At 44.7% G+C, this 72,089-nt stretch overlaps 3 protein-coding genes across 3 annotated transcripts; 2 read left to right on the top strand and 1 right to left on the bottom strand.

Annotated features, from left to right (window-relative positions):
* The first annotated feature begins 15,576 nt into the window (after positions 1–15,576).
* On the top strand, positions 15,577–20,381 carry LOC123078109 (pre-mRNA-splicing factor SPF27 homolog). Its single transcript, XM_044500510.1, has 7 exons — positions 15,577–15,948; positions 17,979–18,154; positions 18,997–19,080; positions 19,411–19,480; positions 19,564–19,697; positions 19,789–19,847; positions 19,966–20,381. Exons 1-6 carry the CDS (start codon positions 15,700–15,702, stop codon positions 19,844–19,846), a joined length of 771 nt encoding a protein of 256 aa, XP_044356445.1. The 5' UTR covers positions 15,577–15,699; the 3' UTR covers position 19,847; positions 19,966–20,381.
* Positions 20,382–22,608: 2,227 nt separating this feature from the next.
* Positions 22,609–24,156, top strand: LOC123078110 (geranylgeranyl diphosphate reductase, chloroplastic). The gene has a single exon (XM_044500511.1). The coding sequence runs from the start codon at positions 22,670–22,672 to the stop codon at positions 24,002–24,004; it is 1,335 nt and encodes a 444-aa protein (XP_044356446.1). The 5' UTR covers positions 22,609–22,669; the 3' UTR covers positions 24,005–24,156.
* Positions 24,157–25,102: 946 nt separating this feature from the next.
* On the bottom strand, positions 25,103–28,539 carry LOC123078111 (probable envelope ADP,ATP carrier protein, chloroplastic). The gene is made up of 10 exons (XM_044500512.1): positions 27,983–28,539; positions 27,835–27,888; positions 27,069–27,131; positions 26,910–26,966; positions 26,710–26,793; positions 26,515–26,583; positions 26,334–26,446; positions 26,045–26,214; positions 25,771–25,849; positions 25,103–25,646 (listed from the first exon to the last, which is right to left on the bottom strand). Exons 1-10 carry the CDS (start codon positions 28,370–28,372, stop codon positions 25,547–25,549), a joined length of 1,179 nt encoding a protein of 392 aa, XP_044356447.1. The 5' UTR covers positions 28,373–28,539; the 3' UTR covers positions 25,103–25,546.
* Positions 28,540–72,089: the final 43,550 nt, after the last annotated feature.

Genomic DNA, 72,089 nt, shown 5'->3' on the forward strand with positions numbered 1-72,089 from the left:
ACATGCTCACTAGTTGAGCGATTCTCCTCCATCTTTTTGCTATAGAACTTGTTGGAGATTTCATATCTCTCAACTCGGGTATTTGCTTGAAATATTAACTTCAACTCCTGGAACATCTCATATGGTCCATGACGTTCAAAACGTCTTTGAAGTCCCGATTCTAAGCCGTTAAGCATGGTGCACTAAACTATCAAGTAGTCATCATATTGAGCTAGCCAAACGTTCATAACGTCTGCATCTGCTCCTGCAATAGGTCTGTCACCTAGCGGTGCATCAAGGACATAATTTTTCTGTGCAGCAATGAGGATAATCCTCAGATCACGGATCCAATCCGCATCTTTGCTACTAACATCTTTCAACATAATTTTTCTCTAGGAACAAAAAATAAACACAGGGAAGCAACAACGCGAGCTATTGATCTACAACATAATTTGCAAAATACTATCAGGACTAAGTTCATGATAAATTTAAGTTCAATTAATCATATTACTTAAGAACTCCCACTTAGATAGACATCTCTCTAATCATCTAAGTGATTACGTGATCCAAAGCAACTAAACCATGTCCGATTAACACGTGAGATGGAGTAGTTTCAATGGTGAACATCACTATGTTGATCATATCTACTATATGATTCACGCTCGACCTTTCGGTCTCTGTGTTCCGAGGCCATATCTGTATATGCTAGGCTCGTCAAGTTTAACCTGAGTATTCCGCGTGTGCAACTGTTTTGCACCCGTTGTATTTGAACGTAGAGCCTATCACACCCGATTAACACGTGGTGTCTCAGCACGAAGAACTTTTGCAACGGTGCATACTCAGGGAGAACACTTTTATCTTGAAATTTTAGTGAGAGATCATCTTATAATGCTACCGTCAATCAAAGCAAGATAAGATGCATAAAGGATTAACATCACATGCAATCAATATAAGTGATATGATATGGCCATCATCATCTTGTGCTTGTGATCTCCATCTCCGAAGCACCGTGCTTGTGATCTCCATCTCCGAAGCACCGTCATGATCACCATCGTCACCGGCGCGACACCTTGATCTCCATCGTAGCATCGTTGTCGTCTCGCCAACTTATTGCTTTTACGACTATCGCTACCGCTTAGTGATAAAGTAAAACTATTACATGGCGATTGCATCTCATACAATAAAGCGACAACCATATGGCTCCTGCCAGTTGCCGATAACTCGGTTACAAAACATGATCATCTCATACAACACATTATATCACATCATGTCTTGACCATATCACATCACAACATGCCCTGCAAAAACAAGTTAGACGTCCTCTACTTTGTTGTTGCAAGTTTTACGTGGCTGCTACGGGCTTAGCAAGAACCGTTCTTACCTACGCATCAAAACCACAACGATAGTTTGTCAAGTTGGTGCTGCTTTAACCTTCGCAAGGACCGGGCGTAGCCACACTCGGTTCAACTAAAGTGAGAGAGACAGACACCCGCCAGTCACCTTTAAGCAACGAGTGCTCCGAACGGTGAAACCAGTCTCGCGTAAGCGTACGCGTAATGTCGGTCCGGGCCGCTTCATCTCACAATACCGCTGAACCAAAGTATGACATGCTGGTAAGCAGTATGACTTATATCGCCCACAACTCACTTGTGTTCTACTCGTGCATAGCATCAACGCATAAAACAAGGCTCGGATGCCACTGTTGGGGAACGTAGTAATTTTAAAAAAATTCCTACGCACACGCAAGATCATGGTGATGCATAGCAAGGGGAGAGTGTTGTCCACGTACCCTCGTAGACCGACAGCGGAAGCGTTATCACAACGCGGTTGATGTAGTCGTACGTCTTCACGATCCGACCGATCAAGTACCGAACGCACGGCACCTCCGAGTTCTACACACGTTCAGCTCGATGACGTCCCTCGAACTCCGATCCAGCCGAGTGTTGAGGGAGAGTTTCGTCAGCACGACGGCGTGGTGACGATGATGATGTTCTACCGACGCAGGGCTTCGCCTAAGCTCCGCATTGATATTATCGAGGTGTAATTTGATGGAGGGGGGCACCGCACACGGCTAAAAGATCTCAAGGATCAATTGTTGTGTCTCTGGGGTGCCCCCCTGCCCCCGTATATAAAGGAGCAAGGGAGGAGGAGGCCGGCCCTAGGAGGGGGCGCACCAAGTGTGGAGTCCTACTAGGACTCCCTAGTCCTAGTAGGATTCCACCTCCCATATGGAATAGGAAAAGAGGAAGGGAAAAAGAGAAGGAAGGAAGGGGGCGCCCCCCTTCCCTAGTCCAATTCGGACCAGACCAAGGGGAGGGGTGCGGCCACCCTTGAGGCCCTTTTTCTTCTTTCCCGTATGGCCCAATAAGGCCCAATACGTATTCCCGTAACTCTCCGGTACTCCGAAAAATACCCGAATCACTCGGAACCTTTCCGAAGTCCGAATATAGTCGTCCAATATATCGATCTTTACGTCTCGACCATTTCGAGACTCCTCGTCATGTCCCCGATCTCATCCGGGACTCCGAACTCCTTCGGTACATCAACATACATAAACTCATAATAAAACTGTCATCGTAACTTTAAGCGTGCGGACCCTACGGGTTCGAGAACTATGTAGACATGACCGAGACACGTCTCCGGTCAATAACCAATAGCGGGACCTGGATGCCCATATTGGCTCCCACATATTCTACGAAGATCTTTATCGGTCAGACCGCATAACAACATACGTTGTTCCCTTTGTCATCAGTATGTTACTTGCCCGAGATTCGATCGTCGGTATCTCGATACCTAGTTCAATCTCGTTACCGGCAAGTCTCTTTACTCGTTCCGTAACACATCATCCCGCAACTAACTTATTAGTCACAATGCTTGCAAGGCTTATAGTGATGTGCATTACCGAGTGGGCCCAGAGATACCTCTCCGACAATCGGAGTGACAAATCCTAATCTCGAAATACGCCAACCCAACAAGTACCTTTGGAGACACCTGTAGAGCACCTTTATAATCACCCATTTACGTTGTGACGTTTGGTAGCACACAAAGTGTTCCTCCGGTAAACGGGAGTTGCATAATCTCATAGTCAGAGGAACATGTATAAGTCATGAAGAAAGCAATAGCAACATACTAAACGATCGGGTGCTAAGCTAACGGAATGGGTCAAGTCAATCACGTCATTCTCCTAATGAGGTGATCTCGTTAATCAAATGGCAACTTATGTCTATGGCTAGGAAACATAACCATCTTTGATTAACGAGCTAGTCAAGTAGAGGCATACTAGTGACACTCTGTTTGTCTATGTATTCACACATGTATTATGTTTCCGTTTAATACAATTCTAGCATGAATAATAAACATTTATCATGATATAAGGAAATAAATAATAACTTTATTATTGCCTCTAGGGCATATTTCCTTCACACCCATGCTTGATAGTTCCTTCGATGAAAAGCATGATTGCGATGATTTTATTATAAACTCTCTTGATGTCAATTGTGCTAATAATATGCAAAACCCTAAGCTTGGGGATGCTAGTTTTGCTATGTCTAGTACTTGTTGCAATGATCATGATTGGGGTGATTCTTCTTATGATCTTGAAAATTTATTTAAGCCCCATGATGGATATGAGATTGATAATAGTGTTTGCAATAATATTGAAAGTGGGTTTGGAAGAGTGTCAACTTTAGATCCCACATATTTGGAGAATGTTCAATCTTATGGTATTTTTGATAAAAGTGGGTTTGGAGAGGTCATGACTTTAGTTAATGATAATCCCACTATTTTGGAAGAGGGTCAACTTCGCATGCATGTGGATCGTGTTGAGAATATGTTTTGTGATAGCTATATTTTTGAATTTGCTTATGACCCTACATGTAATTATTAGGAGAGAGGAAAATATGGTTGTAGAAATTTTCATGTTACTAAAATACCTCTCGTTATGTTGAGATTGCTATTGTTTCTTTCCGCTTCCTTGCATATGCTAGTTTTTGCTTGCCTTGATAATTTTTTTTGCTTATAAAATGTCTATGCATAGGAAGTGTGTTAGACTTAGATGTGTTTGTCACATGCTATTTGATGCTCTCTTTGCGCTTCAATTCTTGTCTTTCATGTGAGCATCATTAAAATTATCAATGCCTAGCTAAAAGGCTTTAAAGAAAAGCGCTTGTTGGGAGACAACCCAATACTTATCCTTGATGTTTAGCAATAAATCTTTGATCTAGCCTCTGGTTATATGTGTTTTTATATTTTAATTAGTGTTTGTGCCAAGTTAAACCTATAGGATCTTCTTGGATGATAGTTATTTGATCTTGCTGTAATTTCCAGAAACTTTCTGTTCACGAAAATAATTGTTAAAAATCACCAGAGCGTGATAAAATATTGATTCCAATTGCTGCTGGTCAATAAAAAAATTTTATAGGTCTTCCTATTTTGGCTGCTTTTTTGGAGTTCCAGAAGTTTGCGTTAGTTACAGATTACTACAGACTGTTCTGTTTTTGACAGATTCTGTTTTTCCTGTGTTGTTTGCTTATTTTGATGAATCTATGGCTAGTAAAATAGTTTATAACCCATAGAGAAGTTGGAATACAGTAGGTTTAACACCAATATAAATAAAGAATGAGTTCATTACAGTACCTTGAAGTGGTCCTTTGTTTTCTTTCGCTAACGGAGCTCACGAGATTTTCTGTTAAGTTTTGTGTTGTGAAGTTTTCAAGTTTTGGGTGAAAGATTTGATGGATTATGGAACAAGGAGTGGCAAGATCCTAAGCTTGGGGATGCCCATGGCACCCCCAATATAATCTAAGGACACCAAAAAGCCAAAGCTTGGGGATGCCCCGGAAGGCATCCCCTCTTTTGTCTACTCCCATCGGTAATTTACTTGGAGCTATATTTTTATTCACCACATGATATGTGTTTTGCTTGGAGCGTCTTGTATGATTTGAGTCTTTGCTTTTTAGTTTACCACAATCATCCTTGCTGTACACACCTTTTGAGAGAGACACACATGATTCGAAAATTATTAGAATACTCTATGTGCTTCACTTATATCTTTTGAGTTATATAGTTTTTGCTCTAGTTCTTCACTTATATCTTTTAGAGCACGGTGGTGGTTTTGTTTTATAGAAATTATTGATCTCTCATGCTTCACTTAGATTATTTTGAGAGTCTTAAATAGCATGGTAATTTGCTTAAAAATCCTAATATGCTATGTATTCAAGAATAGTAAAAAAAATCTTATGAGTGTGTTGAATACTATGAGAAGTTTGATGCTTGATGATTGTTTTGAGATATGGAGGTAGTAATATTAGAGTCATGCTAGTTGGGTAGTTGTGAATTTGAGAAATACTTGTGCTAAAGTTTGTGATTCCCGTAGCATGCACGTATGGTGAACCGTTATGTGATGAAGTCGGAGCATAATTTATTTATTGATTGTCTTCCTTATGAGTGGCGGTCGGGGACGAGCGATGGTCTTTTCCTACCAATCTATCCCCCTAGGAGCATGCGCGTAATACTTTGCTTTGATGACTTGTAGATTTTTGCAATAAGTATATGAGTTCTTTATGACTAATGTTGAGTCCATGGATTATACGCACTTTCTTCCTTCCACCATTGCTAGCCTCTCTAATACCACGCACTTTCCGCCGGTATCATACACCCACCATATACCTTCCTCAAGACAGCCACCATACCTACCTATCATGGCATTTCCATAGCCATTCCGAGATATATTGCCATGCAACTTACCACCGTTCCGTTTATTATGACACGCTCCATCATTGTCATATTGCTTTGCATGATCATGTAGTTGACATTGTATTTGTGGCAAAGACACCATTCATAATTCTTTCATACATGTCACTCTTGATTCATTGCATATCCCGGTACACAGCCGGAGGCATACACATAGAGTCATATCTTGTTCTAAGTATTGAGTTGTAATTGTTGAGTTGTAAGAAAATAAAAGTGTGATGATCATCATTTTTAGAGCATTGTCCCAAGTGAGGAAAGGATGATGGAGACTATGATTCCCCCACAAGTTGGGATGAGACTCCGGACTAAATAAAAAAAGAGGCCATAAAAAGAAGAAGAGAAAAGGCCCAAATAAAAAAAATGAGAGAAAAAGAGAGAAGGGACAATGTTACTATCCTTTTACCACACTTGTGCTTCAAAGTAGCACCATGATGATAGAGAGTCTCCTATGATATCACTTTCATATACTAGTGGGAAATTTACATTATAGAACTTGGCTTGTATATTCCAATGATGGGCTTCCTCAAAATGTCCTAGGTCTTCGTAAGCAAGCGAGTTGGATGCACACCCACTTAGTTTCTTTTGTTGAGCTTTCATATACTTATAGCTCTAGTGCATCCGTTGCATGGCAATCCCTACTCACTCACATTGATATCTATTGATGGGCATCTCCATATCCCGTTGATACGCCTAGTTGATGTGAGACTATCTTCTCCTTTTTTGTCTTCTCCACAACCACCATTCTATTCCACATATAGTGCTATGTCCATGGCTCACGCTCATGTATTGCGTGAAGATTGAAAAAGTTTGAGAATGTCAAAAGTATGAAACAATTGCTTGGCTTGTCATCGGGGTTGTGCATGTTTTAAATATTTTGTGTGGTGAAGATAGAGCATCGCCAGACTATATGATTTTGTAGGGATAACTTTCTTTGACCATGTTATTTTGAGAAGACATAATTGCTTAGTTAGTATGCTTGAAGTATTACTATTTTTATGTCAATATGAACTTTTGTCTTGAATCTTTTGGATCTGAATATTCATACCACAATTAAGAAGAATTACATTGAAATTATGCCAAGTAGCACTCCGCATCAAAAATTCTGTTTTTATCATTTACCTACTCGAGGACGAGCAGGAATTAAGCTTGGGGATGCTTGATACGTCTCCAACGTATCTATAATTTTTGATTGCTCCATGCTATATTATCTTCTGTTTTGGACATCATTGGGCTTTATTATTCACTTTTATATTATTTTTGGGACTAACCTATTAACCAGAGGCCCAGCCTAGAATTGCTGTTTTTTGCCTATTTCGGAGTTTCACAGAAAAAGAATATCAAACGGAGTCCAAACGGAATGAAACCTTCGGGAACGTGATTTTCGGAACGAACATGATCCAGGAGACTTGGACCCTACGTCAAGAAACAAAGGAGGAAGCCACGAGGTAGGGGGCGCGCCTACCCCCCCAGGGCGCGCCCTCCACCCTCATGGGCCCCCTGTTGCTCCACCGACGTACTCCTTCCTCCTATATATACCTACGTACCCCCAAACGATCAGATACGGAGCCAAAAACCTAATTCCACCGCCGCAACCTTCTGTACCCATGAGATCCCATCTTGGGGCCTGTTCCGGAGCTCCGCCGGAGGGGCATCGATCACGGAGGGCTTCTAGATCAACACCATAGCCCCTCCGATGAAGTGTGAGTAGTTTACCTCAGACCTTCGGGTCCATAGTTATTAGCTAGATGGCTTCTTCTCTCTTTTTGGATCTCAATACAATGTTCTCCCCCTCTATTGTGGAGATCTATTCGATGTAATCTTCTTTTTGCGGTGTGTTTGTTGAGACCGATGAATTGTGGGTTTATGATCAAGTTTATCTATGAACAATATTTGAATCTTCTGAATTCTTTTATGTATGATTGGTTATCTTTGCAAGTCTCTTTGAATTATCAGTTTGGTTTGGCCTACTAGATTGATCTTTCTTGCAATGGGAGAAGTGCTTAGCTTTGGGTTCAATCTTGCTGTGTCCTTTCCCAGTGACAGCAGGGGCAGCAAGGCACGTATAGTATTGTTGCCATCGAGGATAACAAGATGGGGTTTTTTTTTATCATATTGCATGAATTTATCCCTCTACATCATGTCATCTTGCTTAAGGCGTTACTCTGTTCTTATGAACTTAATACTCTAGATGCATGCTGGATAGCAGTCGATGTGTGGAGTAATAGTAGTAGATGCACGTAGGAGTCGGTCTACTTGTCTCAGACGTGATGCCTATATACATGATCATACCTAGATATTCTCATAACTATGCTCAATTTTGTCAATTGCTCAATAGTAATTTGTTCATCCATCGTAAAATACTTATGCTCTTGAGAGAAGCCACTAGTGAAACCTATGGCCCCCGGGTCTACCTTCATCATATTAATCTTCCAACACTTAGTTATTTCCTTTGCTTTCTACTTTGCTTTTATTTTACTTTGCATCTTTATCACAAAAAAATACCAAAAATATTATCCTATCATATCTATCAGATCTCACTCTCGTAAGTGACCGTGTAGGGATTGACAACCCCTTATCACGTTGGTTGCGAGGATTTATTTGTTTTGTGTAGGTGCGAGGGACTCGCGCGTAGCCTCCTACTGGATTGATACCTTGGTTCTCAAAAACTGAGGGAAATACTTACGCTACTTTGCTGCATCACCCTTTCCTCTTCAAGGGAAAACCAACGCAGTGTTCAAGAGGTAGCATAGTACATAATGTCTATCACATAACGAGCATCGAGGGTTTTAGGAGGTTCCCCATCTCCATGAGCAGCAAGTACACCTAATTTTTTGGTATTTCGTGTTCCATATCCATAAATAAAGATAGAGAACAACTAAGAACAGCAAAAATAAAAATTACTTAGTAATAAAGCAAACAAGCACACACGAGAATATTCACCCCACGCTATGACTCCCCGGCAACGGCGCCAGAAAAAGGTCTTGATAACCCACAAGTATAGGGGATCAATTGTAGCCTCTTTCGATAAGTAAGAGTGTCGAACCCAACGAGGAGCTAAAGGTAGAACAAATATTCCCTCAAGTTCTATCGACCACCGATACAACTCTACGCACGCTTGACGTTCGCTTTACCTAGAACAAGTATGAAACTAGAAGTACTTTGTAGGTGTTGTTGGATAGGTTTGCAAGAATATAAAGAGCGCGTAAATAAAAAGTAGGGGCTGTTTAGATAAAGACACAATAAAGTTAGTATAGCGAGCGTGGAAAAGTGGTGGTAGGAGTTGCGAAATTGTCCCTAAGCAATTGACTACTTTACTAGACCGATAGCAAGTTTTATGTGGGAGAGGCCACTGCTAGCATGTCATCCCTGACTTGGAATTCTATGCACTTATGATTGGAACTATTAGCAAGCATCCGCAACTACTAACGTTCATTAAGGTAAAACCCAACCATAGCATTAAGATATATTGGTCCCCCTTCAATCCCGTATGCATCAATTTCTATGCTAGGTTGAAGCTTTTGTCACTCTTGCCCTCCAATGCATAGTCCTATCAACATACAACTAACCCTATGGTGTGATCCACGCGTGCGCTCATATGATGGGCACCAAAGGACAGCAACATAACCACAAGCAAATTAAATCAAACATAGCAATTCATCAATCACCGATAGGACAACGAAAATCTACTCAGACGTCATAGGATGGCAACACATCATTGGATAATAATATGAAGCATAAAGCACCATGTTCAAGTAGAGGGTACAACGGGTTGCGGGAGAGTGGACCGCTGTAGATAGAGGGGGGAGGTGATGGAGATGTTGGTGAAGATGGTGGAGGTGTTGGTGAAGATCGCGATGATGATGATGGTGTCCACGGCAGTGTTCCGGCGCCACCGGAAGAGAGGGGGAGAGGGCCCCCTTCTTCTTCTTCTTCTTCTTCTTCTTCTTCTTCTTCCTTGACCTCCTCCCTAGATGGGAGAAGGGTTTCCCCTCTGGTCCTTGGCCTCCATGGCATGGGAGGGGCGAGAGCCCCTCCGAGATTGGATCTGTCTATCTGTCTCTCTCTGTTTCTGCATTCCTGGTCTTCTGCCCTTTCACCGTTTCGTATATATATGGAAATCCGTAACTCCGATTGGACTGAAACCTTTGCCCAGATTTTTCTCCGAAAATTAGCTTTCTTGCAGCCAAAGTAGAGCAGCAACCGCCTTACGGGGGGCACGAGGGGGGCAGGCGCGCCCCCCTACCTCGTGGCCACCTCGGGCACCGTCTCGCGTTGATTCTTTTTCTCATATTCTCCAAATATTCCAAAAATATTCTTCGTCTGTTTTTATCCCGTTTGGACTCCGTTTGATATGGGGTTCCTGCGAAACATAAAACATGCAACAAACAGGAACTGGCACTGGGCACTGGATCAATATGTTAGTCCCAAAAATAGTATAAAAAGTTGCCAAAAAGTATATGAAAGTTGTATAATATTGGCATGGAACAATCAAAAATTATATATACGACGGAGACGTATCAGACCCCCTATCGCAGTCACTCACTAGGCGACGGTTCCAAATGTCGTTGCGGAAATGGGTTAAAAACCGTTTGTATAGCACCTTACGGTACTAGTGAAGAGACCTTCATGAACGCTCCAGAATCTTGAAAAGGAGTAGGTACGTGGTATGGTAAGCAAACCGACTCCAAAAGTTCCATAAAAGTATTGTTTGATCGTTTCAGAATACATGAAGAATTAGGAAAGTAATAAATAATCAGGAAGTGACAAGCCTGGGGGCGCACCTCCCGAGCTTGTGGCTCCCTCGTGGACTTTTCGGACTCTGTTTTTCTTCCATATTACTTGTCCTACACGAAAAAAATCATTATATATACTGTCGGATGTTTTGACCACCGTATCGCAAGATGCTCCTTTGTTCCAGTTCTCTATTAAAAGGAGGCCTTAATATCCCTTAGATTTCCTTATGGGCCCCGCTGGCATGGGAGGATAGGACAAAAGATGCCATGCAAGTTCTTATTATAAGCACGTATGACTATATACGAAATACATGCCTAGATTACATTGATGAATTGGAGCTATTGTCTATTGCTCTAGGTTGTGACTGTTATATGATGAATGCCATCGAACACAAATATCCATCATTGATCCAATGCCTAAGCTTTTCGCATATTGATCTTTGCTAAGTTACTTTCGTTGCTGCTACTTTTACAATCACTACAAAACTGCTACTGTTACTGTTACCATTTACTATTGCTATTGTTACTACTACTATCAAAACTATCATACTATTGTGCTACTAAACACTTTGCTGCAGATATTGTTCTCCAGGTGTGGTTGAATTGAGAACTCAACTGCTAATACTCACAAATATTCTTTGGCTCCCCCTGCGTCAAATCAATAAATTTGGGTGAAATACTACCCCCGAAGATTTTCGCGATTCCCTGTACTTGTGGGTTATCAACTATCATTCTTCCAGATGGTTAGGCTTCAAGTTCTGAGCCCCCAAGAGTAATTATGGCATGTCGTTGAACAAGTTTGTGATGGTTTTGGAAGTCTATCTTGAAGACTTACCACGAGTGATTGGGCGAGGTCTACTGTGACCTTAGCTCAAGAGGAATACAGTGAAGACTTAGTGTCTTCTAAGTTCAATCCCGGCCGCCTCAACCAGACGTACAGTTGATACAACAACTGGAACTGGTCTACCAAATCATCCTGTCATCAGCAAGCCTACCTGGTTTCAAATTCCTCACCCTTTAATTTTAGTTATTCTCTGCTGAAGAATTTGTGATCTACTCTCTGAAGCATTTGAACTGAAGACTTCATCATGTTGTTTCTTATTTCTTCAATTCATCTTCTATATGCTTATATGATTGTATGATTACATGTTTTTCACTTGTATGTATCTTGTATGCATGCTCTATGTTTCTGTGATGAATTCGTCTCGCTCTCGTTTCTATTCCTTCACTCAGATCTTTTTCAAATTCATCAGAGTTTCACGAATGTCTGAAAATCTCCCGTTCACCCCCCTCTGGGAGTAAACCCGCGCATTCAACATGTGGTCAGTGGGCAATCCCGTTAAGGGGAAGCTCAAAAATTGCTTTTAATAAGAAAGATCTCGGATCTACATTAAAGCCAGCTAGAGAAAGAACTCGCCCGCCAAGCCGAAGACTTCAAGCCAGAAACGTTAGTCCGAGGATGGAATTTCCGTCCTCGGCTTCAAAGACAAGTCCAGGGGCTACTAGCGGTGTCCTGGACTAGGGGGTACCTGCCTAGGTGGCCCACAGTCCATGGGCCGAGCTTACGGCCCGCCGATCTCAACAAGGAAGGACTCTAGAAGCCTTGAATCCGGGCGTGATCAAGACAGACACTACCGAAGACTTGGCGTGTACTTCAAGGACAACTCCAACCGTCGGCGTGTTTATTCCTAATTGGCAACCGACCATATGTAACCCTAGATACCCCCGATGCATATATAAATCGTAGGGTTTTAGTCCATAGGGACACACTCACAATTATTAGCCTTAGGGTTTAGAACACAACATACGATCTCGAGGTAGATCGTCTTGTACTCGATACTCCATCATCAATACAATCAAAGCAAGACGTAGGATTTTACCTCTTTGAGAGGGCCCGAACCTGGCTAAACATTGTTTCCCTTGTCTCCTGTTACCCATTGTTCTCAGATCCACAGCTCGGGACCCCCTACCCGAGATCAGACGGTTTTAGTGCCAACAATAATCTTCTTGCACATCTTCACGGACAGCTAAAAAACTCTTATAGAGTATGCTTGGCACATTGATTTTACTAGAACTTTTCTCTGTTCACTACTTAGTACCCTCCATTCCTTATCTTCTTTTCATCTTGGTGACAATATGTTCGAATTGGAAATCTATCGACTGGTCAAGTGATGTTGGGAGTCTCAAATACTTCTCCACAAGAGTCGCCATTACGTTAGGGCAACACCCGAGTCGGTTATCGTTGGGTGCGACTAGCACTGCGATCGCTAGTTCGCCGCTGCATGAGGCGAGCACATGGCATATGAGTCTATGTAGCAGAGGACGATGGCTCGCAACCAGTGCCACCATCGTTACCGATGGCAAGAGACAGAAACCCAAAAGCTCATGGACAGGCTGAAGCGTGAAAGGCTTCATGATTGTGAGTAAGAGAAAAGAGGTTGTGAGCCAGAGCCTAGTCATGTTGTGTGTGTGAACGCGTCTCTGCTCGCTTGGTTGCAATTTCCTATTTGGCGCCTTAAGCAATATGTAGGCTCATAGCTCGAGGCAATCTATATCTATATCTACATCTACACCTACTAATAAAGCAAGGTGCGTTTCTCCAATTTTTTCATCCGTTCACACCGATTTTTTTTCTATTCGCGCCAGAATTTTTTTTTTATTCGCCGCCAGATTTCATACATGGGCTTGCCCACAGCTGTGGCCCAACAAAGACAGCCGTTAATTTCTTTTGTTTTTTTGTGTTGTATTTTGTTTCAAAATTTCAAAAAAGTTTCAAATTCGCACAAGGCGCCCAAGCTGGGCTGAACTTTTTTGTTTTGTTTTGTGCTATGTTTCTGTTTTTCTTTTTCCGTTTCTTTCACTTTTTCTATCTTGTTTCTTTTGTATTTTTTCCTTTCAAGTTTATTTTTCTTTCCCTTTTTTTCGTAAATTCAATGTTTTGCAAAAAGTTCACAAATATCATAAAAATTCGAGTTTTTAAAAAATATTTAGAATTTTAAAATATATTTCGTTTTAAAAAATGTTCAGAACATTAAATCTTTATTCTCATTCCAAAATAGTCGCCAATTCGCACATTACGCCCAAGCTGGGCTGAACTGTTTTCTTTTTTGTTCTGTGTTATGTTTCTATTTTTCTTTTTTCTTTTCTTTCTATTTTTCTTTTCATAAATTCAAAATTTTCAAAAAAGTTCATAATATCAGAAAAATTAAATGTTTTACAAAATTTCAGAATTTTCAAATATATCCAGTTTCAAAAATGTTCTGAAAATTAAATCTTTATTTTCATTCCAAAATTGGTTCAGATTTTTAAAAAAGTTCCATTTTTTCTTTGTGATTTCCAAAGTTGTTCGAGATTTTCCACAAAAATTGCATTTTAAAAATGTTCCAAATACAAAAAAAAATTCGAAATGTCTGCATTGCCAAGTTTAAAGAAACACATTTTAAAAAATTATTTTGAATGTTCAAAATATGTTTCCTTTTTAAAAAATCATGAATTATTAATTTTTCAAGTTATTATAAAAGGTCATGTTTTCAAATAAAATTCCGAATTTTGACTGTTTCAAATTTTGTTTTGTATTTTTAAAAATGTAAATAATTTCAAAAAAATGTTTGGGATTTTCAAAATTATTCATGTTTCCAAGAATATTCAGCAATTTATATTTTAGAAAAAATAAAAAACAAAAATTGTTTCCAATCTGACATTGGAGTATGATCTTAAATGTTTGAGCTGGCCATTGGTTGGTTGGACTTGTCTCTTCGAGTGGCTAGCAACACGTAGGCAGGTCTTTGAGGGCATGATTTCGATCCTTCAACTTATCATTTTTTGGATTTTTTATGCCTTACAAACACAAGTCGTCTTGGAGCCTACTAGTGTGCTGGTCCATACACGAACTGATGTGCGTCCCACGTGCTATTTTACGCAACTAGCGTCATATAGTAGCCCCCATGTAGTTGGCCCAAGAAAAAAAATTGCTCCATCGCACAGGCAGTATTGGGCCTTAGGCGCACTCCCCTACTAGGTCGCCCGACGGAGCAATTTTTTTCTTGGGCCAATAAAAGATAATATTTTGGTTTGGCTCGAATAAAAAAATTGTGGGCACGTGAGCGTTAAAATAATAAAAGAGAATAAACTCTAATAAAGAAGGGACATTGATGTCTGATTATGCACTATGAAACGGGATTTATGAGCTAGAATTAGTAATCCATCCGGTTATGCCATCGTAAGAGAGAGTGGTCGAAACAACCATGCCTCGAAGGTCGCCGCATAGCTACCAAATGAGGAGGCAGAAAAAACCCCGAGACAAAGGCGGGCCCGGAGGAAAAAAAAGGCACGAGTTGGATGGTTGCTGCCACGCCGACTAACCCAACACTATCAAGATCTCGCGGGACAAACATGACCCGTGAGAAGACCACAACTCCTCTCTCTGTCGCACCGCTATGGAGATCGTTTTTATGGACACATCAATTATCTCTCCCATTGCTTCTCGCAAAGAAATATCTCTCCCGCTGCAACGCATGGGCATATGTGCTAGTAGTCTCCTATGTGGGCTGGCACAGGTAGATTTTTCCCCACCGTCTTGAGAGCCTTCTAGAAGGTTGGTTTTTCCAGGGTAGTTTTTGTTTGTGTTTATTTTTTCTATGTTTTTCCGCTAAGTTTTGCTCTGTCTTTGGTTTTTGTGTTTTTATTTTTATCACATTCACTTTTTTAAAATCATGATATTTTAAAAAATTATAAACTATTAAAACATGAACATTTTTTTAAAATCTTTTTTCTGCGAGAATTTTCTTTTAATCTAAGCTCGTTTATTCCTTATTTTTTTAATTGTTTGGATTGCTTACCACATGTGTCATGTGGTCGTTTATCCCTTACTATTTTTTTAGTGGAGTTTATCCCTTACTAGTTGAGAAGCGAAAAAAAATATGAAAGAGCTGCTTAAGAGGCTGGGGGGTTTTTTTTTGAGAAGGGCTTAAGAGGCTGGGTGGAACGGCTTTATGGAAAAGCCGCCCAAAGAACTGGGCCTTAAACGCCGCCGAGTGGTACCCACGAACGCGCGTCTCTCTGCTCGCTCTCGGTTGAAAACATTTAATGACCTACGTAGCCCAAAACGCAAAGCGGCCCATGCGCGTTGAGCTTCTTCCTCCAGCCCCATTGATCCCCGGCGCGACGCCCTAACCTACACCGCGCCCGCTCCCTCTCTCTCTGGCTCGCGGCTACCTGCTCACGCGCGGCCGCCGTGATGGCCTCGTCGGCGACGAGGGAGGTGCTTATGCTGGAGGCGCCACCGTCCGAGGCTGCGGGTGTGCCTTGGCGCCCGCCTCCGGACGCTGAGACGGTGGACGCGCTGCCCTACATCGACGGGGACTACGGCGACCCTGCGGTGAAGCGCGAGGTTGACCGCCTCGTCGAGGAGGAGATGCGCCGGGCTCACCGCAAGCCCGCCGACTTCCTCCGTGACTTGCCCCCCGTTCCCATCATTGGATTCGAGGTGGGTTCTTGCGCCCTCTATTGTTTTTAGGACGCTGATCCAACGCTTAGCGGTCTGAGGAGACAATTAGGGCCAAGCCGCCGAAGATTTATACTTGTATACTGCTTAGAAGGATTGCACTGAGGTTTTATTTCTTTTTTATTTTAGCTTTTGGAGTTTCGACATAGTTAGGCTGTGTTCGGTAGCCCTCCACTCCTCCACTCGGGAGCGGAGCGGGTGGAGTACCGTATTAGCAGCTCCTCAAATTAACACTGCATGTTGCTCCGCTCCGGAGCGGAGTTGGAGAGCAGGAGGGAGTCCGAACAGGCCTTTAATGTTTAGGTTGTTTACAAATTATTCCAGCATCATCACGACTTTAGCTGGGAAATAGCTCTTTCGAGGACTATATATGCAATTGGGAGCTGTAGGCTAAGAGGTTGCCATATGCAATTGGGAGCTGTAGGCTAAGAGGTTACCATATGCAATTGGGAGTTGTAGGCTAGTACGTTGTCATATGCAATTGGGAGCTGTAGGCTGATAGGTTGTCATATGGAATTGGGAGTCGTAGGTAGAACTGGTCTGAAATAAATTTTCCCTGTCGGATGCGTACTCGGGGAACAACGTTGCAGAATACCACACTCAGTTACCCAGAAGAAAGGACTCAACTATGTTGGTTCAGTCTTATATGGTTGGTGTATGCTTAAGGATATCTTACGTTCTCAATTTTTCATTCAACCAATCACTCTGTGCTATTGCTATAAACCTGTATCAGACAATTTAGTTGAAAAGTACTACGAATTTGATTTCAAGAGCAAATTACCGCTGGATGTTTTCCCTATCAACAGTGAATAGCTGTTTTGATGGGATCAACGTTGAACCATTTAAGATGAAATATGCACCTTTTGCTGTTGAACATTAAAGAACACTATGAATTCTAATTGATTTGTGTAAAAAAATGAAGTAATTTTGCTGTATTGTCTGATGAAGATTGCTGTTGAATTTTCGGACCCTAGTGTAGGCTGTCACGTTGTTTAGCTACGAAGTTCATTCCTTTCATATTGTAATGGCTGGAGAAAGGCTGAACCTGCTTAAAATATTATTGTTTTTCGTTGTCGCATACTTCCACTAAGCTGGAAGCATGCACTTATTGTCCTCGGTATTATATAAATTAGTATTTTGTATTGTAAGTAGGTGCAAACCATTTCAAAATCTGGTACATTAGTTCATCCCTTCTGCTGTATGCATCAAGCTAAAATTACAAGCAATCTGCACCAAGATTAACACACTATTTTAGACATTCAATTGTATGACTAGAGGTGGTAAATTTTAGTGCTTGGAGCATACACTGAGCAATTTTCTTACAGAAAAACCTCACACGTAGCTGAACGATAGCTAGATTGAAAAGACATTCTCACTTTGAATTGCAGAGTTCTTACTATCTAAAATAGATGTTATATTAGCTCCATGCACATAGAACATGGGGAGTTTGTACCATGTTTTTAGAAAGTTTCTCCTCTGTCAGTCATGTGCCACACTCTCTAATGCCACTGCCGGTAAGCAACTAAAACACAAATTTGGTGGAACTGTTGCCTAATGAACAGCCGGAAGTATTTGCAAACTAAAAACCAGCTAGGAACTACATCTATGTTGGACCTCATCGAGCAGTTATGTTATGTTTGGATGTGTCTCTGAACACAACTATTAGTGTGTGTACTGTGTAGTTAGGCTTTTTCTTCATTTGTTTGCAACACCTTATATGTCTTAGCAGTTCAGTAAGCTGAGTAGTCAAGTGTTTCGTATACATACATGAACGGACATGCCCAACATAAATTGCATATCTGATGTTACTTAACACAAACAAGTTTTGATAAACTGTAAATTTGTTGCACAATAGATGCGTTTGTATGTACGTTTATGTAACTAAATGGTCAGCGTTTTTCTTGTATGCATATAATGTAAAACAGGAGACCTACTTCTTGCTTGTTTTGATATTTGGATTTGTTGTTTGAATGTAAAATATGTCATGTTCTCATTTAGCATTTTTGTTTTAGAATCATCCTATGCTTGCGAAAGAGTACGAACGTGTTAGAGCTGGCAAGCCACCTGCTACCATGGAGATGTCCCGCTATGGTTTGGAGCCACCCCCAGCGAACAAGAGAAATGATGTTCTTGCTTGGAGGCAGGCTTTACGGAATGCCCAGAGCCAGCTGCAGCATCAAATTGTGCGGTAAGGCTGCTTATTGCATATTTGCATTTTGAGGAATCATGTGTTCTGAATCGACATTGCTATAATAGATATACACATTGATAGCTCTAAGTGGCCACTATGGCAGTCTGTTTGTAACATTTTTAAGTTATAAATATGAATGTTATTATAAAGTTGTATTAAAGCAAAATAACTCCCATAGGGAATTTTTTTTGGGTCTGTGGTCAGGACATTCATGAAACTTTTCCCGTCCAAAATTGCATCAAGTAATAAGCTAAACCCACATGATACTGAACTACAATTGACTGCCATAATTCAAGCAGTAGTTGCACTTTGCTGCATCAGATCATGATAGGATCACATTGGCCAGTGTCTTGCTGTGTCATGTCTTGCTGTCTTTCTTTTTAGTAACTATACCAATGTTGTTCCATTCACTGTTATAGTCTGTAAGCTTTCAATACCGTGAAGAGTATAGGTTTCCAAATATTACGACCAAATAAAAATTAAATTCAAAAGGACAGACTCTTTAACAAAGAGTTCTGCAGTCTGTTTGAAATGACAAGTAAATTGTTATGCAAGAGCTGATTCTCTTATATGTACTATAGTAATCATCGTTAGTATGGGAGGTAGCGTAGTGCTCGTGGTTGTAGACAATAATAACGACATTGTAGACAATGCATTCTCCGATTTTGCTTTATAGTTATGATTGGCATAGGCTTTGAATTTCTTAGCCTCAATTGTAGTATACACTTTATTTAGGTGTTTTTGTGTTTCACCATATGCATATGGTTCTTACCATCTATGGTCTGCTATTATTGTCAAATATATTTCTATCGTTTTTTGAAATGAAGTTAGTGTTACAGGATTGAGAATTTGGAGCTTATGCTGAAGCACGGTGTTGAGGTTTGGAAGCTCCAGAACAGAAAAATGGAATCAGTTTTGTCTAGGTAATTTGTTCTGTCCATATGTCCTTACAGTGCTGTATCACTTACATCTTGTCCTGTTTTCCTTGCATTTCATTTGACACTGTTCGGTTTGTGGGCTGTGTCATCAGTACTATCCTACATTGAAGGTGACGCAAAACCAATGTGTTTCTAGCTGTCTCACGTGTGTGATGCATCAGTGTTCATGTAGCTTAGGCATCCACTGGATTCTGAATCACTTAGATGTATTCATGTCATACATATGCTTTATTATTGTGCATGTGTACATGGTATCTAAAAAGTAGATATACTAGTTATAATGCTGGAAGTATGTGATAACTTGGTACTTTGTAGGACACAAAAAATGACTCTGGAATACAATGAAAAGATAGAAACTGTCAACCGTGAGAGGAAATTTCATCAGGTAACATACTTTTCAAATCCCGTCCTAAATCTGAATCAGCATGACCATACTGTACAGGCAAGTGATATTCTGTTTTTGACCAGCAAAACACTGGTGGACAACTCCATGCGTTGACAGTAGAATGGCAGGAACTGTGTCAGAAAAACATAGCTATTCAAGCTGCCTGTGTTGATCTGCAGAATCAAATTGATCTGCTTAAACTTGAAGCTAAAGAACAGTATGATCTCCCTTCCCTCCCTTCCCTCCCCTGCCCTCCCTCCCTCATTCTCTCCCTCTCTTTATGAGTTGTGTGCCAAACTTCTTTACAGGGGAATGCCAATGGCTGGTGGCAATGAAACTAACCCACAAGCATCAGTAGGGATTTGAGGTACAATATGTTATTCTGTTCTTAAAAGTGTAGTATTTTTCAATTTGCCTTACGATTAAATTCAGTTGCCATTGCACAGTATGTGTTCATTCTGTTGACAAGTTAGATGTTTCTGCAGATACAGATGTAGGAAGGCAGAAGCTGTGGCTCCATGAGATGTCAGCTAGAGGTTCCAGTAGCCACTATGCTTACCTGACCCACACCTGGCTGTTCCGTTGACAACGGCCATTGTGGAATGTGCGTTATGCAACGTGATGGCATGTGCTGGTGGACACCTGGTCACCTGGTAGAGAAACAGCTTAAACGCATGTATTGTTCTGTGACAAGAGAGAGAATCAGAATGCCCATCTCTTTTGTTGATCGCAAATGGGTATCAACTTTTCAGGGTGTAAATTTGTACTGTAACATGGAAGTGTCAGCTGAATGTTTCGTCTATTTAGCTCTGCTTGTTTCAGAAAATGTCATGAACCGCTGTATCTTGTTTCAAATAGCCTGTTCACTATGTCGCCTTCTAAGACTTGATTGATTGCCTTACTTTGTTGCTGTTGGGTTCGTAGGCTGGTAAGTGCTATACGCTTATATTGGAAAACTTAGCATGCGACGGCTAAGGTTGTGTTACAAACTAGATGATACCCCGTGTGTTGTTGAGGGAATTAATAGTAATATGCAGGATTAACATTTAATAATACTAGTTAGAATCATCATGTGGTACTTGTATGATATAATGTGAAAATTGTAGTTACATATAGAGTTTATTATGTTTTGCATGAATAATTTATAGTTCAATTGTAAAAAGTAACATTCAAGAGAACTATGCATTATTTTTGTGGTTTGTGCCCTCTTATTTCAGTAAAATGATCGGAGATGTGTTCCGTTTCTTGTGCGATTATCAACTGGATGGGCATGTGTTTGTGGTTGTTTCATAGTATTCTCAGCATTCCAATTTCACCTGTGAACAACCATTAGTAGAGAGGTATCAGGTGCCTACTACTTATTGACATTGGTGGATAATAAGATACAAATTTGACAAACATTTCAGTTTCCTATTGTGATTGCCTTGTTCATTCCCGTGATAGCAACCAGTAGCAATAGCTAGCTCGAGAAAAATATCTGTAGGAACATAAGGGACTAAAATTCTTGTGTTATGAAATTATTGCTAGATGGTTGAGACATTTCTTCAATATCTAACATGCAATCAGGCAGGCAGGCCTGAATAAATGGTGTTAAACAAATTTGTACTATAGCGCAAGCAGGAGCTACGTGCACCGGACTGCCCTTTTTTTATATAACAGAATAGGCAAGTTGCTATATTATCAAAACACAAAGCATGGAGGATGGCAGTATGAGCAACACATCAATGTTTAAGTAGGATATGCATATAGAATAAATGAATGAAGTAAAGAAAACAAATTCACATATCAAAAAGGCATATGCCCTTTACATAGATTGACATTGAATCATTGATGGATATAAGATACAAGAACACCACTACATAGCGGCATCGCATGGATCATGGGCGGATCCTTGTAAGGACTAAACAGGGCCATAGCCCGTCATATTCTCTGGATTTTCTTTCATGATTTAGTCTGGATTTGGCCCAATAGTAAAAGTTGGCCTAATGAGAATGTTGTAGGCCCGTTCTTCAGTTTGTTTCACGCTCCGCCACTGGCATGGACGCCTTCCCATGCGGAAGCTCCCTCCTCTCACTCATTTGCATGCAACAATGACACATAGGAGCAACTCTAATAGAATATGCAAAATATAGATCGCCAAAATCGTTATGGAGGCGGCCGCTAAAAATCATGGAGGCTCCAGAGCCTGTGTGCAAACTCGGAATCGCTATAAAATAGCCTTCAAAATTTTCCTGCATGTGGAACCTGTTTCTCACTGTCAAGCATTGGCTATATGTAAGTTACTTGACATTCTTTTGGCATAAGTCGATTTAGCCTTCAAAGAAAGGAGGCCATGGGGGAGCTCGAGGTCAAGCCAGGACCTCGCTGGAGAAGGGAATGGCGTTGTGAGCGGCAGCGAGCTGTGGTGTCCTAGACAGAAGCGAGGAAGCAGGTTAACAAGCGTGGGGTTGCCGATACTGAAATAGGGGATCAGTGAAGGGGGCTTAGAGGGGTGGCGTTGGACCATGGCAAGCGCGTCGATGATGAGTGGTCAAGGGGAGGGCGAGGTGGCGTGCGGCAACGCCTGCCGGTCGTGGGGGCGGAGTTCGGCGGATGGGGCCAGGTTGGGAGACAGCTCGGAAGGAAGAAAATCAACAATGACATACGATCCTGGCCGTTGGATGGAGATATGACAGCCCAAAAAAGTGATCTACACAATGAAAAAACCAATCAACGTACACATAGTCAGTCCCAACTCTTTCTTTTTTCTACTTCCTCATACAATATTGTACGTAAATAAGTTTGACTTAGAACAAATTTAGACTTCTATTATTTCAGAACGAAAAAGAGTACTATATGCTCGATACTCACTGATTATTTAACATGCATTTATTTGGTATATGGGTGATTGGAAACCGACGGAGACATGTCATTGTCCCTTCCTCTTAAGCTAAATGCTTCTTTTTTAACATCCCCTAAATGTACTTAAGGGACGTGTCATTGTCACTTCCTCTTATTTATAGTCTATAATACAGCAAGCTGATGTTTTAAGGCATCCTGTTTCTTGTCTTACTCACTGACATGCGGGTCTACTTTTGGTTTTCAAATCATAGCGCCAGCTGGGCCCTAGATTCATCGCCGTCGGCGGTCAGTGTAGCTACACTCCACTCCAACCCACCAAGCACCCAAATCTCATACCCACATTCGACCATGGCCGCCGCAGTCTGCCACTCCCCAGCTCGCCTCTCCATCTCCTGCTCCTACTCTTCCTCCCACTCCGCGCCTGCGCGCCCGCTGCGCGTGGCCGTGGTGGGCGGCGGCCCGGCCGGCGCGTCGGCGGCCGAGGCGCTGGCTTCTGCAGGCGCCCAGGCGTTCCTCCTGGAGCGCAGTCCCGCGGGGGCCAAGCCCTGCGGCGGCGCCATCCCGCTCTGCATGCTCGACGAGTTTGCCATCCCGCTGGGGCTCGTGGACCGCCGTGTCACCCGCATGCGCGTCCTCTCCCCCTCCAACCTCGCCGCCGACTTCGGGCGGTCGCTCCCCCCCGGCGCCCATATCCCCATGCTCCGCCGCGAGGTGCTCGACTCCTTTCTCCGCACCCGCGCCGCCGACGCCGGCGCCACCCTCGTCCCGGGCCTCGTTACCTCGCTGTCCCTCCCCACGGGCCCCAGCGACCCGTACCTCGTCCACTACATCTCGTCCGGCGACGGCCCCTCACCCACTCGGAGCGTCCTTGAGGTCGACGCCGTCGTGGGCGCGGACGGCGCGAACAGCCGGGTCGCCCGGGAGGTCGGCGCGGGCGACTACTCGACGGCCATCGCCTTCCAGGAGCGCATCCGGCTCCCCGACAAGGCCATGGAGTACTACGACGACCTCGCGGAGATGTACGTGGGCGGGGACGTGTCCCCGGACTTCTACGGCTGGGTGTTCCCCAAGTGCGACCACGTGGCCGTCGGGACCGGCACCGTGGCCGCCAAGCCGGAGATCAAGAAGCTGCAGTCGGGCATCCGGGCGCGGGCGGGGCCCAAGATCGCCGGGGGGCGCGTGATCAAGGTGGAGGCGCACCCGATCCCGGAGCACCCGCGGCCGCGGCGCGTGGTGGGGCGCGTGGCCCTGGTCGGCGACGCGGCGGGGTACGTGACCCGGTGCTCCGGCGAGGGCATCTACTTCGCGGCCAAGTCCGGGCGGCTGTGCGGGCAGGCGATGGCCAAGGAGTGGCGGCTGACGGGCGCGGTGACGGAGGGCGGGATCAGGCGCGGGTACCTGCGGCGGTGGGACGACGAGTTCCTGCTGACGTTCCGGTTCCTGGACCTGCTGCAGCGTGTGTTCTACGGCGACAACGCCGGGCGCGAGGCGCTGGTGGAGATGTGCGCGGACGAGCACGTGCAGCGCCGGACGTTCGACTGCTACCTGCACAAGCGGATGGCGCCCGGCGAGCCGTGGGCCGACCTCCAGCTGCTGTGGCGCACCGCCGGCAGCATGGTGCGATGCAGCGTCCTCGGCAAGGAGGTCCAGCGCCTCCGCCGGCTCGAGCTGCTGCAGGCTTAGAGAAAGGAAATCCCTTCTCTTCTCTTTCTGCAAGCAATGGCCAATGTGTACCCATACTGTACTGAATAATGAGGTGAACAATGAGCTGTGCAATTTCTGCATTTGCGATATGTGATGCAAGTTTGACATGGGAATTTTATGAAATGCCACCATTGAGCGAGCACCATTTGATCTGCCGCTGCTACTTTGCAGTCTTTGCACCCGTCTGCCCTGCGAAATGGCCGGTTTGTCACAGATTGTGCTTGTGCTGACATTTGCATAGTGTATCGATTGTCCACATTTAGACATTTAGGCCTTCTTTGATTCATAGGATAGGAATATTGTAAGAATAGGAAGATGACATGCATCTCAATTTCTATAAAGAAAGAGATGCCATTTGATGCATAGGATAGGAATTTTTACTTTGAAGGATTGGATCTTATCCTACATAGGAATAGGAATCCATTCCTACAAACCAAAGGACTCCATAGGAATTTTTCCTTTGAAAATTATCTTACAGACAATCTGCTGAAGAGCGTTTTTCGCCTCATGTTGTCTGGATCTCATATAGACAACGATCAGATGAGCTTCTGGAGATGCTCTAACACGCTGTCCAGATCCCTGGAACAGCACCCTCACTAGTGTTAGAGCGCACACCGTCAGGTGCGATGAGGCCGGAGAGACTTATTCCAGATCATCCGGTGGCATCCAATTCTAGCAGTATAGAAACCCCCATTTCATAATATGATCTGGAATGCGATTTCACCATGACAATTGACATGCACATGATACATCAGTACGAGGCACAAAAGCATATTTAGATCATGGAATAGCAGTACACAATTTGTCCAACCTCATTTTACTCTAGCTCTTGAAGAAAGACAAACAAATACTCCAATTCTCATCGACATACAAAAAAGTCAGGAATACTCTCCTCTCCCTAAACTCCATTTGCTTGTTTCCATTTCATCGCCTGATGGTGCATAAGGCCATGCAGCTCAAGCTGAAAGAGAAACAAATTACAGAAGAGATGGTGCCCAAACTAAAGCTAAGAGTCATTCATCGGCAAATCTAAAGCTTTCAGCATACAAGACCAGTATTACAGCGACAGCAGTGCTGTGGTAAACACCCTGTAGAACAAGGATGTATTACGCTCAGGGTGTACCTGTTAAGAGGACAGTATCCAAGCTCTCCATTGTATTTCATAGATCTGTTTACAAAACATTGGGATAAACTTTCTGGAGAGCTTATGAGGTCAATCTATGTTTCCACTCGAATAAATATCAGGTAAGGTGAATGCTTGTACTAACGCTAGCTAAAGCCACGCCGCCACTAAGAAAAACAACTAATTGCCCTGCTTGATTCTAATGCCTCGATCTTCAGCAGGCAGCAAGGTGTACAAAAACCACTGTAAGTTAGGACCAACTTGTAAGGGAACATCAAATATGTGCCTGTCTAAACTCTATAATATGACCTGGGAAAGTGAGATTCATCCAGAATTGGAGCATGTAAAGGGGTAGTATGCCAGCTCCCCGAGCCTTAAGGTTGTGCAAGGCTATTTTCCTAGCTTGTTTTCTCCTGATTTTCTTGCATTATTTTTTCCAGTTCCTTTTGCCCAGTAGATATCAGGATCTTCATTGTGTCGAATGCGGTGAGTTTAATGCTGCATGTCATAACAAACTTGTGAGAGAACATAATTTCTATGGCAAGTTAAACATGATGCCAGCTATCAATTGCGCTGTAATTAAAATTAAATATTTTCACAGACATGGTAACAAAAGCAGCACCTGCTATTTGGTAGATTTTTCAGCGCGTTTGGCACAAAACCTCTGTATAGCCCAACTAGACCATCACGCTCCACAATGCCTGCATTTCGCATAAAAAAACTCAAAAATGCTTCAATTTGGTCAATAGTGAACAAGACCAAGCTGCTAATGAGTACGTAGAATGGTGAAAAATGGCAAATAACATTGTACACACTGAGGTGGCTATGTAGCACTAAGCAAAAGATGCTGCATTACTGTGCCGCATATGCAAGGGTAGCAAAATTCACTCAGCTACCTGGAATGGCATCAAAAATTGTATTGTATGGTGTGCCTTTCATTTGCATCTGCCTCCTAACAGTGTCCAACGGATAGCACATCAAAGTTGCAAATGTTGCTGAAAGAAGAGCAGTTGCTAGAGAAGTCTCTGGTCTACTCTTGTACTTCTCCGGTACGGATTTCTTCATTCTTCAATACAGAAATGATGATTTGGATATATCAAAAATGTGAGACAAATATCGAAATCTGAGACCATTTTATATACCATACACTATGAAGAATTGAAGATGCAGTAGAAAGGATCTCACAGGTCAAAAACACAGAAGTTTACAGCAATGTAAGGTGCAATTCCTATAAGAGATGGACCAAGGCCCCCATAGAAGGAAGCTAGCCCTTCTTCTCTCAGCATGTTCAGAGCAACCTACAAAATTAATCATCATGAAATGCCAGTTTCGAACTACAGAAATTTGTGTTTGTAATAGTTATTACCAGTGACATAGTGCTATGTCCAGATTGAACTGCTAGCCTAAGCCGGAGGACATCGAGTGGGTAAGTCACCTATCAGCAAGTACAAATAGAAAGTTCAGACCAGAATAAGAATGAACGGAAACACAAGTAATTTTGACCTATGAAACTAGAAACGAACAGCCATTTACTAGAAAGTTAGGTAAATAAATAAATTACAAGTGTAGAAGTCATGCCCGCACAAGCCCCAGCTGCAAGTCTCCCAAATACAGTAAGCTCTCCATCCTTTCTCCGGAATACTTTCTGAAAACAATAAATTGAAGTTGTAGAATAATAAAAAGGAACACAACACTCACATTCACAATCACAAGAACATAAAATAGATTAAGTGATTATTGGTAGCAAGGAGATGTTATGACCTTGTAAACTTCATATGAGAAAAGTTGCACTGCACTGTATGGAATTATGCGGATAACCTGGAGGAGTTTATGCAGAAGAAACAAGTCAGCACTGGAACACAAGATAAACCATGCACGAGCCTCAAAATCACAATTTGCAAGATGGGTAATATCAAGCACCTGTGGAAGATTGCCCTTCCAGTAACCCTTTATACCCTCCTCCTTCCCTATCTCTGCCATAGCCTACACAATTGGAGGGGCATCGGGTTACATGATTTCCTTTATATGTGAGTATTCATCGATAAGGCATTAAAAGAAAGTTATCACCCTTTCTCCCCTATTTTCTGACTGTCAACTCTAAAATGCATCCATCCAACAGAAATGGTTAATATTCGTATATCCGTATTAAAGAAAATGAAAATGACCTGACACAGAGGATATGGAAACCAGGTAATTCCATGGTTAAGCTTATCCAGTTGGTCAAACAAGCATCTCAAATCTATTAATAATTGAACTAATACAACATCATAGATACAAGTGAAAAAATAAAGGATGGAGAATCAGCTCAAGCTCTTGCCAAATAAAGCAAAACAAGACTTGGCGATTCTGAAGTTTCTAACTGTGATCTCCCACTAAGGACCTTTTTATCTTAGCCCTTAATCTTAAGTTACCTACTTCTTTATAGTTCAGATAAGGTCTTTTTGTTTTCGTTATTCCTGATCCATTATTGTTCAGTTAACATAGACTGCAGGTGTATGGAAGAACATTCAAAAAAAGAATTTTCTGAAAAATAATCAACAATGGATTTCAGTTAGCCCTAAATTTTCTTTGAGCTGCAGTTCTGAATTTATGCATTGATCATCATATCAAAATTCACATGTTTTGCATCATTTTTTATTTGCAACGCAAAACGGAACGGAGCCAAAAGAGAATGTAGCATTGTTACCTGCACGAATCCAATTCCCTTGGTGCTCTCACCCGCCATCCGCACGCTATGTGTCTGGGAGAAGAAGAGAAGAAACGCGGGTCAGAAACATCAGTTACACACCCAAGCAGCATGAACCGCGGGGCATCGGGGTCAGAAGGCCGCATGCCTGCATGAGGAGCTTGACGCGGTCGAGCGGCGCGGTAACCGTCTTGGCGACGGCGCCCGCCCCGGCGCCGGCCGCGAAGAGCGCGACGCTGCTGGGCACCAGCGCCAGCAGCGCCAGGGGGTGCTTCAGCAGCTGCGCCACCGGCGGCATCTTGCCCTTCGTCCCGGAGACCTCCGCTGCCACCTGAGCCAGCGTTCTCTCCTTCTCCTCTCCCACATCCTCCGCCTTGACGGCGGCCGCCCCGCCCTCACGGACGGAGAGAGACGCGAAGGCGCAGGGCGGGCAGGAGCGGCCCCACGGGTTACCCGCGCGGAGGAGGAGAGCAGGCGCGTGCCCGGGCACGGGCGGCGGGCGCCAGGAGTCGCATGCCTCCACTCGCCGGTGGCTCATCGGGTGGTGGTTCGGCGGAGGGAGGCTGCCTGGATCTGCGAGCCCGCGGGAATCGGAGGAATTTGGGAGTGGGGATGGAGAGGAGGGAGGGGATAAGGGGAGCACGAGTTGTTAAACCCCGCGGTGGCAACGAGATTTGGCAGTGGCACGGCACTCGTAGTGACTACCGACTGAGCAGTGATGACAGCAATAGGGTCGCAGATGCGTGGAAAACGAGCATGGATCTGCCAAAAACGACGACTGACATTTTTTAAGAGACACCAAACGCGTTTGGTTGCCCACGTCCATCCCATCCAGACCCTCATACAAAGAATTTGATTAGTTTGATTGATTGGTCGCGTAAAAAACTAGTCTGTACGAACCTTAAAGCACCTCTAATTTTTTTAAGAAAAGATCGAAGCCCGACTTTAAATTAATAAAGCTACCAGGCAACGAGAGTAACAACCAACCATCCAGCACACGCAAAGTATCAAACCAACAAGCAAAGATAAAAAAGGCCACAACGGACAATATGGCACGCGGGCCAGGGGAAGAACCCACCAAAAAGCCGACTAAGACGACGGTAGACCAGAAGATGCAGCACAAGCTAAGACGACCTGGCCCGATCCCTCCCGGAGATAGAAGTAGCAAATGCACGCACACGAGCGATGAGGGCCGCCACAGCCGCCTTTTCATCCTCCTCAATCAAAGATTTCCACTGCTGCAAAAATATGGACAGTTTGAAGATGACATTAATCGCCGAGTTAGGGGACACCTGCTCAATAGTAAACTTGTTTTTACTTTCTAGTTGTCCACGGGGTCCAACACATGGCCGAGAAGGCAAACCAAAACAGTCTCTTGAGCTGACCAGACAGGGTGGCCGCAAGTACGCGGAGAGCAGAGAAATTAGAAGAGCCCAAGGGACCCCATCCACTCCCTGAGACCGCTCCACAGCAAAGACGCCGGCGGACAACGAAACATGATGTGGTCAGTGTCCTCCAAGCTCCAACAAAGAGGGCAGAACTCCGTACCAGGGCTATGACGTTTCTTAATCTGATCAACAGCACGCAGACGCCCCCTCATCGCCTGCCACATGAAAATTTTGATCTTCGGAGGTACTCTAGCATACCAAATGGGTTTGAACTTAGACACCGAAGGACCATAAGACAAAACACGGTAACAAGACTTAACCGAAAAACGGCCAGAGGAAGAGTGAGGTGATGTATACTACGCAACTTTATTCTTGTAGACTCGTGTTGGGCCTCCAAGCATAGAGTTTTGTAGGACAGTAGCAATTTTCTCTCAAGTGGATGACCTAAGGTTTATCAATCCATGGGAGACGTAGGATGAAGATGGTCTCTCTCAAACAACCCTGCAACCAAATAATAAAGAGTCTCTTGTGTCCCCAACACACCGAATACAATGGTAGATTGTATAGGTGCACTAGTTCGGCGAAGAGATGGTGATAAAAGTGTAGTAATAATAGTAGATATTGATTTTTGTAATAGGAACAATAAAAACATCAAGGTAGCAATTGATAAAACGGAGCACAAACGGTATTGCAATTCTTAAAAATGAGGCCTAGGGTCCGTACTTTCGATGGTGCAATCTCTCAACAATGCTAATATAATTGGATCATATAACCATCCCTCAACGTGCGATGAAGAATCACTCCAAAGTTCTTATCTAGCGGAGAACATGAGAAGAAATTGTCTGTAGGGTACGAAACCACCTCAAAGCTATTCTTTTCAATCAATCTATCCTAGAGTTCGTACTAAAATAACACCAAGCTATTCTTTCCGATCGATCTATCCAAGATTTCGTACTAAAATAACACCATATGATACACGTCAACCAACTCTAATGTCACCTAGATACTACAATGTCACCGCGAGTATTCGTGAGTTGATTATACGATATGCATCAAAAAAATCAGATTCATAATACTCAATCCAACACAAAGAACCTCAAAGAGCGCCCCAAGATTTCTACCGGAGAAACAAGGACGAAAACGTCCATCAACCCCTATGCATAGATTACCCCAATGTCACCTTGGGAATCCGCGAGTTGAGTGCCAAAACATATATCAAGTGAATCAATATGATACCCCATTGTCACCACGTGTATTCATAGCAAGACATACATCAAGTGTTCTCAAATCCATAAAAGTATTCAATCCAATAACAACGAGATCTCAAAGGGAAAACTCAATTCATCACAACAAGATAGGGAGGGGAAAACACCATATGATCCAACTATATTAACAAAACTAACGATACATCAAGATCATGCCAAATCAAGAACACGAGAGAGAGAGAGAGAGATTAAACACATAACTACTAGTACAAACCCTCAGCTCCGAGGGTGGACTACTCTCTCCTCATCATGGTGGCCGCCGGGATGATGAAGATGGCCACCGATGATGATTTCCCACTCCGGCAGGGTGCCGGAACGGGGTCTAGATTGGTTTTTCATGGCTACAGAGGCTTGCGGTGGTGGAACATATGATCTAGGGTTATTTCTGATGGTTTCTGCATTTATAGGATTTTTCAGCGTGGATGTAACTTCATTTAATTCCGTCAACCATCGCACCTCCCACGACCTTCGCCTCCCTCGCGCGGTCGCGCCCTTTGAGACTTCGACCGGCTATAAATGAGTAATTTTTTTTACTACTCTGCATGCATGATACTCCCTCTGGTCCTTTTTACTTCTGTCAACCATTTGCAAAGTTTTTGACCAAATTTATACTAAAAATATCAATATCTACAATACTGATTATAATGAGTATAAAAACTATGTTTTATAATGAGTATAAAAATATTGATTTGACATTGTGAATGTTGATACATTTTTCTATAAGTTTGGTCAAAGTAGAGGTACATTGACTTCAGACAAAACTTAAATGCACAATGTAGACTAGTTCCTCCGTCCAGGTGCGTGCCATGTCCTATCTAGTCATCACAACAAGGTTAGCTATTAGTACTACTACCTCCCTTCTAGTTTAAAAGGCTCGATTCAAAAATTTCACCTACTCTTACCAAGATAGAGGCGGTGGAATAGTTTTTGTAGTGGTTTCTAGAGTCTGGACCCCATCTTCAGGAACCTTCACCGCCGCCGGCAAGAATGCAAGGAGATGAACCAGAAAGGAAATGAGGCTGGAATGAGTAGTTCCATATTTTATACAGTGGCAGAGGTGGGTAAATATCTGCTATACCTCCGGTGGCAAGGCCATCTCTCTATGCACACACATCTCAGCCGTTGGTTCCAAGTAGATCGAACGGCTCATGTTTTCCAGAGGTAGACACACCATCACCACCAACTGAGATTTTTATAGGAGTAATAAATATATAGAGTAGAAAATAGAGATAAGAGTCGAGATAGAGAGTAGAGATTAGTCAATATTCTCTTTAGGCTACTCATAGTAGAAAGTATCATATACTAGTATCATGTGCATGATACTAGTGTATGATACGGGACTACCTTTATAGTGCCATGTATGACTCAAAGTAGCATAGTATTTAACATGATACGGTATCTACCTATGTTACTCTTCTTTAATTCTTTGTCACATCAGCATGTTTGCTATTCCCGTGTGCATGATACCAGCTAGTAAGATACCACATTACCACCACTATGGCCAGCCTTAATCATCGCATGCAATAATTTAGTGCACCTTGAAATCTGAACGCCTGCTTGACTCTCCTTCTCCCTCCGGCAGTCCCACCACTCCACCCCGTGTGGAAAAAGCTGCATGCATGACTCTCCTCCCCCCGCGCTCGTCCAATCCATTGTGACTAGCAATATTTCCACCCCTTCCCCCCCCCCCCCCGTTAATTTACTCCAACAAATATGCCCACGTAGTTGTTACGTTAATCACGCAACATATCTTACGGGACGCTGCTTCAGTTACTTAACTGCAGGTGCATTGGGTCACTGACATGTGGGCCCAACAGGCGGTTGGCCCACATGTCAGTGACGCAACTGGACTTGCAGCTAAGTCAGTGGAGCTCAGTCCATATCTTAGGTAGGTGTGCCATTGCTCGCTATAAATATTGCGCCTCCCACGACATTCGGAAGAACGCTCACGTTCATCGCTATCTCCTTGTGGGAAATATGCCCTAGAGGCAATAATAAATGGTTATTATTATATTTCTTTGTTCATGGTAATTGTCTATTGTTCATGCTATAATTGTATTGTCCGGAAATCGTAATACATGTGTGAATACATAGACCACAACGTGTCCCTAGTAAGCCTCTAGTTGACTAGCTCGTTGATCAACAGATAGTCATGGTTTCCTGACTATGGACATTGGATGCCATTGATAACGGGATCACATCATTAGGAGAATGATGTGATGGACAAGACCCAATCCTAAGCATAGCATAAAAGATCGTGTAGTTTCGTTTGCTAGAGCTTTTCCAATGTCAAGTATCTTTTCCTTAGACCATGAGATCGTGCAACTCCCGGATACCGTAGGAGTGCTTTGGGTGTGCCAAACGTCACAACGTAACTGGGTGACTATAAAGGTGCACTACGGGTATCTCCGAAAGTGTCTGTTGGGTTGGCACGGATCGAGACTGGGATTTGTCACTCCGTGTGACGGAGAGGTATCTCTGGGCCCACTCGGTAATGCATCATCATAATGAGCTCTATGTGACTAAGGCGTTAGTCACGGGATCATGCATTGCGGTACGAGTAAAGAGACTTGCCGGTAACGAGATTGAACAAGGTATTGGGATACCGACGATCGAATCTCGGGCAAGTAACATACCGATTGACAAAGGGAATTGCATACGGGATTGATTGAATCCTCGACATCGTGGTTCATCCGATGAGATCATCGTGGAACATGTGGGAGCCAACATGGGTATCCAGATCCCGCTGTTGGTTATTGACCGGAGAGGCGTCTCGGTCATGTCTGCATGTCTCCCGAACCCGTAGGGTCTACACACTTAAGGTTCGGTGACGCTAGGGTTGTAGAGATATGTGTATGCGGAAACCCGAAAGTTGTTCGGAGTCCCGGATGAGATCCCGGACGTCACGAGGAGTTCCGGAATGGTCTGGAGGTGAAGAATTATATATAGGAAGTCAAGTTTCGGCCACCGGGAAAGTTTCGGGGGTTACCGGTATTGTACCGGGACCACCGGAAGGGTCCCGGGGGTCCACCGGGTGGGGCCACCTATCCCGGAGGGCCCCGTGGGCTGAAGTGGGAAGGGAACCAGCCCCTAGTGGGCTGGGCGCCCCCCCATGGGCCTCCCCCCTGCGCCTAGGGTTGGAAACCCTAGGGTGGGGGGGCGCCCCACTTGCCTTGGGGGGCAAGCCACCCCCTTTGGCCGCCGCCCCCCCTCCAGATGGATCTTGGCCGGCGCCCCCCCCCCTCCTAGGGGGCCTATATAAAGGGGGGGAGGGAGGGCAGCATTATTACAGCCTTGGGCGCCTCCCTCCTCCCCTGCTACACCTCTCCCTCTCGCAGAAGCTCGGCGAAGCCCTGCCGAGACCCGCTACATCCACCACCACGCCGTCGTGCTGCTGGATCTCCATCAACCTCTCCTTCCCCCTTGCTGGATCAAGAAGGAGGAGACGTCGCTGCACCGTACGTGTGTTGAACGCGGAGGTGCCGTCCGTTCGGCACTCGGTCATCGGTGATTTGAATCACGGCGAGTACGACTCCGTCATCCACGTTCATTGGAACGCTTCCGCTCGCGATCTACAAGGGTATGTAGATGCACTCCTTTCCCCTCGTTGCTAGTATACTCCATAGATGCATCTTGGTGAGCGTAGGAAAATTTTAAAATTATGCTACGATTCCCAACAGTGGCATCATGAGCCAGGCCTATGCGTAGTTACTATGCACGAGTAGAACACAAAGCAGTTGTGGGCGTTGATGTTGCCAATTCTTCTTGCCGCTACTAGTCGTATCTTGTTTCGGCGGTATTGTAGGATGAAGCGGCCCGGACCGACCTTACACGTACGCTTACGTGAGACAGGTTCCACCGACTGACATGCACTAGTTGCATAAGGTGGCTAGCGGGTGTCTGTCTCTCCTACTTTAGTCGGAACGGATTCGATGAAAAGGGTCCTTATGAAGGGTAAATAGAAATTGGCAAATCACGTTGTGGTCATACGTAGGTAAGAAACGTTCTTGCTAGAAACCTACAAACCACGTAAAAACTTGCAACAACAATTAGAGGACGTCTAACTTGTTTTTGCAGCATGTGCTATGTGATGTGATATGGCCAGAAGATGTGATGAATGATATATGTGATGTATGAGATTGATCATATTCTTGTAATAGGAATCACGACTTGCATGTCGATGAGTATGACAACCGGCAGGAGCCATAGGAGTTGTCTTTATTATTTTGTATGACCTGCGTGTCATTGAATAACGCCATGTAAATTACTTTACTTTGTTGCTAAACGCGTTAGCCATAGAAGTAGAAGTAATCGTTGGCGTGACGACTTCATGAAGACACAATGATGGAGATCATGGTGTCATGCCGGTGACGAAGATGATCATGGTGCCCCGAAGATGGAGATCAAAGGAGCATAATGATATTGGCCATATCATGTCACTATTTGATTGCATGTGATGTTTATCATGTTTTGCATCTTATTTGCTTAGAACGACGGTAGTAAGTAAGATGATCCCTTATAATAATTTCAAGAAAGTGTTCACCCTAACTGTGCACCGTTGCGAAGGTTCGTTGTTTCGAAGCACCACGTGATGATCGGGTGTGATAGATTCTAACGTTCGCATACAACGGGTGTTGACGAGCCTAGCATGTACAGACATGGCCTCGGAACACACGCAATACACTTAGGTTGACTTGACGAGCCTAGCATGTACAGACATGGCCTCGGAACACGGAGGACCGAAAGGTCGAGCATGAGTCGTATAGAAGATACGATCAACATGGAGATGTTCACCGATCTTGACTAGTCCGTCTCACGTGATGATCGGACACGGCCTAGTTAACTCGGATCATGTTTCACTTAGATGACTAGAGGGATGTCTATCTGAGTGGGAGTTCATTGAATAATTTGATTAGATGAACTTAATTATCATGAACTTAGTCTAAAATCTTTACACTATGTCTTGTAGATCAAATGGCCAACGTTGTCCTCAATTTCAACGCGTTCCTAGAGAAAACCAAGCTGAAAGATGATGGCAGCAACTATACGGACTGGGTCCGGAACCTGAGGATCATCCTCATAGTAGCCAAGAAAGATTATGTCTTAGAAGCACCGCTAGGTGAAGCACCAATCCCAGAGAACCAAGACGTTATGAACGCTTGGCAATCACGTGCTGATGATTACTCCCTCGTTCAGTGCGGCATGCTTTACAGCTTAGAACCGGGTCTCCAAAAGCGTTTTGAGAAACATGGAGCATATGAGATGTTCGAGGAGCTGAAAATGGTTTTCCAAGCTCATGCCCGGGTCGAGAGATATGATGTCTCCGACAAGTTCTTCAGCTGTAAAATGGAGGAGAATAGTTCTGTTAGTGAGCACATACTCAGAATGTCTGGGTTGCACAACCGCTTGACTCAGCTGGGAGTTAATCTCCCGGATGACGCGGTCATTGACAGAATCCTCCAGTCGCTTCCACCAAGCTACAAGAGCTTTGTGATGAACTTCAATATGCAGGGGATGGAAAAGACCATTCCTGAGGTATATTCAATGCTGAAATCAGCGGAGGTGGAGATCAGAAAAGAACATCAAGTGTTGATGGTGAATAAAACCACTAAGTTCAAGAAGGGCAAGGGTAAGAAGAACTTCAAGAAGGACGGCAAGGGAGTTGCCGCGCCCGGTAAGCCAGTTGCCGGGAAGAAGTCAAGAATGGACCCAAGCCTGAGACTGAGTGCTTTTATTGCAAGGGAAGTGGTCACTGGAAGCGGAACTGCCCCAAATACTTAGCGGACAAGAAGGCCGGCAACACCAAAGGTATATGTGATATACATGTAATTGATGTGTACCTTACCAGTACTCGTAGTAGCTCCTGGGTATTTGATACCGGTGCGGTTGCTCATATTTGTAACTCAAAACAGGAACTACGGAATAAACGGAGACTGGCGAAGGACGAGGTGACGATGCGCGTCGGGAATGGTTCCAAGGTCGATGTGATCGCCGTCGGCACGCTACCTCTGCATCTACCTACGGGATTAGTTTTAAACCTCAATAATTGTTATTTAGTGCCAGCTTTGAGCATGAACATTGTATCTGGATCTCGTTTAATTCGAGATGGCTACTCATTTAAATCCGAGAATAATGGTTGTTCTATTTATTTGAGAGATATGTTTTATGGTCATGCCCCGCTGGTCAATGGTTTATTCTTGATGAATCTCGAACGTGATGTTACACATATTCATAGTGTGAATACCAAAAGATGTAAAGTTGATAACGATAGTCCCACATACTTGTGGCACTGCCGCCTTGGTCACATTGGTGTCAAGCGCATGAAGAAGCTCCATGCAGATGGACTTTTGGAGTCTCTTGATTACGAATCATTTGACACGTGCGAACCATGCCTCATGGGTAAGATGACCAAGACTCCGTTCTCCGGAACAATGGAGCGAGCAACCAACTTATTGGAAATCATACATACCGATGTGTGCGGTCCAATGAGTGTTGAGGCTCGCGGAGGATATCGTTATGTTCTCACTCTCACTGATGACTTAAGTAGATATGGGTATGTCTACCTAATGAAACACAAGTCTGAAACCTTTGAAAAGTTCAAGGAATTTCAGAGTGAGGTTGAGAATCAACGTGACAGGAAAATAAAATTCTTACGATCAGATCGTGGTGGAGAATATTTAAGTCACGAATTTGGTACACACTTAAGGAAATGTGGAATAGTTTCACAACTCACGCCGCCTGGAACACCTCAGAGAAATGGTGTGTCCGAACGTCGTAATCGCACTCTATTGGATATGGTGCGATCTATGATGTCTCTTACCGATTTACCGCTCTCATTTTGGGGCTATGCTTTAGAGACTGCCGCATTCACTTTAAATAGGGCTCCGTCGAAATCCGTTGAGACGACACCGTATGAATTATGGTTTGGGAAGAAACCTAAGCTGTCGTTTCTAAAAGTTTGGGGATGCGATGCTTATGTCAAGAAACTTCAACCTGAAAAGCTCGAACCCAAGTCGGAGAAATGCGTCTTCATAGGATACCCTAAGGAAACCATTGGGTATACCTTCTACCTCAGATCCGAAGGCAAGATCTTCGTTGCCAAGAACGGGTCCTTTCTGGAGAAGGAGTTTCTCTCGAAAGAATTGAGTGGGAGGAAAGTGGAACTTGATGAGGTGATAGTCACCCCTTCCGAACCGGAAAGTAGCGCAGCGCGGGAAGATGTTCCTGTGGTGCCTACACCGACTGGGGAGGAAGTTAATGATGATGATCATGAAGCTTCGGATCAAGTTACTACTGAACTTCGTAGGTCCACAAGGACACGTTCCGCACCAGAGTGGTACGGCAACCCTGTCCTGGAAATCATGTTGTTAGACAACGGTGAACCTTCGAACTATGAAGAAGCGATGGCGGGCCCGGATTCCGACAAATGGCTAGAAGCCATGAAATCCGAGATAGGATCCATGTATGAAAACGAAGTATGGACTTTGACTGACTTGCCCGATGATCGGCGAGCCATAGAAAACAAATGGATCTTTAAGAAGAAGACAGACGCGGATGGTAATGTGACCATCTACAAAGCTCGACTTGTCGCTAAGGGTTATCGACAAGTTCAAGGGGTTGACTACGATGAGACTTTCTCACCCGTAGCGAAGCTGAAGTCCGTCCGAATCATGTTAGCAATTGCCGCATACTATGATTATGAGATATGGCAGATGGACGTCAAAACGGCATTCCTTAACGGCTTCCTTAAGGAAGAGTTGTATATGATGCAGCCGGAAGGTTTTGTCGATCCTAAGAATGCTAACAAAGTATGCAAGCTCCAGCGCTCAATCTATGGGCTGGTGCAAGCATCTCGGAGTTGGAACATTCGCTTTGATGAGATGATCAAAGCGTTTGGGTTTACACAGACTTATGGAGAAGCCTGTGTTTACAAGAAAGTGAGTGGGAGCTCTGTAGCATTTCTCATATTATATGTGGATGACATACTATTGATGGGAAATGATATAGAATTCTTGGAAAGTATAAAGGCCTATTTGAATAAGTGTTTTTCAATGAAGGACCTTGGAGAAGCTGCTTATATATTAGGCATCAAGATCTATAGAGATAGATCAAGACGCCTCATTGGTCTTTCACAGAGTACATACCTTGACAAGATATTGAAGAAGTTCAATATGGATCAGTCCAAGAAGGGGTTCTTGCCTGTATTGCAAGGTGTGCAATTGAGCACGGCTCAATGCCCGACCACGGCAGAAGATAGAGAAAAGATGAGTGTCATCCCCTATGCCTCGGCCATAGGGTCTATTATGTATGCCATGCTGTGTACCAGACCTGATGTAAACCTTGCCGTAAGTTTGGTAGGAAGGTACCAAAGTAATCCCGGCATGGAACACTGGACAGCGGTCAAGAATATCCTGAAGTACCTGAAGAGGACTAAGGATATGTTTCTCGTTTATGGAGGTGACGAAGAGCTCGTCGTAAAGGGTTACGTCGACGCTAGCTTCGACACAGATCTGGATGACTCGAAGTCACAAACCGGATACGTGTATATTTTGAATGGAGGAGCAGTAAGCTGGTGCAGTTGCAAGCAAAGCGTCGTGGCGGGATCTACATGTGAAGCGGAGTACATGGCAGCCTCGGAGGCAGCGCAGGAAGCAGTCTGGATGAAGGAGTTCATTACCGACCTAGGGGTGATTCCCAATGCGTCGGGCCCGATGACTCTCTTCTGTGACAACACTGGAGCTATTGCCCTTGCGAAGGAGCCCAGGTTTCACAGGAAGACCAGGCATATCAAGCGTCGCTTCAACTCCATTCGTGAAAGTGTTCAAAATGGAGACATAGATATTTGTAAAGTACATACGGACCTGAATGTAGCAGATCCGTTGACTAAACCTCTCCCTAGAGCAAAACATGATCAACACCAGGACGCAATGGGTGTTCGATTCATCACAATGTAACTAGATTATTGACTCTAGTGCAAGTGGGAGACTGTTGGAAATATGCCCTAGAGGCAATAATAAATGGTTATTATTATATTTCTTTGTTCATGGTAATTGTCTATTGTTCATGCTATAATTGTATTGTCCGGAAATCGTAATACATGTGTGAATACATAGACCACAACGTGTCCCTAGTAAGCCTCTAGTTGACTAGCTCGTTGATCAACAGATAGTCATGGTTTCCTGACTATGGACATTGGATGTCATTGATAACGGGATCACATCATTAGGAGAATGATGTGATGGACAAGACCCAATCCTAAGCATAGCATAAAAGATCGTGTAGTTTCGTTTGCTAGAGCTTTTCCAATGTCAAGTATCTTTTCCTTAGACCATGAGATCGTGCAACTCCCGGATACCGTAGGAGTGCTTTGGGTGTGCCAAACGTCACAACGTAACTGGGTGACTATAAAGGTGCACTACGGGTATCTCCGAAAGTGTCTGTTGGGTTGGCACGGATCGAGACTGGGATTTGTCACTCCGTGTGACGGAGAGGTATCTCTGGGCCCACTCGGTAATGCATCATCATAATGAGCTCTATGTGACTAAGGCGTTAGTCACGGGATCATGCATTGCGGTACGAGTAAAGAGACTTGCCGGTAACGAGATTGAACAAGGTATTGGGATACCGACGATCGAATCTCGGGCAAGTAACATACCGATTGACAAAGGGAATTGCATACGGGATTGATTGAATCCTCGACATCGTGGTTCATCCGATGAGATCATCGTGGAACATGTGGGAGCCAACATGGGTATCCAGATCCCGCTGTTGGTTATTGACCGGAGAGGCGTCTCGGTCATGTCTGCATGTCTCCCGAACCCGTAGGGTCTACACACTTAAGGTTCGGTGACGCTAGGGTTGTAGAGATATGAGTATGCGGAGACCCGAAAGTTGTTCGGAGTCCCGGATGAGATCCCGGACGTCACGAGGAGTTCCGGAATGGTCCGGAGGTGAAGAATTATATATAGGAAGTCAAGTTTCGGCCACCGGGAAAGTTTCGGGGGTTACCGGTATTGTACCGGGACCACCGGAAGGGTCCCGGGGGTCCACCGGGTGGGGCCACCTATCCCGGAGGGCCCCGTGGGCTGAAGTGGGAAGGGAACCAGCCCCTAGTGGGCTGGGCGCCCCCCCATGGGCCTCCCCCCTGCGCCTAGGGTTGGAAACCCTAGGGTGGGGGGGCGCCCCACTTGCCTTGGGGGGCAAGCCACCCCCTTTGGCCGCCGCCCCCCCTCCAGATGGATCTTGGCCGGCGGCCCCCCTCCCAGGGGGCCTATATAAAGGGGGGAGGGAGGGCAGCATTATTACAGCCTTGGGCGCCTCCCTCCTCCCCTGCTACACCTCTCCCTCTCGCAGAAGCTCGGCGAAGCCCTGCCGAGACCCGCTACATCCACCACCACGCCGTCGTGCTGCTGGATCTCCATCAACCTCTCCTTCCCCTTGCTGGATCAAGAAGGAGGAGACGTTGCTGCACCGTACGTGTGTTGAACGCAGAGGTGCCGTCCGTTCGGCACTCGGTCATCGGTGATTTGAATCACGGCGAGTACGACTCCGTCATCCACGTTCATTGGAACGCTTCCGCTCGCGATCTACAAGGGTATGTAGATGCACTCCTTCCCCTCGTTGCTAGTATACTCCATAGATGGATCTTGGTGAGCGTAGGAAAATTTTAAAATTATGCTACGATTCCCAACACTCCTCCCCCTCCCTCTCACGTCGACCACCATGTCATCGCCCCTCCCAAGCCCTAGGCGCCCCTCGCTGCACCGCGCGGACGGTCATGCGTCGCCGTTCCATTCCTCGCCGCCACTAGTCGAGGAGGATGTGTCGGCGTTCCGCTCCTCGCCGCGGCGCGTCGAGGTGGACGCGTCGGCGTTCCCAATCTCGCCAGCACGTGCGTCGGAGGACGCGTCTGCTCCCCACCACGAGGAGAACGCTGCGCCGCCCGCTGAGCCCCCCCAGCCTTGAGGAGCTTTGGAAAGAAATGGATGTCGCCTTGTGGGAGGTTTTGCCTCCGGCAGAGCGTGCCAAAATAGAAGCGAAGAAGAAGGCCGAGGAAGAGAAGTGCGCCGCGGGGTAAGCTGCCTGGCAGGCCTATGTCGCGTCCGAGAGAGTCGGGCAATTGGCTCTTTAGCAGAAGGCTCATGCGAGGGCCGTGAGGGTGGCGGAGGACGCTCGTGCCAAAACCCTGAGTGCAGTCGGGCCCAAGCGCCTCATCTACGCTTGGCGGTACGTGGACGGGGTGCACGCTTCCAGCAAGGAGGAGTACCTCTTGGCGTCGGATCACCACACCGGTGAGATCGCGCTCGCCCGCCGGCAAGCCGCCAATCAGCACCTCGCGAGTTGCGAGGCTGAGAAAGAGGCGTTGTGTCGGCGCACTGGGAAACGGCCGCGCACCAGGGCACTCGTGGCGCGCTGCAAGCGCTCCTGTGAGCGTCGTGGCTTTTATTAGGAATATAATTTAGTTTCGTAAGGCGATCTCATTAGTTTTGGGACGCAAATGGTAAATCCCGAACGTTCCGGAATTATTAGCGTCCTTAATTAAGTATGTAAAAGGAAATGTTTGGAAACCTTGTGTATCCGTACGCATTTTGTAAGTACGTGCATATAGCACAAACTTTACTATATACTATCGCACTACACGTCTCTCTCTATATATGCTTGCAGACTGTGCTAATCCCTCCGTCTAGGTGAATAAGTCATCTTTGGTTGTGTACCGTGACCAAGAAGGAGGGAAGACTTATACACCTAGACGGAGGGAGTACTACTATTACTTATGTACGTGCAAATGCACGTTTTAACATTACGATGCAATTTTTGTAAAAGTAGAAAAACAGCATTAGTCAAGCTTGTGAAACGATTCAATGCCAAAAAATGCAAAAATGCTCATTTGATTGTTTACTTTTAGCTTCATTCTCTGTGGTTATTTCTTCATTGTACTTCGTACAGAGTATCTCACTCGTCGAGAAGGCATGCAAATTCCCAAAACGCTTCCTACAACCTGTATCGAATTTTTTGCCTAACAAGTTGTGCCGTGTTGGAATTCCAACTTGAGTACTACTACTAGGAGTACCAGGGGCTAGTTCTTTTAGGCTTCTAGATTAGTAATCCCATAACTACTACCTTCGTCTTGGTTTATTGGTCCCCATTGTAATCTGTGTCAAATTTTGACCATAAATTTAACTAATGAAATGTTTGTGCATGTCACATGCACTAACATTCTATCAGTTAAATCTTTGGTCAAAATTTAGCACAAATTAAAATGGTGATGAATAAACCAGGATGGAGGTACTAGTAGTAGTTTAGAAGCCAAATAAATGAGTGGGGCGCCTTAATGTTACTCTCCACTATGACTAGTCTTATGGGAAAAGCTGGGGAAGAGACGGCTTATTTTTTAAGCCGCCAAAAGAACTGGCCCTAGGGGTAGTAGCTAGGGATACTAGGAGTAGTAGCTAGGGATCGAGTGTGAGAGATGAACCGGAGAAAGTAAATGCAGAGAGATGAAATGCAAAAAAGACGGAGGGATGTGATGGTTGCTTGTCCGTTTATTTTACCATGCCACTTATTACTGGGAGTGGTTGGGTTTTGTGATATGACGGCTTTACTGCCGCGCCACGAGCGGGCTGAGACTCCCGTGCAGCGCCTCCCTCTACACTAGTACTACTACATCGGTCGTGGTTTATTAGTCCCCCATTGAATTTGACTGAAGATTTAACTGACAAAATGTTAGTGCATGTCAACAAAAACTATATCGTTGGATTCGTATTTGAACATAGTTTTCAATGATATAATTTTAGGTGACATGCATGAGCATTTATCATACTATATATAATGTTAGTTAAATTTTTGGTCGTACTAATCTATAGTAAGGTGCCCGTGCGTTGCACGGAACAGTGAAATGCATTGATCGGGGAGTTGTTTATTTTGACAAAGGATGTGGGGGTCATCTCATGTGTAACGGGTATCGATAGGTTTCTTCAGATATTATTTCATCTCTAGAGCTCACAAACATCCGGGTGAAATAGATAAAAAGGTATGTTTTGCAAACAAAAGCGTTCAACTGTTCAACCTGCATCCAAAACTTGTGAAGAAATAACACATATTGTGCTTTGCAAGAAATGATCTTTAAGAATTAGTTTTTGAGTATAGATTGTTATACATGTTGGCTACAGATGACATGGCACTTTCTTATAGTCAACATTTGGCTATACTATTAAGTATTAACCATGCTCTTATGCACCTAGACGGAGGGATTAAATCAGGATGATTTGGAAGGGGGCAAAGGAGATGTAAGAAATGATTCATCATAAGTCTTTCACCAGTACCGTAGTAAAAATTCTCACTTAATCTCATAAATCGCAAGCGAGAACTCTAATGGAGCAAAAGCATACATGGAAGATTCTAGACTAAATCATAAATGGATAAACTTTTATTCAAGTGCGATACTCTAATAGAGCAAGATCATGCATGGAAGGTTCTATACTATATAAATAAGAAGTCTCCATATGCTTAGACAGCGGATTGCATTGAGCGAAGACTAATGATCATTATTTAACTTGGTAATGCATATGTCCAGGTGAACGTCCTTGGAGTCCCCGTGCACCATGTTGGGGGGGGGATATCATACCATGCATCTTCCATGTCCACATCGGCGGGAAGGTCCCAGCTCGGCACAGTCCTAGTCAGCATCATGGAGCCGGTGTGGGCGCCCACGTACCTCTGAGGGGCAGTAACAGTGAGCACGCACCTGTACATCGGCCTCGTGTCAGTGTCAGCGTCAACGGCGTCGCCCCTGACGCACACTACAGAGACGAGGCGGCGGCATGCGCGGGCCTCGCTGGTGCCCACGATCAAGAGGAAGACGCTGCCGTCCTCCTCTGAGACTAGTAGGCGGCGGTGATCCTCCAGCGACTCCGGCACGACGAACGGGTAGCACGTCTCATACTTGATGTTCGTCGCCAAGGGCCAGTAGTGATCGACGGATGCCTGCGTGAGGTGATGCGCGAGGTCCGCCGGCGAGCCCCAAAATGGCATCGGGCACTCATAGCAGTAGACGAAGGGCTCCTTGGAGGCATCGACCAGGCTGTCCATTAAACGGGAGTGGCTGTAGGGGACGTTGCCAGTTGAATATATGAGCAAGTTACTACGAGATTTAGTCCGAATAAGCGCAAAATAAATCATGACGGATATAACAGAGATTAAACTAATCATGTGGACTAGTATAGTAGATGAATAGATCAAATCTAGGAAACAGACTAGAAACATGAATTCTACCACGATTTCGAACAGGAAGGACAGAAACACATACAGTGCAACAGGGGCAGCACCATTGGCGTTGAGGTTGTTGCCCATGTCGTTGAGGAAGAGGTTGCCGAGGTCGGGGAAGAAGTCGTCGTCGGTGAAGTCGTTGCTGCCAGCAGTCGCGTGAGTGCGCTCCCCAAATTTCAACATCGCCCGCCGAATGGAGCGCAGGAGGGAGTAGCTGTAGGGGACGTTGCGGCCGCCGAATGGAGCGTAGAAGTAGCACACGAAGCAGTAGATGGTGCTCCTCCCTAGTCTATATCTCTACTCTTATCTCTATCTCTACTACTCTTCTTTCTTTTTTTATAATATATACTAGTAGCTGTCAAATCGATTAGTACTGCTGTAGCGACCAGACCTCAAATAGTCTAGTCTGTGCATCAATGTCATCCCTGGATCGGTAATGCTGACACACACAGTACTTGAAGAATTTATAACAGAGTAGCAATCACACACTTATTACACCGAATATCTCAAAAGAGAACTTATTACAATAAATATGGCTTAAGGCCATCTAAAACGATAACAGCGGAAGACTTGGAAGATAAAGTGAGTCCATCAACTCCAACGGCATCACTGAGTATAAGACCACGACCTAAGGCTCCTTACTCGTCGTCTGAAAAGTCTACAACATGATACGTTGCAGCGCGAAAACGGGTCAGCACATGGAATATGCTGGCAAAGTAACACATAGAGAGTAATGAACAGAATAATGCTATCACTACATTCATATTTGGCTGGTGGAAAGCTCTATGGTTACAGTTTTGCGAAAAGCCAAATTTTCCCTACTGCAAAGGAATATATTTTATTTAACTACAAAGTTTGTTGAAAACATTGAGAAGGTAAACCCCTCTCAATCCCAATTAAAGTAATCATTAACAACCCAACAAAATTAGTTAAGTACATGATGATGAGATTCACATGATAATCCAAGAACTAGATACTCAAGATGTCCATAACCGGGGACACGGCTAACCATGATTAGATTGTACACTCTGCAGAGGTTTGTGCACTTTTCCCCACAAGACTCGATCTCCTCCGTTGGATTTCTCGCACTACATGGTGTTTGAGAAACGGATGACCGAGACACAGTCTTTCAGACGCGTTAGCACCTTACGATGGGTAGACAGTTACACCTACTTTCCCCTATATCTGCTAGTCTACCACTGTAAGAGTTCACACAACTTAATCAACTATGCTAGAGCCCATAATAGCATGTGGCTGCACACGGAAGTTTCTAGCATGAATAATCTCATGATCCCTTTGAGCCTGAGTGGCGGTCCATAGGAGAATCACACGGTACCCCGGGATTTCCAAAAATACAGGCAATCACTGGGTTCCCCAGGTGCCTCAATCCACCCAGATGTGAATTTAAGTTGCCACCTTAAGTTAACCATTAATTAACAATCTCACATCTGTCATGAAATCTCTCATACCCAATCCACGTCTACGAGCATAGCATAGCAATATAAGCATAACGTAATAGTAACTCCCAATGGTTTGAATGCAGGGCAATAGGTTCCTACCTCATCAACTACTTCCCAATACCCACATGTTATCAATCCTACTCATGCAATGTTTGATGGTTGATCTAATGCATAAAAACTGGGTATGAAAAGTATGATCAAAGTGTTACTTGCCTTGGTGATGATCCGTGAAACCTAGAGACTCGTAGTAGCACGCTTCGCACTCCGGGTACTCTATCGCAAACAAAAAATACACACATAAGCAATCAAGCAAGGGTGCACGGGTAAAACTCAAATAAGAGATCTAAACAGAAAGTACAACTTAAGAACTCCGGTTTGCAAAAAGAATCAAATCAAACGAAGTAACGAAACTCAAACGGTGAAAGAAACAAGTTTCGTTTACTAATCTAGACCTAAGTCAAATTTTATAGTAGCAAAAACTTGTTTAAGTAGGTTAAACAGAAAGAGGGTTTCGAGACAAAACTCTAGGCGCTTGAATCGCCTGATTCCGATAAACGAGCGAAAAGTTATACTAAAACGAAAAACAGATCGGAAATCGCGATCGAAAATAATTGCGGAAAATCCGAGAAAAAGAAAAACAGACGAACAGGCTAACGAACGAACGTTCGCTGTCTGCAGTTAAACGACGAAAACCGTTCGTTAAAATGAACGTACGGAGGAACGTCTGCAAAAAAAATAAACCAAAAAAATAAGCTGAACCGATCTAAACAAAACCGAAACTAGGGTTTACGAAATAAAACCGATCGGTTTTATATAAAAAAACCGGCGGCTACCTCTAACTCCGGCGGGCGGCGGCGCGGTGGCTCCGGCGGCGGTGGTTGGCGGCGACGGGCGGCGGGACGGCGCGGGTGTGCGGCGGCGGCGCGGGTCGGGTGGCGGCGACGCGGATCCCGAGGCGGGGCTAGGGTTTCGGGTGGGCTGGTGGTGCTGGGGCTCGGGGTCTCGGTTTTTAAAGGCCGGCCCGAAGAGTCCTGGCCGGGTACGGCCCGAAGTCGGTTAGTTTTTTTAATAATTCGGACGTGCATAAAAAGAAGGAAAAGAAATACTAAACGGACTCCAAAAAGCCCGAAATAAATTTTCCCCGTCCTCTAGAAATAAGCCGGACAAGATGAACGTTTATTTGGGCCTAAAATGCAATTTTGAAAAACGCGTATTTTTCCTAATTCAAATAAATTCAAATAAAATCAAATATTTGTTTTTAATATTTTTCCTCCAATATTTCATTATTTTTGGAGAAGTCATATTATCCCCTCTCATATATTTTAAATATGAAATATTTTTTGGAGAGAAAATAATTAAAACAAATGGTCCTATTTTCAAAATTTGAGAAAAACCCATATATGAAAATAACGAAATCCCCAACTCTCTCCGTGGGTCCTTGAATTGCGTAGAATTTCTAGGATCGCAAAACAAAATGCAATAAAATATGTTATGCATGATGATCTAATGTATAACATTCCAAATTGAAAATTTGGGTTGTTACAAACCTACCCCCCTTAAGATGAATCTCGGCCTCGAGATTTGGGTTGGCTAGAAAATAGGTGAGAGTGGTCCTTCCGTAGATCTTCCTCTCGCTCCCAGGTGGCTTCATCCTCGGTATGGTGACTCCACTGAACTTTGCAAAACTTGATAACCTTGTTGCAGGTGACTCGGCTGGCAAACTCAAGAATCTTAACTGGTTTCTCCTCATAGGTCAGATTGCAATCCAACTGAATCGCTTCCAGGGGCACTGTATCTTTCAGTGGTATCTCGGCCATCTCTGCGTGGCACTTTTTCAGCTGAGAGAAATGGAACACATCGTGAACTCCCGACAATCCTTCGGGCAATTCCAACTTGTAAGCAACTTCTCCCATACGTTCCAAAACTCTGTATGGTCCTACAAAATGTGGCGCTAACTTTCCCTTAACTCCAAAGCGCTTCACTCCTCGAAGTGGTGATACTCGAAGATACACTCTGTCTCCGACTTCGTAAACTGTCTCCTTGCGTTTAGAATCCGCATAACTCTTCTGCCTGGACTGGGCTACCTTGAGCCCATCGCGAATCAACTTCACCTTCTGTTCAGACTCTTTAATCAAATCTGGTCCAAACAACTGGCGGTCTCCAACTTCGTCCCACAACAACGGTGTCCTGCACCTCCTTCCGTACAAAGCTTCGAAAGGGGCCATCTTCAAACTGGATTGGTAGCTATTGTTGTAAGAAAACTCTGCATATGGCAAGTTGTCATCCCAACTGGATCCATAATCTAGCGCACAAGCTCTCAGCATGTCCTCCAAAATCTGATTGACTCTCTCGGTCTGTCCGTCTGTCTGTGGATGAAAAGCTGTGCTGAACTCTAGCCTGGTACCCAAAGTTTCGTGCAACTGATTCCAAAACTTTGAAGTAAACTGGGTCCCTCTATCTGATACAATGGTCCTCGGAACTCCATGCAGACATACGATCCTAGTCATGTATATCTTTGCCAACTTAGCACCTGTGTAAGTGGTCTTTACTGGGATGAAATGAGCTACCTTCGTCAAACGATCGACTACAACCCATATCGAGTCATAGCCTGAACGTGTCCTGGGCAATCCCGTGATAAATTCCATGTGTAGCTTATCCCACTTCCATTCGGGTATCGGCAATGGTTGTAGCAATCCTGCTGGCTTCTGATGCTCTGCCTTCACTCTTTGACATACATCACAAACTGCTACATACTTCGCAATATCCTTCTTCATTCCGGTCCACCAGAAACTATCCTTTAAATCCAGGTACATCTTGGTATTTCCTGGGTGAATCGAATATGGTGAATCATGGGCCTGTTGCAAAATCAACTTCCTGATCTCTGGATCATTGGGCACATAAACGCGGTCCTCAAACCATAAGGTATCGTGCTCATCCTCACGAAAACCCTTGGCTTTTCCTTTACTCATCCTTTCCTTTATCTCGGCAATCTCCTTGTCCGTCTTCTGAGCTTCTCTGATCTTATCCATCAAAGTAGACTGAATCTCCAATGCTGCTACAAAGCCTCTTGGAACTATTTCCAAACATAGTTCACGAAGATCTTCGGCTAACTCCTTGGGTAACTCTCCGGTCATGAGTGTGTTGACATGGCTCTTGCGGCTCAACGCATCAGCTACTACGTTAGCCTTCCCTGGGTGATAATGCAATCTCATATCATAATCCTTAATGAGCTCCAACCATCTCCTTTGCCTGAGATTCAACTCCTTCTGCGTGAAAATGTACTTCAAACTCTTGTGATCCGTGTACACCTCACAATGGTTTCCGATGAGAAAATGCCTCCATGTCTTCAACGCATGCACTACGGCTGCTAACTCCAAATCATGTGTAGCATAATTCAACTCATGGGGTTTAAGCTGTCGTGAGGCATATGAAACAACTCTTCCCTCCTGCATAAGTACGGCTCCAAGTCCGCGACGAGAAGCGTCGCAATATACTTCATAATCCTTGCATTGTTCTAGCAGAATCAACACTGGTGCTGTAACCAAACGTTTCTTCAACTCCTGGAAACTAGCCTCACATCCTCCGTCCAATTGAACTTGGTGTCTTTCTTCAACAACTCGGTCATAGGTTTTGCAATCTTTGAGAAATTCTCAATGAACCTCCGGTAGTATCCTGCGAGTCCAAGAAAACTCCGGATTTCTCCAACTGACGTGGGTGCTTCCCAATTAGTCACAGTGTTAACCTTGGTGGGATCTACTGCTATTCCTTCTCCGGATATAACATGTCCAAGGAATCCAACTTCCTTTAACCAAAACTCGCACTTGCTGAACTTGGCATATAACTGATGTTCTCTGAGCTTTCCAAGTACCAAACGCAAATGCTCCTTATGCTCTTCTTCACTCTTCGAATAGACCAGAATATCATCAATGAACACTACGACGAACTTATCCAAAACTCCATAAACACTTTGTTCATCATGTTCATGAAATAGGCAGGTGCGTTAGTCAGGCCAAATGACATAACGGTGTACTCATATAGCCCATACCTTGTGGTAAAAGCTGTCTTGGGTATATCCTGCTCTTGAATCTTCACTGGTGGTATCCTGATCGTAAATCAATCTTGGAAAATACTTTAGATCCTTGTAGTCGGTCAAACAGATCATTGACCATCGGCAGTGGGTATTTGTTCTTGATTGTTACTTCATTCAATCCACGATAATCAACAACCACCCTCAACGATCCATCTTTCTTCTCCACTAGAAGTACTGGTGATCCCCAAGGTGATGAACTTGGGCGAATATATCCTTTATCCAGTAACTCCTTAATCCGCTTCTTAATTTCCTCCAAATCCTTAGCGGGCATTCTGTACGGTCTCTTAGATATCAGCCCTGTGCCTGGCAAAAGCTCAATCAAAAACTCAATGTCTCTATCCGGTGGCATGCCTGGCAACTCCTCTGGAAATACGTCAGGGAAATCCTTCACCACTGGTACTTCCTCCTGTACAACTCCTGATAAGGAATTTACTTGAGTCCTCTTCGGCACATGCCGGGATCTTAATCCTTCTTCCTTCTGGGGTAGTAAGCAAGATCGTCTTACTGGCGCAATCGATGTTTCCTCCATACATCGATAGCCAATCCATTCCCAAAATCACATCCAAACCTTGCGACTCCAAAACTATTAGGTCTGATGGGAAAACATGCCTACCTATGGCCAATGGCATCGGAAAACATCCTTGGCTTGCCATATACTTTGCTCCTGGCGAGGTTACTAACATAGGTGTTCTAAGAACTTTGGTGGGCAACTTAAACTTATCCACAAATCCCCTTGATATGTATGAATGCGATGCACCAGTATCAAAAAGAACGATTGCAGTAAATGTCTTAACCAAAAACTTACCTATTACTGCATCAGGCTGTGCTTCAACCTCCTCCACGTTAACGTGGTTCACTTGTCCTCTGTTGAAAGGGTTCGGCTTCTTCCTCGAGCTTCCGTTGCCATTCCCATTCTTAGCTTCAGGACATTCATTGGCATAATGTCCAGTCTTCTGGCATTTGTAGCAAGTGACGTGGCTCAGATCCTTCATGGCTGGGGTTGATGGGTTGGTACGGTTCTGTCCGTTGCTTCCTCCATTCCCATTGCCATTCTTGGGGCCACTATGATTGTGCGAGCTCCCTCCATTGTGATTGTGACCTCCGTGGTTATGCTGAAAGTGTCCTCCCGAGTTCGGGGTAAAACGTGGCTTCTGATGAGCTCCTGTACTGTACTTTCCTTGTCCATACTTCCTCTTACGGCTCTCAATCTACTACTGCTTCCCTTCAATCATGAGAGCTCTGTCTACCAACTCCTGGTAGTTGTTAAAAGTCGCCACCATCAACTGCATGCTCAGCTCATCATTCAGTCCTTCCAGAAACTTCTCCTGCTTAGCTGCATCTGTAGCAACGTCATCTGGGGCATAACGTGCTAACTTACTGAAATCCTCCACGTATTGGCCAACGGTACGTACTCCTTGGCGTAAGTTGCGAAACTCACGCTTCTTCATGGCCATAGCTCCTGCTGAAACGTGGGCAGTACGGAAAGCTTGCTGAAACTGGTCCCATGTGACAGTGTCAATGGGATGAGTGGCTGTGTAATTCTCCCACCATGATGCTGCGGGTCCATCAAGCTGATGTGCGGCAAAACACACTCTCTCCGCATCTGTGCATCCTGCAGTGGTCAGCTCCCTCCCAACCTTGCTGAGCCAATCATCTGCCACAATCGGCTCGGTGCTACTGGAGAACATCGGCGGATTTAGCCTAAGAAAACATGCTAAGTGATCAACATGTGGTGGTGGTGGTGGGTTGTTGTTGTTGTTGCTGCTGCCTTGGTTCTGAACTAGTGCTTGCATCAGGGCATTCTGCTGCTGAATCAACTGAGTGATCTCCGGTGGGAAAACAAATCCGGTGTCGCGTCTCGGAGGCATCTAATGGGTTTAGAAAAGATGAGAAAATAGGATAGAATGAGATCTAGAGGGAAAACACTACCCATATGCACATGAGACAAACACAATCATATCACTTCAATCAATTCAAACAAGGCATACAATCGATCTAACTATCGTTACAAAGTGCTTGGACTATACTATATACATGGTGGAATACTACTACTAATTTGGTGGTCTACTAGAAAAATTGCTCAGTCGAAGACTCCATGATATCTGCTCCGGCTTCATCCTCCCAATCATCATCACTGGGGTCCGAGTCGGTGTCGTCGATGTAGTTCTCCGGGCAAGTAGAATAGTCATCTTCTCCTCCTGGTGTTGGGTCTCCCATGAATACTCTGATCTTCTTTATCAGGTCGTCATTCTTCCCCACTAGTGCGACGATTTCCTCCATATAATCCTCACGTGTAGCCTTGAGTTCTTCCTCCAGTTCCATGATCCTAGTCTTTGCCTTCTTCAGAACTATCATGTCTGCCCACATCTGGTTCTCCTGGCGACGAATGTGCTGGTTTAACTCCTGAATTAAAGCTGCAATAGATCTATCCTTCCTGGTGCTGATCATCTCCCATTGCTCGTCTCGGCGCCCACAAATCTGGTAGATAGTATCCTTGAGATCATTGTGGTACACTTCTCCAATGCGTCCCATGGTGTTGTGGGCTGCCATGCTCTTTCCTAGACTCCAGGTTGGTGCATCGGAAGAAAACTCTATGGGCTCAGTGACTGGCGTGAACGTCCTTCTTGGAACTTGAACTTGAATCATCCAGCGCTCCTCTTCTGGTAGTGTGGCGTTTTAGGTCCCGGTGAAGCTTGGTATTCCGATGTTCAGGTACTTAGTAACTTCCTTCAAGTGTCGTCCAAAAGGTGTATCCTCATCCAGTTGGGCGAACTTGTTCCTTGCATCCGCCATCCTAAAAGAGTGGAAGAAAGGAGAGGAGTCAGAAATGAGAAGAGAGTAGTAATCTAGGGCTTTAGCTTAGTGGTCGTGTCCTATAGTCAGCATGTGCTCTGATACCATCTTTGTAGCGACCAGACCTCAAACAGTCTAGTCTCCGTGCATCAGTGTCATCCCTGGATCGGTAATGCTGACACACACAATACTTGAAGGATTTATAACAGAGTAGCAATCACACACTTATTACATCGAATGTCTCAAATGAGAACTTATTACAATAAATATGGCTTAAGGCCATCTAAAACGATAACAGCGGAAGGCTTGGAAGATAAAGTGAGTCCATCAACTCCAACGGCATCACTGAGTATAAGACCACGACCTAAGGCTCCTTACTCGTCGTCTGAAAAGTCTGCAACATGGTACGTTGCAGCCCGAAAACGGGTCAGCACATGGAATATGCTAGCAAAGTAACTCATAGAGAGTAATGAACAGAATAATGCTATCACTACATGCATATTTGGCTGGTGGAAAGCTCTATGGTTACAGTTTTGCGAAAAGCCATTTTTTCCCTACTGCAAAGGAATATATTTTAACTACAAAGTTTTTTGAAAACATTGAGAAGGTAAACCCCCTCTCAATCCCAATTAAAGAAATCATTAACAACCCAACAAAATTAGTTAAGTACATGATGATGAGATTCACATGATAATCCAAGAACTAGATACTCAAGATGTCCATAACCGGGGACACGGCTAACCATGATTAGATTGTACACTCTGCAGAGGTTTGTGCACGTTTCGCCACAAGACTCGATCTCCTCCGTTGGATTTCTCGCACTACATGGTGTTTGAGAAACGGATGACCGAGACACAGTCTTTCAGACGCGTTAGCACCTTACGATGGGTAGACAGTTACACCTACTTTCCCCTACATCTGCTAGTCTACCATTGTAAGAGTTCACACGACTTAATCAACTATGCTAGAGCCCATAATAGCTTGTGGCTGCACACGGAAGTTTCTAGCATGAATAATCTCATGATCCCTTTGAGCCTGGGTGGCGGTCCACAGGAGAATCACATGGTACCCCAGGATTTCCAAAAATACAGGCAATCACTGGGTTCCCCAGGTGCCTCAATCCACCCAGATGTGAATTTAAGTTGCCACCTTAAGTTAACCATTAATTAACAATCTCACATCTGTCATGAAATCTCTCATACCCAATCCACATCTACGAGCATAGCATAGCAATATAAGCATAACGTAATAGTAACTCCCAATGGTTTGAATGCGGAGCAATAGGTTCCTACCTCATCAACTACTTCCCAATACCCACATGTTATCAATCCTACTCATGCAATGTTTGATGGTTGATCTAATGCATAAAAACTGGGTATGAAAAGTATGATCAAAGTGTTACTTGCTTTGCCGATGATCCGTGAAACCTAGAGACTCGTAGTAGCACGCTTCGCACTCCGGGTACTCTATCGCAAACAAACAATACACACATAAGCAATCAAGCAAGGGTGCACGGGTAAAACTCAAATAAGAGATCTAACCAGAAAGTTCAACTTAAGAACTCCGGTTTGCAAAAAGAATCAAATCGAACGAAGTAACGAAAATCAAATGGCGAAAGAAACAAGTTTCGTTTATTAATGTGGACCTAAGTCAAATTTTACAGTAGAAAACTTGTTTAAGTAGGTTAAACAGAAAGAGGGTTTCGAGTCGAAACTCTAGGCGCTTGAATCGCCTGATTCCGATAAACGAGCGAAAACTTATACTAAAACGAAAAACAGATCGGAAATCGCGATCGAAAATAATTGCGAAAAATCCGAGAAAAAGAAAAACTGACGAACAGGCTAACGAACGAACGTTCGCTGTCTGCGGTTAAACGACGAAAACCATTCGTTAAAACGAACATACGGACGAACGTCCGCAAAATAAATAAACCAAAAAAAAACCGAACCGATCTAAACAAAACCGAAACTAGGGTTTACGAAATAAAACCTATCGGTTTTACATAAAAAACCCGGCGGCTACCTCTAACTCCGGCGGGCGGCGGCGCGGTGGCTCCGGCGGCGGTGGTTGGCGGTGGGACGGCGCGGGTCGGGCGGCGGCGCGGATCCCGAGGCGGGGCTAGGGTTTTGGGTGGGCTGGTGGCGCTGGGGCTCGGGGTCTCGGGCTTTAAAGGCCGGCCCGAAGAGTCCTGGCCGGGTACGGCCCGAAGTCAGTTAATTTTTTTAAATAATTCGGACATGCAGAAAAAGAAGGAAAAGAAATAGTAAATGGACTTCAAAAATCCCGAAATAAATTTTCCCCGTCCTCTAAAAATAAGCCGGACAAGATGAACATTTATTTGGGCCTAAATTGCAATTTTCAAAAATGCGTATTTTTCCTAATTCAAATAAATTCAAATAAAATCCAAATAAAATAAAATATTTGTTTTAAATATTTTTCCTCCAATATTTTATTATTTTTGGAGAATTTATATTATCCCCTCTCATATATTTTAAATATGAAATATTTTTTGGAGAGAAAATAATTAAAACAAATGATCCTATTTTTAAAATTTGAGAAAAACCAAATATGAAAATAACGAAATCCCCAACTCTCTCCATGGGTCCTTGAGTTGCGTAGAATTTCTAGGATCATAAAACAAAATGCAATAAAATATGTTATGCATGATGATCTGATGTATAACATTCCAAATTGAAAATTTGGGATGTTACAACTGCGCCGCTCGCTACACGCCCGGCTGAACACGCCTCCTTGCCTCCATCAAACGCCTACGTTAAACCCGCATGCAAACCGAGAAACCTACTCCGGTCCGGGGGAGGAAATTTTCTTGTTGCCGTTGGAGAATAATAGAGTCATGTCCAATCCATTTGAGTTAACTGCGTGTATGATTCTCCCTCTATAAAAAGTTAATTGCATCCTTAATCTTGTACTCCCTCTCTCTCTCAGTTTATAAGGCGTTCGCGTACCCCTAGGTCTTCAATTTGGCCAACCTAATAGAAGTCATATATTACAAAAAACATACCATTATAAACTTCAGATGTTCTAGTTTTAAATGGTATAATTTTTGTGTTATATAGTTTATATTACGGTGATAAAATTGACAACCTAGGTATACGCGTAGGAGTTGTAAACTGAAACGGAGGGAGTGTTCTAAGTACTCTATGGGTTCCACTGTCAGTACAGTGTACATGACTTGTAGGCTTGCTACAAATTCATACAGAAAGTTAAAAAGAAACAAATCCATCCTTAATCTTGTATTCTAAGTACTCTATGGGTTCCACTCCCAGTACAGTAGCGAACGAATTATATATTAAATAAATATAAAAGCTACAGTTTAGGACAGAATTCGAACTCAGGTCATCGCGCTGCAAGCATCCGGCCCGGGCCAGTACACCAGGTGTTCGTTGCGGACGATGCAAGAGATAAACCTTTATATCAATGAGCCCATCCGTTGCAACGGATCCAAAGTAGAATAATACATATTCACTAATTTGAAAGAAAACAGTTTAGTTTTGCTGTACATATCATTAAAATATCTTATGTTTCACTCCAAATATATTCTTTGGGCTATTTTGATGAGGTAAGGGAGGAATGTGGTTGGTTTCAAGATACTAAGGGGTTTTGTGTAAACTGGAGAAGAGAAGTGGGAATTGTTACAAAAGGCCACAAGTTACATCACAACCGTTAGATGCAGATCTAATGGTCAGAAATGGCAGATGGCAGACACACCATCATCACCAACTGAGTCTTTTATAGGAATAGGAGTAGAGAAAAAACCGAGTTGGTGATGATGGTGTGCCTACCATCTTATAATATAGACCGTCCGATCTATATCTGACGGATAGAAAGCAAACTATGACAATTTTACAAAAGAGACCTGCACCTCTCTCCACATTTACAGATAAGGCCTTGCCTCGTCCATCCTCATCTCCCACCACCTCATTGCTGAGTAATTAAAAAAGGAAGTCTCTGGAACAATCTGGCATGGTGGCCGCTGCCGGCGCCGTCCATCCCCTTGCCTCCGCCCAGTCCGACCACCAGTCACCACCACGCCCCACTCCTCCTCGCCTTATCTCTCATCTTTCCCGAGATATCCTTTTTTCGATGAAATGGTCGAGATACCATTTTTCCGATAAAATTCTCGAGATATAATTAGTTTTACACATGGGATTACTCCTGCATGGGTCAATCACAACATGTGTTTTGTAATAAGATGCATCTTGATGTTCTGTGGAATGCACGGGCATCTTGCTAGTTTTTTTGCATATAATTCCAAACACCACGTAGACACGGTCTTTGACCATTTTACAACTATGTTAGTATCATTGTTAGTGGTCAGCCGGTGCAAGTTATAGCCCCGGGTGTTTTAGCCTTTTTTTAGTAATGATATCTGGCGATTGTTCACCACGAGCTCAATCCTGGCGAATCCCATGTAACCGTCAGATTTCCATCCGACAGTGGCATGTTTTTAAGCCATAGTATTTGACAAAACTGCCACCCTTACACACGTACTATAACTACGTCGCGGGGGTTTGCAACTTCCATGTCTCCCAGCGAACGTTTGCTGGGGATTGGAGTTAGCACCGATGGCGGTTCGTAGTCGTTCCACGCTCGGGCATTGAAATTTGTAACTATTTTATATTAGAATATACTACTCACTGGTGCGCGTCGGTCCTAAACAAACGGTTTTTTACCCCTTTCCGCGACGGCATTTGGAACCGTCGCCAAGTGAGTGTGTGCGATAGGGTGTCATTCCCACACGACCCAGAAATCGTCGGGGATAGGCCCTCCTGGGACCCAGGCTGGGGCCGTGTGCGATCGGGCGAGGCATCGAAACCCAATTATTTTCGTAGGTATGTACATCCCACACGGTGAATCCCAGAAATCATTTCTGCAGGTATGTACATCCCACACGGTAAATCCCAGAAATCATTTCCGTAGGTATGTACATCCCACACGGTGAATCCCAGAAAATAATTTCTGTTCATATGTATATCACACACAGTCAATCCATGGAATACGTTTCCGTTCTTATGTACAACCCACACAGTCAATCCAGGGAAAACGTTTCCGTTCGGACGTACATCCCACACGGTTTTATGTATACGCTCATGTGTGAAAGGTGTAACTATCACACACGCTCTGCCTTGGTTAACTGTTTGCTTTTATCAACCATATCACATACGATTTGATGAAGAAAACTGTGTGGCATTGAGCTATCCATCGCAAGCGCTTTTACTGCTAGAACCGTTTGCAAAGGTCCATGACACATTTAGCAGGTTTATTAGTTTACAATTAATAATTCCAGTATTATGCAAATTCACATTTCATATCAAACAGCTGTTTGCCAATTTCATATCAGGCACATAAATATATTATAACATCACAGTACGGTAGCTACATGAAAACAACATAGTACAACATATAGCTAGTTCAACTTCATAAGAACAATATATTCATTTCCCTAATCGAGATCATCCAGGCTCGTCTTATTCACCTCTGCTTTCAGCTCAGTAAGAACCCGTTTTGCACGGGCCAACTGGGAAAGTGCCTCCTCCTTCGCCAACACCATCTTAGCAAAGTCTTTTTTTAAAAATTTGAGCTTATTCTCCACCTTCAACTTTTTATCCCGCATCTTGAAATATGCTTCAACGTTGACAAGACTTTCTCTAAGCCTAGCTGTGTTCACTTCCTCATACATGCTCCAGAGCTTCGTTAGGCACATCTTCAAAGACTGTGGCCACTCTTGATCAACCCACTCCAAGTAAGAACACTTCCGTCCATCCTATAATATTTAAAACTAGATCAGTAACAATTGTAGGGGAAATGGGTTTATAGCAACATAGAAAATCACCAATGCTTATTTTGAAAAACTGAAGAGACATGTTAATTATGACATATCTTCTCAAAAAAGATCAATGTGCAAATGAAATAATTTGTACTGAGACAACAACCAAATTCTGGAACATCAGAAGCTATAATTAACTACAACGACGCTACAAGTTCTTACTCATGTACAATAAATAACAAATTGAATATTTTATGAGGAAGGTAAATATAACTGCAACAGCATATTGACAGTGTTTGGATGACAGCAAATTGATACTGACAAGTGTGTACATGCACAAATTTAGTAACATAGAACTAATAGCACTAAGGCCGTCCACTATGTATGCCAAAACTGGTGATAAAAGACAACTGTTGCTACATCTCGCACCGGTGCCCTGAACTGGCGAGCCGATGCAGCGGAAAAAAAATTAGACCCGGACTCCGGAGCACGTAGTTGCTCCGGTGCCCAGTTCCTTCGTGCCATAAAGATTTAGTATTTTACTGCTTGGCTGCTCGGATGTGTGGACCAAAGTTGGCTGCACAAACTGCTGAAGCGGTGCCAAATAATTTTCTAATGGCACCTCTGATGAGATGGCAACAATTTAAGATACTAGGTACAAACTGTGACACCGTCTTAGGATGCGTTTGGTTGAAGGTGTGGTATGAATGGGTTGGGACTGTGAAAGTGTCTGAATCACATCTAACAAATGATTTGTAACAAAGGAATAGGGTCTAACCTTCTCTGCACATGCTAGAAACTCCCTCCCAGTGTCCACATAATCAAATGCAAGTAGCTTCACTCATGGAGATTGATGGTGACAAGGAGCAGATAGATCTTTAGCCACCCCGCTCCATTCGTTGCCACTGATGGTCTTAGGGAGCTACAAGAGGAAGAAACGACTCAAATCGACCTCCGGGTAAAAATCCTTCATTCCAAGTCATAGCCCGAGAGAGAGAAGAGAGGCATACCCGGGTGGTGAAGGAGTAGTCGCCGGAGGAGGAACCGCTGGAGATGTCTTTGAAGAAGACCATGGCGACCCCGGCGGTAGGATGCGAGACGGCGAGAGTGAGGAGGCAGCTGTAGCTTAGCAAGGAAGGAAGGAAGGAGGGAACAGGGGAAATGTGACTTGTGGTCGGGGAGAAAAGGGGGTGGGGAAGGGGGGCGGGGGTAGATATTTTGGCAGTAGGCCAAAATTTTGGAAATGTGGAGGGAAACTTTGCGCGCGGTGCCGCCGGACCATTCACTTTGAACGATTGTGTGCATCGCAAATGATTCTTCTGCTTTACGCACATGGGATGAGTTTGATAATTCAAATTTTTGTCTCAAGGCATGGGCACATTCACTTTGAACGCGTGCGGTGCCGCCGGACCATTCACTTTGAATGATTGTGTGCATCGCACACGATTCTTCTTCTTTACGCGCATGGGATGAGTTTGATAATTCAAATTTTGGTGGAAATTTCCCCGGGTACGTCATTGCATAATTTAACATCGCTTGCTAATTTGGGCACACAAAAGAGCGTAAAACAGACATACCACGCTTACTGAGTCGAGCAATTTTAGTAATTACACAAAGCCAGTTGACCTAAACATTGCTCTAACAAAAGACTAGCATTAAAAACAAAGCCTAAGTACGCATAATTAAAAATCCGCTGCCGCGCCGGCCTATGCATGGCCGGTGTGAGATGAGATGTCAATGACTTATCCTGGCAACATGCCGCCGTCGGTGGACTCTGCGTCCCCCCTGCCGAAGTCGACCGCGTCCTCGTCCTCGTCCTCGGCGCCGCCCTCAAGGTTGTAGTACTCGTAGTAGTGGTTGCGCCAGAGCTCCCGTTGGTACTCCACCACCGATTCCTCGATGGACAGACTCTTCTCTACCTCGACCTCGGCCACGCACAACTCCTCTCCCGGCACTCTTCGATCTCCGCCGCCTCCTGCATCTCCAGCTCCCACTCGGCGACCTCATGAGGAAGCAGGTGCTCCATGGCCACCGCCGCCTTTTCAGACGTGGGTTGCATGCTGGAGTCCGAGGTGGCCTGGAATATCTTGGCATGTGCATCCTCGATCTTGGCGTGGATGGCCTCGACCCGAGCCAGGGCGACATCAGCGGCATGGACGGCAGCTCGAGTGCTCTCGGCGTTTGCAGCCGCCGTCGCAGCAGCAGCTGCCGCAGACGCCCTCTTGGCGGAAGCGGCCGCGCTCAATGCGGATACGGCGGCACTCTCGGCGCAGGCGGCGGCGCTCGGGGGGGGGGGGGGCGGCCATCGTACGGGCCTTCACGAAGTGTTTCCACGGTGTCATCTTTGCAAGAAGGGGGTGTGGGAATGGGGATCGGGATTCGTGAATTCGGGGATTCCCGGCACTAGAGCAGACGAGCCGGCGAAGCTTAAGGAGGGAGACTTAAATAGACCCAGATATTTTCACCGCAAATGGTTCCTAGAAAACAACTATGTGTGATGTTGTAGATATTTTTTATTAGCTGTGAAAGACGAATTTGGAATGAAGTGCCAACAGATGGTGTTTTAAATGAACGAGAAATTTTGTAGTACTAATACAACTGTCATGTCAAATTTTGGAAAATTTCAGGGGTCATTTGACCTTCTAAGTCATTTAAGTGATTTTCTAGCCATTTAATGACCGTAATTGAAATTAGAACTACATGTACATGCAACAGCTAACCATAACGGTTTGAAAACTCATATTTCGTGTACTTGTGTGCGATTTAATTCCATGTGCAGTAAATTGGAAGGAATTTTCAAACATATTGGTCTAACGGCTATGACACAATTAAGCATGGAGTGACATGGCATTTTAATTCCAAAAAAAAATCAGAAACGCATGAAACCTTGGTTTATGTAATGTCATGCCACCAAGATGATGTGGTAAAAAAATTGGCATGTTTGACCAAAGTTTGGACACACACCCCTGACAAACCGGAGCAACTCACTAGAAGGCTCGTGGTTTCGAGAGGAAACAATGCATGTTTGATGACGAGCAGGAGATAGCTTCCTCTTACGGCCTTCAAATTTTTTTCTACGTCTAACGTGCACTACTACAACTGTAATGTGAAATTTTTGAAAATTCTAGGGGTCATTTGACCTTTTAAAGACATTTAAGTGATTTTCTAGCCATTTAATGACCGTAATTCAAATTTGAACTACATCTACATGCAACGCGTAACCAAAACGGTTTGAAAAATCATATTTGTGTACTTGTGTGCGAGTTAATTCCATGTGCAGTAAACTAGAAGGAATTTTCAAACATATTTGTATCACGACATTGACACATATGCATGAATACGTATGCATGGAGTGGCATGACATTTTAATTCAAAAAAATCAGAAACACATGAAACCTTGGTTGATGTAATGTCATGCCACTAAGATGATGTGGTAAAGAAATTGGCATGTTTGATGAAAGTTTGGACATACACGCCTCACAAACCGGAGCAACTCGCTAGAAGGTTCATGGTTCCGAGAGGGAACAACTCATGTTTGATGACGAACGGGAGATAGCTTCCTCTTATGGCCTTCAATTTTTTTCTACGTCTAACATGCACTACTACAACTGTAATGTGAAATTTTGGAAAATTCTAGGGGTCATTTGACCTTTTAAAGAAATTTAAGTGATTTTCTAACCATTTAATGACCGTAATTCAAATTTGAACTACATCTACATGCAACGTCTAACCAAAACGGTTTGAAAAATCATATCTGTGTACTTGTGTGCGAGTTAATTCCATGTGCAGTAAATTAGAAGGAATTTTCAAACATATTGGTCTCACGACATGGACACATGCATACGTATGCATGGAGTGACATGACATTTTAATTCAAAAAATAGAAAAATGATCAGAAACACATGAAACCTTGGTTGATGTAATGTCGTGCCACCAAAATGATATGGTAAAGAAATTGACATGTTTGACGAACGTTTGGACACACACCCCTCACAAACCGGAGCAACTCGCTAGAAGGTTCGTGGTTCCGAGAGGGAACAATGCATGTTTGATGACGAACGGGAGATAGCTTCCTCTTACGGCCTTCAAATTTTTTCCTACGTTTAACATGCACTAATACAACTGTCATGTGAAAATTTGGTAAATTTCAGGGGTCATTTGACCTTTTAAAGACATTTAAGTGATTTTCTAACCATTTAATGATCGTAATTCAAATTTGAACTACATCTACATGCAACGCCTAACCATAACGGTTTGAAAAATTATATTTTGTGTACTTGTGTGCGAGTTAATTCCATGTGCAGTAAATTAGAAGGAATTTTCAAACATATTGGTGTCAAGGCATGGGCACATGCATGGAGTGCATGCCACGGCATTTTAATTCCAAAAAATTAAAAAATGATCAGAAAAACATGAAACCTTGCTTGATTTAATGTCATGCCACCAAGATGATGTGGTAGAGAAATTGGCATGTTTGACGAAAGTTTGGACACACACCCCTCACAAACCGGAGCAACTCGCTAGAAGGTTCGTGGTTCCGAGAGGGAACAACGCATGTTTGATGACGAACGGGAGACAACTTCCTCTTACGGCCTTGAAATATTTTCTACGTCTAACGTGCACTACTACAACTGTAATGTGAAATTTTGGAAAATTCTAGGGGTCATTTGACCTTTCAAAGACGTTTAAGTGATTTTCTAACCATTTAATGATCGTAATTCAAATTTGAACTACATCTACATGCAACGCCTAACCAAAACAGTTTGAAAAATCATATTTGTGTACTTGTGTGCAAGTTAATTCCATGTGCAGTAAATTAGAAGGAATTTTCAAACATATTGGTCTCACGACATGGACACAGGCATACGTATGCACGGAGTAACATGGCATTTTAATTAAAAAAAATTAAAAAAATGATCAGAAACACATGAAACCTTGGTTCATGTAATGTCATGCCACCAAGATGATGTGGTAAAGAAATTGGCATGTTTGTCGAACGTTTGGACACACGCCCTCACAAACCGGAGCAACTCGCTAGAATGTTTCGTGGTTCCGAGAGGGAACAATGCATGTTTGATGACGGACGGGAGATAGCTTCCTCTTACGGCCTTCAATTTTTTTCCTACGTTTAACGTGCAACTGTCATGTGAAAATTTGGTAAATTTCAGGGGTCATTTGACCTTCCAAAAAAATTTAAGTTATTTTCTAACCATTTAATGACCGTAATTCAAATTTGAACTACATCTACATGCAACGCCTAACCATAACGGTTTGAAAAATCATATTTTTGTGTACTTGTGTGCGAGTTAATTCCATGTGCAGTAAATTCGAAGGAATTTTCAAACATATTGGTGTCAAGGCATGGGCACATGCATGGAGTGCATGCCATGGCATTTTAATTCCAAAAAATAAAAAAATGATCAGAAAAACATGCAACCTTGCTTGATTTAATGTCATGCCACCAAGATGATGTGGTAAAAAAATTGGCCTGTTTGACGAAAGTTTGGACACAAGGGTACTTTGGGGTAAGCCAGGTACCAGGCGGCCTGTGAAGCCCGTGATGCCGCCTGGAAAAAGGAGGCAGCGGAGCTTTGGGGGCGGGTGCATCGTCGTGCCGAGGAGGTGTATGAAGAAGGGTACTTCGCGAGGAAGGTCATAGGCGCTGGGCGCATCGTCGCTGCATAGAGGTGGGCCGATAAGCTCCAGCGTGCCACCGACGAGGAGCTCCGGTGGGCGCCCAAAGAAATGGAAAGATCGGCCGCGCGCGTCCGCCAGCAAGAGGCAGATCGGTACGTCAAGCGCTGCGAGGCGGAGGAGTCAAAGTACTGCCTCCGCAATGGGAAGACGCCACGCACCAGGGAGCTGCTGGCGAGGGGCTGCCGGAATACTGGGGCCCCAGGAGGGATTATTAGTTTTAGTATTGTTCGTTTTCAATTTTATGCATTGTACCTAGTAGTTAAGTATCATCACGTATATGTGATGATATTATATATATATTCTGTGAGGATTTAATGAACAATTAATATTTATCTAATGAATTCGATTTTCTATCCGTTTTTGTATACTAATTTGAATCTAGCTGTTATCATCCACATATATGGAATGGAAAGCGTATATACACACATTGAAACAGAACATATAAAAATGGAAAATAGAGTACACACATTGAAACAGAGCAATAAACAGAGCAATACTATGATTGCTGTGAATACAAAGCTATCCACGTCGAAACAACTTTTCAAAATAAAACACGTCCATGAGACCATGACCAGCGGCCCTTGCCTAGGGTAGCTCTTGGCTCTGCCTGAACTCGTGCATGCGTTCGTCCAAGCAGTCGACATGCTCGCGGTACATCTGGAGCACAATCTCGAGCTCCAAGTTAGCTATTTCATCGGAGATCACCAGCTCGAGGATGCGACTGCCATGTTCCTCTACTGCGCCCAGGTGGACACCTGGGCCAAGGAGGCGGTCGAGCCTACGGACCAGCGCTTGGCATCCAGCGGGCCGCGGACAAGGCGAACGGTGGCACCCATGCGAATGGCGCGACGGGTGTCCGGTGCAAGTACGGCGCGGCCGGCCTCTGGTGCAAGTATGGCGCTGAGGGCCTCTGCCCACTCCTGGCGAGGAATGGGGGTACCGACGGGACGTGTACCCAGCTGTGACGCCGTGTCGATAGCAGGCAAGCGCCGATGGATCCGCTCTTGCTGTGCGGCGTGCCGTGCCTCTTGCTCTGCGGCGCTCCAACGGTCTCGCCGTGCGGGGAGCCGTAGCCTATCGGCGCGGACGCGCCTAGCTTGCTCTGTGGCGCGCCATTGATCATGTTGTGCGGCGAGCTGCAGCCTGTCGGCGCTGACATGCCTATCTTGATCCGCGGCGCTCAAGCGCCATGCGCCAAAGGTCTGCTCAACCCTGGCGATGATGCGCATCACAGTGTCGTCCATCGCGTTGCCGGGGAGCGCCTCGGCCTCGACGGGCCGTGGTGCCTGCTCGTTTTCCTCGTCGACGAGGTTGATGGCAGAGGCGGCGCTTTGCTGGGTTGGCATGCTTGGAAAAGGTGGATGTGCTACAGGCTGCGCTTGTCGCCTCCGTGCATCGCGCATGCCCTATGCGCAATATAGCAGGGTGGCGGGAAATAGGTGAGGAAATGGCGGGAAATGGCGGCATGTTCATAAAACGCCATCAATTAATGAAACTTAGCATCGAGCTAGCACAAGAAGTAGATGATGATCAGATGAACACAGACCACACTAGGGAACCCGTCGGTGATGAATTCATCAATCCCAAAATGAACATGGGCCACACTAGGGAACCCGTCGGTGATGAATTCATCAATCCCAAACGGTTGAATACTAGCAAGCGTTTGCCCACAACACACACGGCCTATTCCATCACAAATAGGTCGGATGGATCAACTGTATACCACGTATCGCACATTGTCAAAAAGTAATGCTGTAGACCTTCTTTAACATGTGTTAAAAAATAAAAAATAAAAAAACAAGGACCTCGAGGTTAAATTAGCTGAGGGAATGGGGCATTTCGGTCATTTGACCAAAATGACCCATCCCATCAGCTAATTTAACATCGACACAACTTCCCATCCAGTCACCCATCCGATGGCTGCTCCAGCCTGAGAACTCTTAACTTGATAGTTTTCTTACATGAGCTACTGGTGGAACAGCTAGTCCTTGCTGTTAGGAATGCCTCTTCGCGTCCTTATGGCGTATCCGGATGACCGCCAGTCCCATAATGGCCAATAGATGTTGTGTAGACAGAGCATATCACATACGTCTTATTAGAAGCAATCGTCTACGTTATTATCGGTCTTTGCACACATTTCTGATTACAGGCCTGTTTGCCGCGTATCACACACATCTTGTTATATTGAACCGTTTCTGTTCTCTTGTCTAATCACAAACAGTTCATCCGAGTGAACCGTATGCTGTACATCGCACACACCTTGATCGGGCTGACCGTTTCTTTTGTGTTGCCTAATCACAAACAGTTCATCCGAGTGAACCGTATGCTGTACATGGCACACACCTTCATCTGGCTACCCGTTTCTTTTGTTCCTCCTCATCGCAAACAGTTAATTGAACTGAACCGTATGCCCTTCATCGCACACGCAACTAAAACCTGAACCGTGTTTGATGCATCCGTCATTGCGAACGTTTTATACATTTCTGACGATTTTCCTACACCACCGTTTGCGATCATTGCATCGCACACAGTTTCTCGAAGGGTCTTTGATCGTAGTGTCGCATTAGCAACATCCTGCAGTAGTGACTCCTCCGGTGCTAGTAGTAGAGGAGAGTCCTACTCCACTACTACTCTACTCAAGCAAGTTAGGGCATAGTAGTAGGTACTATAGGGAGTACCAATACTGTGATCACTCAAGCAAGTTGTCTGGCATCGATATGACCCTACGCTGGTGGTATGTGTCTCGTAAGTCAAGCGGCATATTGTAGTCATCATCACGTGTCCACTTCCCGCAGCACATATTCGCTTCTCCATCTTTGTTCGCACATAATCGTCCAATCTTCCATCTCCGCTAAGGCGCCCCCTCTTCCGAAACCCAAGCACTAACAATGGCAGAACCGAGCAGCGTCCGCTGAAAGAGTGGCTGGAATTCGCTCCCCACAGAGGTAATCAAGCTCATTGTTTCGCGTGTGGACAATCTCAGTACCATGCCGCTCGCCACGTGCTCGTCATGGCTGTACCATGCTTTGGCACCGCAGCCCAGAATACTCGGAATCTTACAGTTGCCAACATGATACCAAGTTTGATTCGCTCAAGGTTGTAATCTGCCAAGTGCCCACAAGATCTGCGAATTATAAAGACTTCAGGCTAATTGCGTTCTTCAACCACGGTCTCGCATCTCTGATAGGTCACCGCGGTAAGTGGATAAATCTGCACGTCCATCGCAGGATCATACATCCTCCATGGTTCTCTGATGCCATTGAACACAAGGGCTTCATTTACACTGTCGACTCCTTCTATGGCTGGACGCATTGCTGGCCTACTCCAGTCATCACTACAAACGGCTGTTACCACAGTATGTTACTTTCCTATGATATCATGATGGCTTGCTTATATTACTGTCAACATTTACTGAAAAAAATATTCATGCTCATAACATGTTGTTCTTAAGATTGACTACATTAAGAGCCCTTTTTTATTTGACTCCAACTTGATATGATGTTGTAGGCCGCCTGGTGTCCCTACCCTTCCTAATCCCAGAACCTTTCAAAGAAAAGCGGCATGGCAGTTGCAGGTGGTTCCTGGCTCGATCAGACGACGGCGAACGATTGATGATTGTTCGCACGTACCGGACGTGTTGTTTCACGAAATATAATCACAGTCACTGCAAGGTCTTTGAGCAGGATCCCAGCTTCTCTGGGCCTTCAGGAGTTTTTGACTGGAGGCTGGTACGTAGACTTGGTACACGCTCTCTGTTTCTCGGACTGAATTATCCGATTAACTAGGAGATAACCGACGGCAAGGATCATGATGGCAGTGCGGTTTCGTTCATCAGGCAAGACTGTGTGTACACAGCGTAGCATGCGTCTCTGCATGACCATACCCTGATATGTGCCGCCACGCTCTGCAACCCAAAGTAGGAGAGAGGGTCGCAAGTATCAGACTTCGACCTGCTGGCTGGAGTTTCCCCCGTCTGGCACCCATCTGGTTCAAGCCGTCAGCCAATCTCCACAGCTTAATAAATAGTAACGTCTAACTGAGCCAGTTAGTTAGATGCGTACACTTGGTGTAGTAGGATCTTTATTTAGTTTGATGCATACACTTGTTCTTTTTTGGTAGCCCTTTCGTAATGATGGATGATATTTGGTTTGGAAGAGAGAGCTGCGTCTTTACTCTTCTGGCCTGCTTACTGCTTCTGTTGCACCCCCAACCCTGGTTGCTGCTGCTGCTGTTTTCAATGTACAATCAGTAACATATTTCGTCTGTTGGTTGAATAAATGTGTTGTTAGAATGACAAACACAATGTTTTGGAAGTCGTTGCACGGTTCGATCCTTTAGTGCCACGTACCATACGTAGCGCATACTATTTTTTTGGTACGGAACACATTTTCCACTTGTTGATAACATGCAGCCCACTGATGAAGGCCCAATAGAGGAGCCCATAATTAACTGGAAGGGAGGCTCTCACATGAATCCGGCCCAGGTACATGCTCATGGTCCCCTAAACATAAATAAGTAAATAAGTAAATAAAGCTAAATGCTCATGCACCAGTTCTTTAAATTCATGATTTAACAGGAGGATATTATTTCCTATGATAGTGTCGTTATATTCAGTCGATATTATTCTTAGGAAAAGATAGCGACTAGTCTTCTTTCCCCCACCATTTTCTTCCTGCAACCAGCGGACCCATGCAAATTGTAGTCAACGTCGTAAATAGTTCTGGTCCATTTCTATTTTTCAATAAGAATGTCCAACCCAGCCCAGCACATTGGCGACAACACTTTATCTCCGCCTTGGTGCGCTCGCCGCGGCGCCGCCGTCCGGCCCTATCAACATAGTGAACCGGGAGAGGACTGTAGTTGTGAGCATGATAGTACGGACCCACCAGGTCCACTCCCGAACACAAGCAAGCGCCTCTTTTACTACTCAGATGCACCCCTCGTTTTTACTCTAATCCACCCTGCTGATATCTGGGACCCACATCATTTTCAACGTATAGTCAATTAACGACATAATTGCACAACTTTGTTTTTGAGGATTTGCTTGGAGGAGCAGGCTATAAACTGGGTTGTGCGGTCTCTGTGGCCCGTCTAACAACATGACCAGCCCAGCAGTTTTTTCTTTGGGAAAATAGGTAGCCCACTATTTCTTTTTGAAGAATACCCAAGCTAGGCCTATTTGTTTTCTCCGACTTACTGGGCTGCAAATCTTTCAAGACGAGGAGGGATGCATTCCGGCCTGACCAAAGAGTATGGTCAGTATCTGTTAAAAGTAATATCAAAGGGGTTGAAAATTCCAAAAAAATATAGCAAATGGGAAATTAGTTTCTTTTTTTGTTTTTGTTCTTCACTGATATTTTGTATTTCATGGGATTTTAACATGACATAGTACTAATTTATTTTAAAATTTGTTTTAGTATGGCTACTAATTTTTGGATTAAGAATATTTTGTTTCCCAGCAAAAATTTGTGCATTTTCAAAATTTTGCACATTTTTAGTTCAATTTTTTAACCGTGGTACTAACTAGAAAATGGGCAGCAATTCTAAAAATGGAAAATGGGCTGTAATAAATTCCATATGAATTAGAAAATGAGTAAAAATTATAAAAATAATAGTAAATGGGCTGTACACACCACAAATTTCGAGGCTGACTTGTTTACGCAAGGCTTTGTGAGCCAACACACGATCTAGCGGCAGTGACTGTTGGATGTCCATCCAACGGCCGACGTGCTTCTTCAATCTCTGATCTTCCTGCTCCAGCCGCTTAAACCAGCGCCGGCGGGACTGCCTGCTCCCTCCTCTTGTGGCCTGTTGTGATGCCGCGCAGGCTTCACCGGCCCACCCTACTCCCTCCGCTAGCCTGGCCGTACACAATCAACTGCCTCCTTATTACGTGAAAAAAATGATTCCTCCCACTAACATCTGGGGTGCACCGGTTCGGAGGCTGACCTGTGGGCCTACTAAGTTGACGCGTACGCATGGCTTTGTCAACTTAGTCAACAAATGATTCTAGCAGTAGTGACCGTTGGATTTGAATGGAATGGTCCTACTGCTTCTTCAATCGCTGCTCTTCTTGGACTAGCCGCCCAAACCAGCGCCAGCGAGACCGCCTACTCCTGCCTCCAGTGGCCGGCTGTGTTGCCGTTGAGGCCTCACCGCCCCCTACTACTCCCACCGCTGGCCAGACCCTGCGGCGACGACAGCCTCACACCGCAGCCGAACCAGTGAACCCTCGTACTCCTCTCCGTGGGCATCCACTGCCGCGTCTTCCCCGGCTCCGCATCGTCCCCTTCCTAGGCCTCGCCATCGTCCACCGCCTTGGTGCTCTTGGCGCGGCGTGGTCAATGTGGTCAACGAACGACTTCCATTGGAAGAGTACTGTACGTGGAGAGGCTGACAGCTGGGTCCACGGCCGCAGCAAGGAAGTGCCTCCTTATTACGCGAAAAGTAATGATTCCTTCACCTGACAGCAGGGACCCACCGGACGGGCCACCGTATTTCGCGAAAAAACGTTCCCCCCCGATTGCTGGGACCCACCAGCTACATCTTCATACGCAAGGAAGTGCATCCATATTACGGGCAAAAAAAATGATTCGCCCCCTGATTGCTGGGACCCGCCAGCTACATCTTCGCACGCAAGGAAGTGCCTGACAGTCGGGACCCACCTGGTCGAAGCGTCTGTAGCGTTGTCATTCTGGTCGCGAACGTGTACATACATACTGGTCGATCGGTCTGTCTGCAGGCCGCAGTGATGAACCGTGGCCGTGTAAGGAAGGGCACGTGTCGTAGTAGAGGCGCGCACATAGCATGTAACGCAGTCCCGTTAATATCGTATACACGTACGTACAGCGGCCAAGGTGCAAGAAAGTAAATACAGCCACGTACGTACATACAGGCGGGGTCTCGAACGCCTACTCGCGCATACATACGGCCAGGACTCGTGTACATGGCTGGGTCAGAACGAAGAAACTGCGTCGTCATCGTGTTCATCGAGAGCTAACCGGCTTGGACGGAACAACTGATCGAAACGAGGCCTGGCGTACCGTAGAACGGAGGAAACGGCCTTGTGTTCGACCGGCCACGGTCGAAACGGGATCATGTTCATCGGGAGGGGTCTGGCATACCGCAAAACGGAGGAAACAGACTTCTCTTGGACCTCCCACAGTTGAAATGGGGTCCTGTTGATCGGGAGGGGTGTGGCGTACCGCAAAACAGAGGAAATGGACTTGTGTTGGAGCATTATGGTCAAAACGGGGGTCCTATTTATCGGGAGGGGTGTGGCGTACCGCAAAATGGGACTCCACGGGATACTGTTCATCTCCACCGTCGGCTGCCTCCACGGGCTACTGTTCATGCACCGTCGACCTCCTCTAGCCTCCACCTGCGACTATTCATCGACGGTGTTTCCCCTCCTGCCTCCACCTGCGACTGTTCATCCACGGGCTCATGTTCATCTAGCCTCCACCGCTCCTCCACCGGCTACTGTTCAACCAGCCCTCTCCACGGGGT

This window comes from Triticum aestivum, chromosome 3D (assembly GCF_018294505.1).
Source record: "Triticum aestivum cultivar Chinese Spring chromosome 3D, IWGSC CS RefSeq v2.1, whole genome shotgun sequence".
Lineage (NCBI taxonomy): Eukaryota > Viridiplantae > Streptophyta > Magnoliopsida > Poales > Poaceae > Triticum > Triticum aestivum.

Bases quoted from the DNA above. Each gene is read 5' to 3' on its own strand.
- LOC123078109 (XM_044500510.1), top strand. From the start codon at position 15,700: ATGGCCTCGTCGGCGACGAGGGAGGTGCTTATGCTGGAGGCGCCACCG. The intron at 18,155-18,996 runs GTAAGGCTGCTT...TTAGTGTTACAG, and splicing joins CTGCAGCATCAAATTGTGCG to GATTGAGAATTTGGAGCTTA. The intron at 19,081-19,410 runs GTAATTTGTTCT...GGTACTTTGTAG, and splicing joins ATGGAATCAGTTTTGTCTAG to GACACAAAAAATGACTCTGG.
- LOC123078110 (XM_044500511.1), top strand. From the start codon at position 22,670: ATGGCCGCCGCAGTCTGCCACTCCCCAGCTCGCCTCTCCATCTCCTGC.
- LOC123078111 (XM_044500512.1), bottom strand. From the start codon at position 28,372: ATGAGCCACCGGCGAGTGGAGGCATGCGACTCCTGGCGCCCGCCGCCC. The intron at 26,447-26,514 runs GTAATAACTATT...TTAATTTTGTAG, and splicing joins GACATAGCACTATGTCACTG to GTTGCTCTGAACATGCTGAG. The intron at 25,647-25,770 runs GTGCTGCTTTTG...TATGACATGCAG, and splicing joins AAAAATCTACCAAATAGCAG to CATTAAACTCACCGCATTCG.